Below are 63371 nucleotides of genomic sequence, written 5' to 3' on the forward strand. Positions count from 1 at the left end.
TGTGTTTGGATGGCATCAAAAGTCCATAAAATTTAAATAAATATTGGATGCAATAAAATAAAATGGAGATCCAATCAACATTGATGAACCCAAAAGAAAAAATATTCAATAAAACCCAAGTAGATATTCAATCTATTTAGAATTTCATATTAGAAAAACTAAGCGAACTCAAGCTATATGATTTAGAAATAAAATCCCACACTATCAACTAATCTCCGCATATAAGAAAGAAAATGAAAGGCCAAGTTGGGGTATATATAGATGTATATCCATTTATTAGAGAAAGTTGTTATGATCCAATCTTTATTTGCATAGTCTAATTGTTACCCACAAGTTGTATTAACATCTTAATGAACTTTAAATAGATTAAAAAAACTTGGTTTCATATAATAGTGCATGAAATGTGCATCACGGGTACTAAAAAGGCGTCCACTTAGTAGAGATGTTCCGAATTCACTCCTTATTCACAAATCATTAGTGTTAATCAATTATGGTATTTCAAAAGTAGAAAAATAACGCTAATTTTATTACTCCAACAAAAACTAAACACTTTCCATAGTTTTTCTTAACCAAATGTCCTAATAGTTCAAACAACTTAGACAATCCAACCATAACATCAGCTGGCAACGTAAGATCAAGCATCCTTCAAATAACCATGGAAGATTACAGACATCATTTGATCTTCTCCGCATTCCAAAACAATTTTGTAGAAGCATATAAGACTATCTTGAATGACGAATATCAATTTAGAAAAGTTTTTCCTTTGGTTTATGATCCACAGCTAGGTTTTGCATGTGGGATGGAGAGGGTAATTTTACATTAGTGGCCAATCCAATGACTTGTAAGAACTTGATAACATACCACCCAGCATCAAGTTGCCACCATTCAAGCCCAAGCCTAGCTGAATAACTAAAGGCATGGTGGTTATTGTGCCATCCTTCTCCAAATGAAGTCAAACCCACCAACCTTTAAACAAAACAACCAAAATATTTTGGTAAATACCAAGTTAAAACACATATGGTTTTATTATTTATATAAATTAGAGCAAAAATATATGACACAGAGATCTTGTTTTGTAATGATTTTGATTTTAGCATTTTATTTTTAAAACTTACTTTCGTTTTTAAAATACGGTTTCATATATTTTTGTAAGAAACACTTTTGAATTCTTAATAAAAATTTTAAAACAAAAGAAAAATTTTAGATTTTATTAATTATAATGCCTAAAGGGTCTCCCAACGAATCAATTAGAAAGAATCTTTTCAAGACCTATTTTTCTCGACGGATAGAAAAAGACTTGTATTCTTATAGTAATTATTTTATTCTTCTAAAGATAAATAATTGTCCACATGATGAAATATGGTAGAGAACAAGAAAAATATACCAATTGTTTCTTGACAAATCTCCAGTTCTCCATGGTTGCTTTCCCCATATATGGCATACTGAATTCACCATAAATGTAGAATGGAAAACTACTACGATTCTCACACACTGAAAAACATAAATACAAATTTTATTATAGCCTTTTTTTTTTCATCAATAATTGATATTGAAAACAAAACAAACATTGGAGTGACTTTAATAATATATTACCATTCCCCATATAAAAAAAGGAAGTCCTCCAACGTTATAGAGTATGATTGCAAGAGTAAGATGATGAAGCATATATGTTTTGTGAATAAATCTATAAAACCTTTGTTTCTCCAAATCACCAACGTTGTCGGGTTTCCCATGCTTTGTAAAAATCACAAACATGTTTCTCTCTATCTTTTTAAGATCACTAGAATACTTTGGACAAACTTTGTTGGTTAAAGTGTAGGAATCAAAAAGCCACATCATGTGACTAATCCAAAATCCATTAATGGGGCTATGCGGGTCTTTTTCCGTATCAACGAATTGATGGTGGCATCGATGCGTACTCACCCAGTCGATTGGATCACCCTAAAACAAGTTCACAAAACGATACAAATTTTCAAAAACAAAGTGAATACATATAATATCATGAAAATGAAATAAAATCAAATAATAAAGATCATACCTGAAGAGCATGAACCCCACAATAAGCAAATAAATATTCGAGCCATTTTGGAAGTTGAAAACTTTTGTGAGCAAGATTTCTATGATAGGATATAGTCATTCCAAAGAGACCTGTGATGACTTTTAATGCAACTGCGACTCGAAATGCTGACCAATTGAATTGAAATGGTGCAAAAATACAAAGCAGATGCACAAATGAAATGATATAAGCAACACGTTTGTCTAAGGTTGTCCACTTTCTCCTCCAAAATGATCGTACTGGAGGCTTCACCATTTCCTTTGGTTCTTCTTCTTTTGATTCATTATCCATTACCAAAGGCTTATGTCCTTCATGGGGCTTCACCTCCTTCTCTGCTGCCATGTGTTGAAATTATAACTCATTTATTAAACAAAATATTAGTTGCAATAATAACTTGGTCAATCTAAATAATTTAACTTAGTTTGATTTGATCTATAGATTCTTGTTTTCGTAGAGTCCTATTGGAACAAAAAACTACAACTTGATAGGAATTCTGACCCCAAGAAATGTTATTGTTCATGTGTTTATTCGGTTGAAAAGGAGTATCTTGCGATCCCTCCAAACTATCACCGCAACAAATCGTACTTTCTATGACTCATAAATTGCTAGAGAAGAGATTTTTTATGAGTCATAAAATTTCATTTAAAAAGGAATTTTGATTTTTTTTAAAATTCAGGATTATTTTTTCAAGTCACAAATTTATGGCTAAAAAAAGTGATTGAATGTAGTGAAAAAAGATGAAAAGTTCCAAACTTTATTCGGTCACGAATTAATGATCATAATTAACCGTCATTGAACTATAAGTATATTTTCTAGTTAAATATGTGAACTTCTATGAGTTTTATTCATTAAAAAGTAAGTAATACACAAGTCTATAGTTATATTCACTAAAGTTCAAAAACTTGTCATCGACCTAAAAAAGATAATTTTAATAAAATGTTTACAACTTTAAACGATCACTACTTGGATCCATTGCACACCCATCTTTATATACCGCACCCACTCTAATCAAACAAAAAAAGATTCAAAAATATTCTTATACAAAGCATCTTAATTAGGCATCCTCAAGTAACATAATATAATCAAAATAAAAATATGTCGAAAACACAAAACCAATATTGACCTAAATTAAAATTCCAACGAAAGGGGAAACAAAAAAAACTCATACCCAATAGAAGTCTATGCATTGCAGCCTTAAAGTGATGTGGAATTCCCCAAAGCTTTATGGAGAGAAAAGGAGAAAGAGAGTTAGGGTTCAAAGAAATGAGAAAGGCTTACTTGTGTGTTTGAAAGAAACACACACATAATCTGCATGGCTCTTTATTAAGTATTTGTCTATTGATCAAAAAGAGGTGAGAGAGTTTGAATTGATTAAGTAATGAAAGGCAATAATTTTGTTGTTTTTGAAAGTGTGTGTTCTGTGTGAAAGTCTGATTCTGTTAAGAATGGTTTTGAAGTGTGAATTAGTCTCTTTGTAGAGAGTTTGAGATTAATATTTGAACTGATCAGTCAATATTATTACTTAGTCAAATTCTAAAATCTGTTGTAACTATCTACTCCTCTTTTCTCTCTTCTACTCTAATATTATCCTATTTTTTACCCTAATTATAAACATATGTGCGAATTAATATACTAAATAAACCATTTAAATCTCTCAATTAATTTCAATCTCTAATCTTGGTACAGTAAGTTCGTATTTTTCATCACAGTAGAAACTCAAGTCCGTCATGAAAATTATAAATGATTCGGGTAATTGCTCGGACCTAACCCAATTGAAGCTTATAACATAAATTTGGACTAAAAGGAAAGATTGGACTCGAGCCCAACTTTAGCCTAAGCCCATATAAGGCCATGAAAATTAAATCTCTATAAATAGACCTTACCTCTACATTTTAAGGGGAAGAAGATGAAAAGAATTGATGACAAAGTGCTCTAGAAATGTGATTAATCAACCTCCAAAGCATTTTTAACCCACAGAAAAGTTGTAGTTTAGGAATTGGGACGACGAGGATCTATAATTTGTGCAGAAGAAATCTAAGAATGTGCGAAAATGAACAAGAGGAGAAATTGTTGAAGAAATATTATGGATATGGGCTTTTGATTTTTAACATTTTAAACTACTATCACTCCATATTATTTTCCAACTAATCAAATAGTTTTGCAACGTAGTTAAGAAGAATAGATATTTACGAAAGCATTTAACGCCCGAGAAACTGAAGTGTATCTTTTGAAATTCTAGAGATCAAATAAACATCAACTTCAAACTCCAAAAGTATACTATTTTGCCTTAAATTATAACAGTATCTAACCTTCAGAATGAGTTCTGATTCAACCTTCTTGTATTGAACGAGCAACCAAGAGCAAGTGTGCATGAGATCCAAGTTTTATCTTAATGGATTTGTATTACCGGCCATCACCCAATATTGAAAAACAAATTTCAAAATAAACAAAACCATAAAAGCTTCGAAAACCCTATGAAATATAACACGTTTAGTTTTAACATAAATTTGACCCCATAGTGTCACCGACCATAATTATCGTCATCTCTTAGCCGTTTTTACAAAGTGATGGAAAGAAAAAAATGACAAAAGGGAACCCATCAACCATAGACTTAATTCTTGAGTTGGCCAAAAAGGAGAAATGGAATGCGTGAAAATGACCGAATTGATGTGTTTGAAATTCAAGAGCACTAAATGCATGGAAATGGTGCAAATTCTTCAACTTATAAGTTTAGTTTCTATACAATTAGGTTTCCGTCCTTTTTTATCTTTTAATTTTAAAAACTTATCTAGTGTCTCAAATAATCATTCGATATTAAATTTTGTGAAACCAAACAAGTTCAAAAATGAAACTATGACCAAACAAAACCAAAAGTCGGTATCTATTTTATTTAATATTAGTCCCTCAACTGGGGTGCATTGCTGGAGGATAAGGAAACAGCAAGTTCGGTCATTGATGTTGTTGCCATTGACGAGGGAGCCCATAGAGAAATGAGAGTTTATATTATTATCTGAGATGAAATACAGAGAAAGTGATCTAAAGAAAGGCAACCCAGAGAGATTTATTTGGAGAAATATAAATAGAGATATGGTTGAGAGAGAGAGAGAAGAAGAGGAGAGTGATCATATATATAGAAAAGACCAAGGAAGAAAAATGTTTGAAAAGGGTAATTATAAAATAAACTTCTTTTTCTTAATTAAAAAAATCAAGTTGAATAACATTTTCTTTAAATTTGTACCCCCATCCTATCTAATAATCTATTAAATACTTTATTGAAATTTTTTAGAAACAAAAACAAGTGTTTGAAAATAAAATTATTTAAAATGATAAATATATAAATTTTTTAATATAACTGTATTATATTTATAAATATTTTGATTTATTTTACTATATTTGAAAACAATATTTTTTTTTAAGGCGTCGGACGGATGGATAACCTAAAAAATTGAGAAAAATGGAATGACGCACGTTCTGAAAAAGATGTCAAATAACTCTTTATTAACGTTAAAATCAAGTGAAATTACTGAAAGTCATTCGCAAAGGATTGATATATTGTTGTCTTCCATCTTGCTCTTCTCATCATTGTCGTTCAGTCTCACTCATTTTGGTTGGTGTTTGTCTTGTCCATCAGTTTGTGTAGCACGGTGTTGGAGAAGAAGAAGATGCATGGAAGATGAGAAAAAACTGTAGCAGCTGGCCGGAGAAGATGGTAAAAGAAAACCTAAATCAATATTTTAAAAATAATGTTATAATTTCAAGCAATAATAACATCACCAAACAAAGCAGTATTTGACATTTTTTTAAAAAATAAGGATCATCTAACCCTTAAAATCGGTCTTTTTAACAATCAAATCCAAGCTTTGAAACAATAGCTTTAAGATATGAGTTAGAAAGTACATTATATAATTTTGACGAACCAAAGAAGAAGAGAAAAAAAATCCATTAGCATGGTGTCTGTCAACAAGAGTTTTGGGTTCGTTGCGTGAGAGAGAGAGAGACATAATAAGAGAACAAAGAAAGTCATCTCGAAAGTGAAATATCTTCCTTCCATTTTATTAATGCTTTTGAACAATTTCAGAACAAACCATGAAAGAAAAAAGAAAAATAAAAACTGGGTTTCATTTTTATTTTATTTTTTTTCATTTTGGGGGGGGGGGGGGGGTTTATCTTAAAGAAATCGAAATATCTGGTTCAAATTTCACTTACAAAACACCGAAATCACATTATTCCATTTCTGCCTTATCTCTTCTCTCTTTTAACCCTTTCCTTTTCTTTCGAAAACAAACACAAACCACAACCAAATTTGAACGCAAAATCACCTCATAAATTCATTCACAAACCGACAATATTTTCCCCTTCCATTTATAAATCCCCACAACGCAATCACTTCAATTCTTCAGAGTCGGCTGCCTTTTTCTTTCCCCCCCTATGGCTCTTCTCAATCCTCCACCCTCCCATTCTAAATTCCACCGCTTCCCATCTCTCCGCCCCTCAATCCACCGTCAACGCCTCCCCGCCCTCAATTTTCCATCCATTCCCCATGAGCAATTACCCTTTAATTTTGTGGGTCCTCGAAATTTCATATCCCTGAGGTTGAATTCCCCAATTCATATCCAAAACAGAGCAATTTCATCGCCGACGGAGGCATTTGAGCCAGAGTCGTTGCCACCACCACTGGCGTCGGGTGTGGATGGGAGGAGGATTTTGTTGTCGGACGTAGTGGTGAAGCGGCGGAGGGAAGTGTTTTGGGGAAGGAAATGGACGTCGTTAGATATCGGAACGGCGGGAGTGGTGGTGGCGACGCATTTACTTACACTTTTTGCTCCTTTTCAATTCAATTGGGCTGCATTTTGGGTGGCGATCTCTCTATATATAATCTCTGGTCTTTTCGGCATTACCCTTTCATTTCATCGCAATCTCTCTCATCGGAGCTTTAAACTTCCTAAATGGCTCGAATATCTCTTCGCTTATTGTGGAGTTCAAGCCCTTCAGGTTCTTAAATTAAAAACCAAAAAAAAAAAAAAGAATCCCCTGTTCTTCCCCTGTTTTTAGGTTTTGTTAAAAGTATGCTCTGTTTCTTACTCCATTTGGGTTATTTTGATATTCCTTGCAGGGCAATCCGATCGATTGGGTTAGTACGCATAGATATCATCATCAGTTTTGCGATTCCGAAAGAGATCCACATAGTCCAATTGAAGGCTTTTGGTTTAGTCATATGAGTTGGTTGTTTGATACTAATTCTGTGGTTGAGAGGGTGAGAATTCAATGCAATGGCTTGAATTTTACCCAAAAAAAAGTTGATGTGTTTTAAGTTCTAATTTGGGGTTTTTTTTGGTTAGTGTGGAGAGCCAAACAATGTTGGGGATTTGCAAAAGCAACCATTTTACAAGTTCATTCAAACTACTTATCTTCTCCATCCAATTGCTCTTGCTGCTTTGCTCTACACAATGGGTGGATTCCCTTTCATTGTTTGGGGAATGGTAAGTTTGGATTACTTATTTCCCTTTTGATGTTATTGATTTTTGGTAATTTGGTTGTTTTTTGGTTTTGGGTTACTTCTACCTTTCTTAAATCCATGTGTTTATTAAAGGATATTAGGCCAAGTAGTCACAATATAGGAGTAAATAAATATACATTTGATTTGACACTTGGAATGAAAGAGCCAATTAATATAAGCTAAGTTTAAACTTTAAACACTCTTAATTCAATTGTCTTTTTCAATGAAAAAAGAAAAAAAAAAGAGTTGACTTGGGTTTGAAAGTGGGCTATGGATTGGGCTACCCATATGGGCTTTGTGGGCTTTTGTGAATCTCCATGATCCATCGAATGACTAGTAGAGCATGAGACCTAAAAAGATGAGTAGGGCAGATGTAAATACAGTAACCAGACCTATAGTATTATCAGATATGTTATATAGCAAAGTTTAGACTGGAAGGATATTTAGGTTAAATTTTGAACTTGTGTTGTGATTCTTAATAACAGGGTGTGAGAATAGTGTGGGTTTACCATATCACTTGGCTGGTGAATTCAGCTTGCCATGTATGGGGAAATCAAGCTTGGAAAACAGGAGATTTATCTAAGAACAATTGGTAACTTATAACTTTCCATACTCCTCTTTTATCTAACAACGATAGCATTGATTAATATGTTTATTGGCGAAGGTGGGTGGCGTTGCTTGCATTTGGAGAGGGATGGCACAACAACCACCACGCATTCGAGTTCTCAGCCCGACATGGCCTAGAGTGGTGGCAACTCGACATGACATGGTACGTTGTTCGGCTTCTTCAAGCTCTTGGTTTGGCCACAGATGTGAAGATACCAACACAACTTCAGAAAGAAAAATTGGCCATCATCAACACCACATGATATAAAGATATTATACTAAAACCTTTTTTTGTAAGCAAATCTTCAGTTCCAAAAACTATATGTCTTCTCATCTTGAGATTTAAATGGTTTCTGAAGGCTAAAGTATATAGAAAGAGATCAATTGGGAGACATTGGGATTGTTCTCTCTGCCCTCAACTTCACATAGCATATGATTTATTCACTAATTTAATTAGAGAAAGTCTTTTTCTCCCCTTTTTTTTTATGAATTTTGATTCAATACAGTTCGGATTCGTTTGGTTGTTCTATACGAAAACTTGTAAGTTATACGTTTAGTTGTTCTATATGAAAACAATTGATGTTTGAATTTGAAAAACTTATATATATCCTTAGATTTTGGCTTAGTTAAAATTTTGATTCGCATATGGCTTTTGTTACTGTTTAAATTCCTTTTCTTTCAGAAATACTTATTTGTGTGTGTTTATATTATAGTTTTTTTAATATAAATATTCATGAACATCGATACAACGTTGATATTTTTTTACACAGTTAGATCTATGTCATTTTCTTCAACATTGAAATTTTAAACTCATTTATAAAACTCAAAGATAAATCATGGAACTGATGAATAGATATAAATCTTACAAGTTACAATATCTAGAAGAATCGTGAATCCTAAGCTAGACTGAGTACTTTTTGTTCCTCATCGACCTAACGGTTAAGAAGAATGAGTACCTCCATTTGATGTACAAAACCAAATGCTCAAAAACAGAAGAAGTTGGGAAGAAAAACCAAAAAAAAAGTTGGCTATTTTCAGTACACTTTGAGTGAAACAAATATTTATGACGTTGTTGAAGTGTTGTGTGTGTCTTCCGTGCACGATCAGAATTCGGATCATTAAAAGGTATATTATGTTTTTTGGAACAATCAAAAAGTTATTAGAACGATTGAGATAATTGTCCTTAATTATCCATATTAACCTATGAATATTTTTTATTTTTTACCGTAACCCATGTGAGAAACTTTGTTTACACTTAACATACAATAAAATAAATTGATAGCACCGAAAATGTGTTATATAAGCCCGTTTGATTTAAGATCGTTCTATAATTTTCTACATCTCAATTTGACTATTTTATAGGTTTCAAGGTAAAATCGACCATTGGGAAGAAAATAGAGCTAAAGTATTACAAAATTTAGTGGAATTTAAATCCAAAGCCTCTTATACTCAATTCCATGCATATGTCAGATTAGTCAAAGCTCTTCTTGTCAATTAACTTCTGTTTTAAAATTTTAAGAGACAGTACAACTTTTGTTCCTTGTTGTCGTCATCTCTTTTGTAAAGTTTAAGAATGTTTAAAGTTTTAAATTATGTGCGAAGAACTTATTAGATTTTTAGATTCGATGGATATTGGTAGAAAAAAATTGAGATTTCAATATGCTACTACTTTATAAATTTCATATGTTTTCATAGAGATGCATTTTCTAAAGTTTAAATATTAAAGTTGTAATTTAACTTAAAAAATAATATTTTACATATATGCTGTTTAAAAAATTAATTGATAAGAAGTTTACTAATTAAAAGATCCAAAGTAATTAAACATATAATTAAAGAAATCTTTCAAACCAGTATATGTGCAAAACTGTTCCCTTCTAGAACCACATCAATAAAAAAAAAAAATAACTTAATCAAGAGAATAAGCTCTCATATATATATGTGTGTGTATATATATATATATATATATATATATATATAGTTATATTAAAGTCTATAAGCAAAATAATTTTAAAAAAAAATTGAGAGAGCATTAAAGCATCAGTTAATTAATATCAGTAGCTTAATTGATAAGTTAGTCTACTATAAAAAGTTAGTAATCTATACACTCACAAACCAAAAGTGTGAAAAAATATTGAAACAACGTTGAAAATAAACAACATTGTACTTTTGTTCTTTTTCTTTTTTCTTTCTTTCTTTTTTTTTTTTTTTTTGTCGTTAATCTAATCTTATCAAGGTGGAGGATCCAACCTCTAAACTTGAAGTTTATGATAAAAAGCTATCTTTTTTTAACAAATCTACGAAGTATGGGATCAATAATGCAACCATATATCTCAATTAACTCATCTTTAATACCCCATCGGCACTTTAATAACTAAAATAATTTAGTGAGAAACTCAAAAGTTTAGTATAAACAAATAGGCTAAAGTAAGCCTTTAAATTAAGCTTAATCATATATAGTTAAAAAAGAAAAAGAAAAAAGTGGATTTAGAACACCACAAAGCTACTAAGTATATATAATGTCACCTTAGAACTTTTCGCATGTATACAAACATAAATTATTGCTACGATCATTTTGAAAATAAGTATTATTGATAGTATCTTAAACAATTGTAAGCATCAACCAAAAAATATCACATTCTTCTACTAAAATAAATATAGTTCAACAAAATGAGAGAATAAAAAAAGTAATAACTCATTCTTTCACCGAAAAAACATTGAAAACAAAAACAATTCGGAGTTAGAAAAATTCACAAATCTCAATAATAATTACACATACGTTAAAAACTTTTTGTTCAAGGGAAAAGAAAAAAGGAAAACATAAAAGGTAACCTTTGGAAACATGAAAAAAATGGGGAAGAAATTAAATTCGAAAAGAATATATAAAAAAAAAAAAATTGATGAATTAGAGGAAGAATGGGAGAAATGAAATGTGTATTATATATTGGGGGGGTGACGACAGCATATATGTAAGAAGCATGCATTTTGGTTTACGAGTAAGTCGAGGTAATTATTAAGAAATGAAACATGCCTTCACCAACAAAACACACTACTCTTTAATTAAATTATTTCTTAACCCATAATCCCAGTTATGCTCTCCTCCTAAACCCTACTTTATTCCTTTAAATAAATAAATTATCTACATTCCAAAAAGTACTTCTTTTTATACCTACTTTTCATTTTTAATAATATTAATAATTAAATATATTCTTTTTACTACATAATTTAATTAAACCATCATTTGCTTCCTTACATTCATTCAAACCCTACCTATCATTCTTTTAATATTTTGATTGAATCATTATCACCTTTCTTATACTTCATGCTCTTTCTCAGTCCTTTGTCCTCTCTCTCTCTCTCTCTCTCTCTCTCTCTCTCTCTCTCGACAAAGACACCATGTTTCTTATCCTCACATATTATACTATACTATATATCATCTTATTAATAATATAACTTTTAGACTTTAAAAAAATGTTCAAAAACATGGTTAAGTGGTAAAAGTTACCTCAATTATCATTCTCAAAGTCGATATATAATTCAATCTCCTTTAATAATAATGTGACAAATTTATTCTCTTACTATTGTGAAATAAAGATGTAGACTTCAATTGGATAAAACTATTTTTCTTATTTTTTTTTTAAACTTTAAGTTTATAGGTATTTCAAATCAAGCTTTAAAACGCACTTATAGAATTGTGTAAGTAATTCTTGAATTGCAACCTAAGCTACACTGATTATTTGTATGTACATCGTTTTCAATAATAAAAAAAAAATACACACAACGTTAACAAAATATTTATTATTTGGGTAATTAGAATGGATAGCAATTTTTAGAATAATTATTAATTATGTAACATTATTTTAAAAAAAATTGTAAATATAGCAAAATCTATTAGTGATAGACTTCTATCGTTGATAAACTCCTATGGTTTATCAGTGATAGACCAACATTTGCTACATGTTCTATTAGTGATAAACTCCTATCATTGATAGATTTTGACAAATTTTCATATATTTGTAATTTTTTTAAAACATTGCTATATACTTAATTATTTTAAATATAATTATTATATTTGCAACTATCCCTTATTATTTTAAGAAAAAAAATGGTGTGAATAGAGATTTTGGTGAGATGAAAAAAAGTGATACATCTCAAAATAACCTAAATATTTTGTGTGTGATATGATTTTGTACAAACATGTTTTTTTTTTTTTTTTGGAATTTAGAATGTATCTAACAATATTCCTTAAAACACGAAAACTGTGGAAATAAATTGTAATAAAACCAGCCAGCAAACAAACCTTTGATATAGATATATGTGTGTGTGTTTATTATCCAAAGATAAGAAAAATTTATTAAAATAATGTATAAGAAAAACAGTTCACATCAGGAAACTTAGAAGAAAGGGAAATGAATGGTGTTATTATTATTCTATCAACCTGTAATTCAGTGATTGTTCAAATAATGTCACTGAAGAGAGTGTAAAAATGAAGTGCCCATCATCACAACTATGTTCTTTGAAAACTTAAAACTTAATTAAACCCCTTTTCACCATCATCATCTCTCTTTTACTCTTTCTCTCTCTCTCTCTCTCTCTCTCCCTCTTTTTTGTTTTTAATTTTGATATAAAGTATATTTTGGCATTCAGTTTTTTTATATATAGATGAAACATTTAAAATGGTTTTATACAATATTTAAAGAAGGAAATCATTTTTTATATATATTTTTCAAAATTCAAAATAAAATGTGTCTATAACTTTTTATTGACTTCATAGGAGGTAACTGGCCAAGTCCAACTCTCAGACCCTGTCTAACTTTCACATTCTTTCATTATCTAACTTAGGCATTGGAGTGTGTATTTAACAAGCACCACAACTCGTATACAACATGTTTCTTTTTCTGTAGATCACGTTCTTCTCCTCTTCAAACAATTTTACTATTGGCCTAAAATTTGACATCAAACAAATTTAATTAATTGCATGAATGAAAAACAAATAAAAGTGGACTTTTTTAAAAACAAGTCGGAGTGTGATATTAATTTACATCAGCACGAATCACCCACACCTAATGCACCAGACTCTATTAAAACTGTATAGTTAAACAGATTTAAACGTAAATATGGTAGTAAATTTGTTGATCACTTGATAAGTATTCGTGCTACATCCTTTTAAAAATGAATATTTTTTAACACAACAGCAAACAGACAACCCAAAACTCCTCCCATCCATAATGGTAAAAAATTACAAGAAAGGATAGAATATGGGTTTTGTCTGGCACCACAGAACCCATATTCTCAAATGGAGGTTACCTCCTCCACCGACCTACCTCTCAAACCACCGGAAAATCCACCACTTACACAGTTGAAAATATATATATACACATATATTACTCTTCGTTCAACTAAAATAAATAGATAAATAAATAAAATTAGTTTTATAATATTCATGTCCATCAAAATATAGAGATGAAAATATTGATTTCCATGTATATATCTGAAAACATTATAAGAAAAAACAAATTCTGAAAAATAAATTGTTCTATTAAGGAAATATTTGGGTTGTTTTTGAAATATTTTGAAAAACGAATCAAAATATTTAGATATTGGACTATCATATATATCATTCGTACATATTAAAAATATCAAAACGGTTACACTTTGATACTTTTTCGTAGACTTTTCTAAGATATACTAAAAATGTCAAATCATCCCATATATCAATATCAAGCCCGTAAAAACTTAAAAGTATGGATGTAGTTGATTGAAAACATTAATATTATGGTTATAGCTTTGACAAGAAGGTGGTTTATTTAATTATATATATACTTTGTAAAATTGAAAGGAAAAAAATATATAATAGAAGGTAAACTTTAATTTCTTGAAAGTTTCGAAGGGCACCGTTTCTTGTCCTTTACTATACAAACAAACTCTATTTTTCAAAACAAGCACCCAAGACGGTGCATATTTCCAAAAGCCATTCTTAAGATTATTTTTGAATTTGCATCTAACCATTATTAACCAACAATCATATGATCACAATAGTAGAGATCAAATAATTATTTTACAGTATAAGGTTATTTACATGATCTTAAAATTATTTGATAACAAAAGGAGTAGTCCTTTTTTCATACAAACATTATGAGATCTTGAACGTAGCTTTTCCAACGTGGAGCTGGATCCAACGATCATCGACGAATTTTATAATAAAATTTATATCTTATCTACTGAGTTTTATATCCACCATCATAAAAGAAGGGAAAAAAAACATTAAAAGGAATCGTTTGTTTCAGGAATATCCTAGATACTCATGGAGTAAGCATTTCTATTATCGTGTCAATTTTGCAATATTGTAAGATGTCTTGACATCTAGAGATTCTTGAACATATGAAGAGTGTTAGATGTTCTTCTTAAACGTGAGTTTTCCAAATTATCACATATGTATCGATCTCTTCTTAAATTATTTACATTATATAATTAAAATAAATGCTATCAACCAAATTTATAGTAGTTGTTTTTTATTTTTTTAGTGAGATATTCATATCCAAATTTATACTACTATTTATTTTGGACACCTTTAAATATGAAAAAATGAATCAAAATATAACAAAATTTCAGCTTCTATCAATATTGTGAAAATTTGCTATATTTTGTAAATATTTTCAACATTTTTCTATTTTAAAAAAATGTCTTAAATTAAAAAATATTATTTTGTTGACAAAATAAGAAAAATACAAAAAAAATATCACTTATATTTTATAAAAAAATCATGTATAATGAATTTTGTCTTTTAGTAGTATTTTCCTATTAAATGTAGATAGTTTGTTTTATTTTTTTCTATTTTCTAAAAAATCCAAAAAATAACATATAAAATATATAAATTTTATTAATCTAAAACTAAATTATTCAAATGGACAAAAACAAATATATTATGTAAGTTCAAATTATGATAAATTAATGCATAGCCGTAAAAGCATCCTTGAGACATTTCCGTGTAAAAAATCTACAAAACAAGCTGTTTTTCATTATCTAAAGAAATATTCTTTCAAAACAAACATAATTATCTAAATTATCAAAAGATATCAAACACTACTAATTTCAAGAATCTATAATTTCAAACATGTAAAGATTATTCAGTCAATCCAACCTCTAAAATAACAAACCACCCAGAAAAAAAAAAGACCCAAACTCCTAACAAAAGAGAAGGGGGGGAGAATAAAGAGAGTCAAACCTTGTTTATGGAGGGCACTAAAAACCCTAAATCCCCAAACTCCAAAAAAAGAAAAACCATTTTCCCAATACAAAAGAAAAAGTGGGCAACAAAAGAAAAACAAACCAAAAAGTTTTGGGCTTTAACAATCTACTAAAACCCCTCTTTCACTTTCACTTTGACACACACCCATGTGTGTTTTTGTGTTTTTGGTTTTTGACACATTTACCTGACAGGCAACCGGCTGCAGAGTAAGTGTCGGGTAATAGAAACTGTGTTATTTCCCCCCCGCCGTTTCCTTCTGACAGCACGCTTGTTTACTGGGTACTGGCTCACCAGGTAATTTTTACTCTTTCTTCTTAAAGTTGTTCTTTTCTTTTCTTTTTTTGTTTGTCTAGTTGATACCCCACATTCTTACCTCGAACAAGTCCCAAAACTCAGCACGCCTTTCATTCATTCCATTTTTATTTAGCTTTCTTAATCACGAAAATGTGTTTGTTACACGTGTAGGGAAATGATTGGATAGTGTACCTGATAAAGGATGTGGATTAGGGTTGAGCATTGGGTTTAAATAGGGTTTTTGTGGAATGTTGTTGATGGCAGGGAAATTAAAGGGGATTAATAGTAATTATCAGTTGGTAAAACTATCAGCCAAAACGGGTGTGCCTGTGTGGATGCTTGGCTTCCGGGCCGATAGGTTGCGAGCCGATATGAATCGATTACTTGCCTTACTCTTTCACCAAGTAATTCTTCTTCTTCTTCTTCTTCTTCTTCTTCTTCTTCTTCTTCACTTTTGTATTTCTTGTTTTTTTTTTTTTTTAAGAATCAAGTTTTTGGGTGATGAGGGTGTTGTGTGTTGAAGAGTTTAGTTTAATGTGTCAGTTTTGTTTCATTTCTTTAACCATATTTTTGTTTTCCACTTGGTTATTTGATAATTATTTGGTTTTCTTTTTTTAATGAGTTTTTGAAGATTTGATTTATAAACACTAATTCTTCTTTTAGGGTTATTTATTTTTTGGAATGGTTTTGAAATTCAAATCGAGTTTGGAGAGTAATTAAGAAAAAGTGCTGTTTTGAAAATTTTATGTTTTTTGGTTTTTGAAAAATTTAAATAATAATTTCGTATGTTGTGATAAGATATAAGAATCTGAAAACTAAAATGTATGAATCAAATGGGTATGCTTAAGTTTTTGTTACATGTATTTAGTTTTTCTTTTTTTCTTTTTTTCTTTTAGAAGAAAAGAGGGTCTAATGATTTTTTGTTTTTTAGATTTTAAAAATTGAGCTTATTATTATAAATTCATTAACTTAAAAAAGTTTGCTTTTGTTTGAAATTTAAAACTGTAATTGAAATTTCAAAAGAAAGCAAGCATAAATTTAAAAAAACATGAAATTAAAAACAAAATTATTACCAAACGTATTAGTTTGCAACAAAATAGTAACTTTCCTATTGGGTAATCATTTAGTATAGATATGTTGAAAGGTCTTAAACTGACACTAAACCCTAGAAGTTTATCCTCAATCAATCAATCAGAACTCTAATATTACACATTTCAGTAATTAAACTATTAGATTGAATTTCAAAACTCTAAGTAGAGAGAGAAAAAAAAAAGTGAATTCTACTACTATTGATCTATAGTATCGATTTTTTTATTTATTCTTATTCTTAACGTAGGGAGTATTGGACGAACAATTCTTACAGCTACAACAACTCCAAGATGAGAGCTCTCCAAATTTTGTATCAGAAGTTGTCAACATTTACTTTCAAGAATCAGAGAGACTGTTGAAAAACCTCAGAGCATTATTGTAAGTGATGTTGTCTAATCCCTCACTCAATTTCAAAGAAAAACAGCGACTTGTTGTTGTTGATAATTACTGGTTAAAGTATTCGATTGGATTGGACAGAATAGAGAGAGATTTAACAGATTACAAGAAAATGGGAAACCACTTGAATCAATTGATGGGAAGTAGCTCAAGCATTGGAGCCAACAGAGTCAGAAATGTTTGCATTGCATTTCGAGCCAATTCCGAACAAAACAACCGGGCTGGGTAAATTCATTAATATATTACCCATTTTTTTAAATTATTTTTCATCATCCAAATTTACACTTTTTTTCCTAACCTTTTTTGAGATACTCAACAACACACAAGGACAATAGTACAATACAAACCCCTAGATTCTGACCTAAAATTGTGGTTATACCATGTTAAGTTAAGCAAATGGGTTATAGAAAATTTAAAATGCTATATATATGAACTATTCTTTATTAAATTAACATGGGTATTCTTTTTTCTTTTTTGTGTGTAGTTGTTTGAGAGCATTGGAAGTTCTTGAACACGAGTATTGCTATTTAAAGAGCAAACTTCATGAGCTGTTTCAGGTGAATTAAAGAAAATGATTGATTAAAATTATGATTAAAAGTCTTAGAGAAAAGAGGCAGCTTTTTTGTAATGATAAAGTTCTTTTTTTTTTTTGGTAATTTGCATGTGATGCAGATAGAGCAGCAAAGAGTTTTGGGAGCAGGAGTTAGGTACCCAATGCAGCAGAATTGAAATGGAAAAAGGAAAAACAAAAAGGAAAAAAAGAAGAACTAAGAAGTGATTGTAATGAGAGAAATAGAAAAAAGAAAGAGTTTGATTTGGGAGAGAAGACTAAAAAGAAAGAAAGCTCTCTTCTGTTTCCAAAAAAAGAACAATGGGGATGGCCCATTGGAAAACCCTACTTTTTCTCTTCCATTGAAACTTCTTTTCTTTACCCTTTTTTTCTTTTATTTTTTTTTTATTTTGTAGAGTTAAAATTCTTTTCTCTTTATTTGCTTTTTGTTTTCTTCTTGGTTTTGGGTTGAGTTTACTTTAGTTGCTTGGTTGTAACATTAGAATGAAACTAATGATATCCTCATCAAGTTTGACAATATTTTATTGCCTCCTTTTTTTTCTCTACTCTTAAAAGTAATTATAAACAGATGATCATATAGCTTGAGAATAAAATTTCATAATACTTTAGGAATACATCTTTTACTATGTCTGTTAAAGATAGAAACAAAATCGACAAGCAAAAAACTAAAGAACAATAAGAGATTGACCTAAAGATTTTTACATGATTGACTAACAGTGGGTTGATTGCTTCTATTAGTACAAAGGGAGAGAACAACTTTATCGTTAGAGAAAAATATCATAAAATACAGATTTTGATGCCTAAATAGAATTAGAGAATTTATATATACTACTCATCAAAATTGTAGGACACCAAAGTTGTAATTAACATATAATCCGTATAGAATTTAGGTTTTGAGGGTGTTGCCTCTAATCCCTCACAAGAACGGTCACCCTTGGACCTTAATACACTAGCAACAGATTCGAGGTATTTCAATAATATCATTGAACGGTCACCCTTGGACCTTAATACACTAGCAACAGATTCGAGGTATTTCAATAATATCATTGACAACTCCTATGATAGTTAAATTAATCTTGAGATGAAATTTTATATTTATCAAATATAATTTGTTTAAATACTACTTTGATTTTGATTTTGTAGGTATATATAACTATAAATTGGTTTATTATTTCCTCTAGTTTTGTATGTATATTACTCTCTTTGGTATGTGCTTCACCCATCTTGTATTTTTTCTCTCGTGCAAATATTATTATGATGGGGTTGAGATATTCGAGTGCACTTTTTGTTCTCGGTTATTTTGATAGTTTTTCTTAGAAAAAATATTACATACTTTTTTTTCTTTTACCTTTCCTTGTTTTTTACTTTTTAAATGTTTTTTTTGGTTTGTTTTCAATCTATTTATTTTGGATGGCTGGATTTAAGTGGGCCTTTAAATAAAATAAAAAAGGAACACTGTATCTGTTTCATGGGTATTTGAAAATTGAAAAAATTAAGATATACTTCAAATCACGTATCTGTTATACATACCGATCTAAACATAATTTGTATTATACACGTATCTGATACCGATTCTTACATACTTCAGCGTATTTGTGCTTTATAGCTTTCTTTCTAACAGTATAGACCAAAATTTGTAACCAAATCTAAGGTTCTTTGGAGGAACTTTCGTCCTTAAAAGAAGTTTTGTGTTGAACAATGAGATGTATGATTTGAAGTATTGGAAAGCATGAGTAGGATCAGATGCTCTTTGAAAAAGAATCTCCTCTCCTTTTGTAGGCTTCAAATGGTTGGAAGAGGCTCAAACTGTCGCTTTTGCCATATTCCAAGCATTTTCAGTAAGGTTGGCAACGACGGGGCCGATCGAGGAGAGGACGAGGAGGGCTTTCCCGTCCCCGTGGGGATTTTTTTTACCCCCACATTCTCACCAAATTAAAGTTGGGAAGGGGGCGAGGATTCCCCGTGGGGGAATCGTGTACCCACGGGACCCATGCTCCGACTTTCTTGCTAATTCTCCTATACCAGTGACAGCAACAAAAGAACTCGACGACGGTGACAAAACAAATAAACGAAAATGCATAAATTAAACAAAAAGAAACAAATAAATTTATATTAAGCATCTTAGTAAAACAATATTATTATTTATGAAAAGAAATAACTTAAACTAAACAGTAGTATGAAAAAAAAATCAGTACTCGTCATTCACGTATCTCTCACAGTAGGTTCCAAAAAAAAGAAAGGACAGTCTCTCTCATACTAAACAGCTCACGAACCCGACGACGGCGATAGTAGCAGACGAACTGGACAACGGTTGTAGACAAATTTGGCACTGAAGTTAAAAGTGGGAGGAAGATAAGAGAAAAGAGATGGAGAAGGTGAGAATTAAGAAGACTTCTAGGTGGTTGTTTCTAATTTTCATTTCAACTAAGTTTTGGTGATCTCTTTTGAGTTATGGGCTTTTTTGACGGACATAAGCCAAAAGAAATAAATGCTTAATAAAATAGGTGGGCCAAATAGATATTGAGATTTATATTTTTTTATTTTAAAATAAATATATATAGTTGCATGTATTTAAAAAAGTGATCCCACTCTTTATTCAAGGTATTATTAAGGTACCCACCTAGTAACGATGCTTGGATGTATTTATTGATCCACATCCATTGATCCTCAACCATTGATCCTCAAATACCTTCTCTGTCTCTGACTAAAGACTTGGTTATAATCCTCGTTTTGACCTACGAGGATTTCTGCCAACACTAATTTTTCAGACAGCAGAAGGACAGTCTTAGACAAAAAGATCGGCAACTATGGACGTATGTCATAAAAATTCAAAATTTAACGTTTTCTTTGATGCAGCCACAATGACTCCAGGTGATGCAGTTGGGTCAACTCAACTTCTCCGAATCAGCCAAAATTCATAAATTCACTGAATCAATAGAAACCCACTTTTTAGGCTATAAGGACTTACCTAGGATCAATTTTATTCATTTATGGAGCAAAATGCATGCAAATGAACATTTTCCTTTACATTTTCCCCAAGGAAAATGCATAAATACCACTCTAAAACGTGCCCTATAACACACTCGTTTCCTTTTCACAAAAAAAAAAAAAAATACCACTCTAAAACATGCATTGCATAACATGTATCTAGATAATAATAGTGCAAAATTCAACTGAGACCAAAAAAATACGAAGAGACGAGTGTAGGAATTCACGAAGAAGATGAAATTTGTTATTTATTTTGATGATTTGTTGATTTATTTAATACTTTGTTTAAACATCATCTTTTTTACTACACATAGAAAAAGAGAGATTTTATGCTAAATTTAAATGTCATTTTTGCATGGAAAGATGTTGAACTTTCTTGGTTATGTTTCATAGTTTAATAAGGATGGCAGTAGAGGTAGGATGAAGACGAAGTTAAGCTAATACACAAGTGAGCTTAATTAGGAGTTTATCATGATCTAGTTTGCTTCTATAGACGAGTTATTACAAGGAATTTATTACTATATAGTTGTACCATTGAATGATTTAATGAAAAATCATTTTATATTTAAATGGAGAAAATCCACGAATATACATTTGTAATGAACAGACAAATTAACCAAAGTACCATAACTTGTTTTACATAACACTTTTGAAATTGAGTGTAATTCAAGTCGTATAGGCACAAAGGTAACTTTTATATATTTCTCTCTTAATAGGGTTCCTAACAAAAAAAGAAAAAAGAAAAAATTGATAGAACTCCATATGAGTTATGGAATGGCTACCCACCCAATGTGAACTATGTGAGGGTATAGGGATGCTTAGTCAAAATAGGCTACCTAGAATTTAAAAAACCCTCGTTTGTCTAAACTATTTATCAAAAAAAGTGTTTAATGAGTCATAATAACCCTTTGAAAAATAATCTTTTCCACCTCAGTATACTCTTTTCAATTTATGCATAGGAGGTGAAAAAAATCAAGAACCAAACTCCATTAAAAATATATTCAAAGTCTCAGATTGATTGATTGGATCATAATTAAAGGTAAACAAAACATACAAAATTTGTTAGGTAAATATGTTATAATTTTTTATTATATTTAGACAGACGCAATTGGGTCATTACAATCTTTCTTTTTATTTTTTTTTTCCCCTTTAAAAATGGAATATATAGTCTTTTTGAATATAGAAATATGAAGTTAACCATAATTATTTACAAGGCACCAGTTGAAGGTGATCTAGATTCTAATGAGTAATGGTTGTACTTGTTCATTGTGTTGGCAATTGACTATATGATGCTACTTTTGAGTCCATTGAGAATCCTACAGTTTGGCATCAACCAATTTGATCGGTCCTTTAAGTTTATTTATAGTTAAATTAAAGAATATAATTTCTATGATTGGGTCATAGTTTCGATTTATTTTATATGATTTAGGTCTAACTTTACGGATTCCCTTTAATTATAATTATCATATGGATATATACGTAGTAATAACGGGATATTTTTCCTCTTTTAACACTCAAATACTTGAATTGTAGTTTAAATCAAGGATAATTAATATATACTTCCTCTTTTAAAAGTTGAAGCCTTCAAGAGGTTTGATCTTTCATCTCGAAATTGTTGCACTTAAGTCGATAAAAGATGGATTTTCATAATACATTATATAACCTAAACATCCAACAATATCACACAAAACCTATAATTTTCTATTTCAAACTTAAAAGAAAAAAATTGTAACCCTATAACATTTTAATATAGATAAAATTTTATGTTAGAATGACAAAGATGACTCTCTTGATACTAAATGAGTCTATATTTTTTAGTATAAATCATGTGGTTAATGCATATGCAGTTTGCATATAGTTTTTTAATCTCTAATTTTTTAAATTTTACCTAAAATTATTTCAAACATATTAAAGATATTGTTCTTACTTATATACTACAATTATTTCCCATCTATTCTATACCTCTAATCTTTTTTTTTTTCTTTTTCCCTTTTTTTTTTAACAAGTTAATACAATACAATAGTAAAAAGATGGTATAATATGTGAATTGATGTTGATGAAAAGGCTAAATAATTGTACCACAAACATTTTAGAAATATACATTTAGTTTTTTTCTTTTTTCTTTTAAATAAAGAGATTGGAAAAGAAGATCTCAAATATTAAATAATTGATACAATATAATATTAAGAAAATTTAAAATAAAAACTTCAAACCATTGCTTTCTTGGTGGTCTTATTTAGACTTTTTGACCAAAAAAAGAAATATAGTAGGAGGGGAATAAACTTTGAATGGATACAAGAAGTGTCAAACTTAGGGTTAGCAAATTAAATGATATATGTGGAGTTTAGGGTTTTTGTGGCTCAAAATTTGCAAACAAAAAAGTTGATTTGGGTTTTTTTTTTTTTTCTTTCTTTCTTTCTTTTTTGTCTCCAAAATTCCACCCATAAAGCCACCATTGCTTTAAGTAATCCTAAAGACAAATGGAACATTATTGATGTACCATAAATAAATAAACTGTCGGTAGGAATAGTACACATTTTTACCCATTTATAAAATATCAAATATTTTGATTACATCATCTAAAACTTCACATTACAACTCAGAATTACTTTTTTCTAAAAAAATATTTTTTCCTATTATTATGCAAGAAACCTAAATGTGTGTTAGCTTAGTGCAATTAAAAATATTTGCACACAAAAACCACAAAAGTTGTCGAATTATTAGTGATAGACTATTGCAAAATAATTGATCTATCAATATTAGATTCTACTACATTTGTAATTTTTTAAAATGTTGCAATACATCATTTATTATTCTTAAAATTGCTATCAATTATAATGATCTTTTATATATCAAACTTTGTTCGTTGGTTTGATCTTGAATACCAGAAGCATGCCCTGGTTTGGTTCATAGTTCGACTTTCATAGTTTTCAACTTTTCTTTTGATTTTAAAATATATGAAAATCTAAATAAAAATTCAAGCACTTGAATTTTGTTTATAGAAATAAAAATATATTTCACATTGCGTAATTCAATATCTAGCATAAATGGTTTTCAATATTGAAAACTTAAACAAAACCTAACTTTTGTTCATCAAATCTCCATAACATAGATTAGTATGTTTGATGCATCCATGAACGAGGGTTCAAACAAAAAATTCACACTTCTTAGGGATTTTTGATTTCCAAAAGATTGTTGTAGTTTTTAGCCTCAAACTTTGATGCATCCATGAACGAGGGTTCAAATAAAAATATATATCATTTTCTATCATTGATATTAACATAGAGGATAGTTTCTATTATTTTGTATTTGTATAAGAATATTTAAGCGTTGGATCAAAATTAAAGAAAACCGTAGGAATCAAATAGATTTTGATTTTAGTACCAATCTTTCATCCTCTCGTCCTTCTGTATTTTTTTTTTTCTTTTATCTATTTAGAAAGAATTGTATGATTAATTGTTATGGTTAATTTATTTAAATTTTGGATGAAGAATAAATAATCTATTTAATTAACATTTCGATACCATTATTATTATCGATCAGTCATCACGTATGATAAAATTTAAATTGATACAATTATTCGTTTAGAATAGTTTGAATTTATTCAATTTCAAAGTTTGACATACATTAATATCTTTTCACCTTTAATATAATCTTTATATCATATATATGGTTATATTAAAGGAACTAAAAGAAGATATTTTCTTTAAAAAATGACATTTTTTCATATATTATTATTATTATTATTATTATTATTATTATTATTATTATTATTATTATTATTATTATTATTATTATTATTATGAAAGTATATAGAAAAATTGTTGTAGATAGTAAAATAATTTATAAAATATAACAATAAATATATAATAAAATTTTATTATACTTTACAAATATTTTGATTCATTTTATTATATATTTAGTAAAATTCGAGATATATATAAGTACCCATTGTTTTAACATCCTTTATTACATATATATATATATATATATATATATATATATATATATAATTCTAACTTTTCAATATGTTTCAAAATTGTTTTAATTTCCAACTTCTTTAATGCAATGAATCTCTCTATAATTTCAACTTTTTCTTTAACAAGACTCTTATAAAAATTTCAATAAAATTAAAAAAACTTTCAATTTTTTTAAATAAATTAAAATATTTATAAATAAATAAATAAATATATATATATATATATATTATAATAAATATAAATAATAGTTTATTACATCTACCTATCTACCTATTGTAGTCAAAATGTGATATCTTGCTAAACAAAGAGATTGAAATTTATTTGGTGGTCAGATATCAATCCTTCGAGAGGTTTCTATAAGATAGACTTGTTTTTGTTTGAGTAAATTTTTTTTAGAAAAAAGCAAGATCATACATAAAGTGGTTAAGTTAAATAAAATAAGTATTAGATTATATTGAGAAGAGAAAAGAGGACAAATTGAAACTTTATTCAAAGTGAAGTGGTTCACCCAATTGAAAACGGAAAGTTATTTCTATTTGTTGTAACTTTTTTTTTTTTTTTTTGTCAACCGACAAAATAACAAATTAAAAAGACTATAAGAATAATAAAATTAAATTTTGACATATACTTTAGGATAATTTATAATATTACTTTATTAGAAAATAAAAAATTTATTCTAATTAGCTTTAATGCGCCCTCCCGGCAAAGAGAAACCTCCCTTTAGAGATTACACGTTAACAAAATTATATTCCCCTCATCTCAACTTCTTTATCCTTCACAGCCTTTCATTTTTTTTTCCTTTCTTTTCACAACCTACCTTCCCCTTTATATATATTTATAAACACCTTTGGAACTTTATCTATGAAATATTTAATTAAAAAAAAATGGTAGTAAAGACAGAAATTGAGATTTTGTTTCTATCAAACTATTTTTCTTATGTTTAACAATATTTGTTATTAATCTTCATCGATATCTATTATAAATAAATCTTAAAATTTTACTATATTTATAAATATCTTTTTAGCTGTTTTGTTATTTGAAATAATTTTTCTATCTTTAAACTATTTTTTTTTCTTAATCGGTTTAACGTGATCTTTCGTAGGATTTTAGATGACATTTAATGTCTTTTTTATTTTTAATAAATTTTTAAAAAATTTATGATATTATTTTCCAAACTTATAAATCCCTACACTCAAATTTTCACCTACCACTGTAATGGAATTTTATATCATCCTAACTATTCATATTAATATTTTAATTAATTAGGTTCATTGATTATTTATTTATGTTTAATTAATTAATAATAAAAACCCATGTAAATATTTACAAAGTGAATTGATGACTATATCAATTAATCTCTTGTATTTAATTAAGTAATTATTTTTTAATATAAAATTATATCGTAGATTATAAAATATTTGATAAAATATTTACAATTCATAAAAAAATTGAGTATAATAATTTTTTTTTCTTTAGTAGTTTTGTTTTATGGACCGTAAATAATTTATCAATTTTTTCTATTTTCGAAAAAAATCTTTATTTAATTTTGGTTTTTATATATAAAATTGGTAAATTAAACACATTTGCATATTCGAATATGCATAAATTCGAAATGGAGTCATTCAAATCTCAAATATTTAATATTTATATTTACAAAATAATAATATCTACTGTCAAAATGAACTAAGATATTTTAAAATAGTTCACAAATTATCATCCCACGATTTCCATTTATAATTTAATAGCAAAGGTCAAATAATTGAATCAAACATTAAAAGTATATATACTTGTAGAAATCACTTTTTTCTCTTTTTCATTTTTTTCCTTTTGGCAGCAAACATTATGAGAGATTCTATTGATTGGGAGCTTCATTGCCAAGAAAGTCCCATGTCCCCATGTGCCCTTTTCTGTTCATAAATTCCTTCTCAAAATTAACTAATGTGTTAAATGCAATTTTCTTTTCAAACTAAAAAAAGAACCAAAAGGAGAAATTAAAGTGAAAAAAAGATAAGCATATACATGAATTAGTATAATATTTGTATCATCAAATCAAATCAAACTTGAGAGATTTGATTCTCTCACGTCACATATTTTAAGAAAAATATGAAGAAATTAAATTATCTCTCTATTTAAAACGAGACCAAATTTTTCCAACGTCGACTAGATAACATGAAGTTCATTATTTAGTATACTATTTTGAGACCTTTTAACTGAAACCAAAATCAAAATTTTCTAAAATGGATAATATCATATAATTGGTATTAATAGTTAATATTTTTTTTAGAGAATTTATAATTAATGTTTAGTTTAGTAGCTAATTTACATTGATTAGTGTTTAATAATTAGTACTTATATTAGAATAATTGATGAATTATTTGATTTACGTAGTTGTACGATTATATCTATGTAGAGAGTCTGTCGTCCTAATCTTTATGATCAGGATATATGCCCCTTAGTTAACATGATGATATAAGGGAGTTGGGTTAAATATTACTTCAATTTATTCATTGAAGGCATGATTATTGAGAATAAAATTATAAAGTTTCATGTTGACTAGAAAATACCTAAAATGACAAATAAAATACTATAATAAATAATATCCCTTTTACAAAAGTAGAAAAAAGGTTTTACATTTATGTATCATAATAGTAAATGTGTTTCTCCTTTTTAATGGTGGTTCAATTCAAAAATAAATTGTAATGCCTTAAATTTTGCATTTTTTAAAACTCATATAAATAGTGTAATTTAAAAATCTAATGACTAATTATGTCTCAAATTTAAGGAATCAAACTAATGTAAAAGATATATGTGACAAAATTACAGCCCCTAAATCACATCTAAAGATTATTATCCAGAAAAAAACCAATTTTATATGGTTCTTGTTCTGTTTTTCGAATACAAAATATTCTTGAAAAAAATTACTTTTTCAGTCCCTCGGTTTCTAGAAAATTGGTAAGTTTTATCTCTTGATTAGAAAGACGTACCATCTTAATCATTAGAATGTTTGTCTAATCACTAAATTTTAAAAAATATACCTTCTTAGTTATTAGAGTTCATTTCTAACATTTTTAATGTTTTAATTTATTCAAAATTACTACATAACCTAAGGTTGGTTTACTCTTTAAAGAAGAAAAAAAAGATAAATACTTTTATTTCAATGAAAAAAAATAAATTTTCACGTTTCCTAATATTTTAACCATTCTTGGCCCATTAGGTTATATTCCAATTTTACTTTACCATTTTTAAATTAAAAGTGAAGTAAAAGATTTTTTTAAAAAAAGAAAATTAAAAGTCAAATAAGCAATGAATGAAGCTAATTTTGTTGAATTGTTTGAAATCTTTTTAATTTACGAATATAAAGATTTTCATGATAAAAAGAAAAGAAAAGAAAAGAAGAATACATTATATTATTATATAATATAGTACGTAAACATTATTTTATATAGAAAAATTATTATGAAGTGATATTGGTCATAATAACACGCCAAAAACAAAAAAGCATATAATAATAACAACAACAACAATAATAATAATAATAATAATTTGTTCATGTGTCGATGTTGAGTGACTTTAAAAATATCTTCCATCTTTCATATCCATCACGTTTACATCGTTATCAACTTCACCCATTGATATTCCACATTCTATGTTTTCTAGAAATATTTATATAACTCCAAGTATGAAAACTCAAATTTTACTCTCTTACCATGAATTTAATCCTAAGTTCGAAACGAAAGGTTCTTTTTTTTAATAATATTATTTTAAAAATTATTATAAAAAATGGAATAGGAGTAAAACAATCGACAAAAATAGAGTAGAGAAGACGAGATCCATAACTTTGTTGACGTGTATCATCCCATCTCATTAACAGTCCTCCAATCAGGCTTATTTCTTTTTTTTTTTTTTACTTTCTTTATATATAATCATTGTTAATAAATCTCAACCTCTTAAAAATATGTTATTAATAAATCTCAATCTCTTAAAAACATTTCATTCCTAAAAATATCATTACTTGATTATTAAATTAAAATATTTGATTATTTCCTTTCTAAAATACCTTAATATAATATTTGATTGTTTCCTTTTCAAATTCATAATTAAAATTTTTAGAATGGAAATAATTAAATATTTTAATTTAATAATTAAAGAATAATATTTTAAGGAGATTGAGATTTATTAACGGTGATTATATATGAAGAAAATAAAAAGGAATAAAATAAGTGTGATTGGAGGACAACTCATGGAAGTTGCAGATGGGATCCACGACTTTCGTGGATACGTTAGCCAAGTCGTGGACCCATCTACGACTTTGCCTAGTCGTGAACGGGGTATCTCATTTTCGACAATAATTTTTAAAATAACATTATTAAAAAAAACGTTCGTTTGAAACTTAGTTTAGGTAGTTTTTTTATTAGAATATCAATATTGATCTATATGATTCCGTAAAGTTCTTCGTAGATAATTTTAATAGTGCGAAGTTTTTATCAAAACATAAAATTAAATTCTAAACTTTTGAAAAAGTATAAATTAAAATTTATCTTTCCCTTCAAATTATAGGTACTTCATTAAAGGTTTAGTTAAACCATCCATCTTTGAATTTAAATTTAATTAAAAATTGGTGCTTTTATCAATTTCTATCGTTTAATTCTAACCCGCTAATTTTAAATATAAAATTTTGTTACATTTAGTAAATATTTTCAATAGTTTTATTATTTATTAATAATTTTCCTTATAAAATTTGTTTTAATGATATTTTTTCTTTTTTGAAATTTTTTCGAGTTTGCACAATATACAAATGTTTTAAATTCACTCAAAGCATAGGAATAATCTTTTGTTAATGTCACGTATCTTCACCATAATTGTACCTTAGTCTTTTAGAAATTGGCAAATCAATATATCTAATTGTATATGTATCATGTTTGTGTTTCTTAGTTGAGTGTTATCTAAATTTAATAGACAATAAAAATTTACGGTTAAAATAATGATTTTTCCCGTATCTTCTAAATTGTCATATTGTGTACTTAAAATTCATTCATATTTTCACGTATATTTTTCTTTAAAACTATTAATTTATATCAATAATTTAGTTCTAATTTATGTTAACTATTTTTAAGCATAGAATGAATCATAATATTTACAAAATATTATAAAATAACGTCGTCCATTAATAATAAATATTAATAAATCAAGACAACAACCATCATCTCGATCATCGATTAAGATAGATAATCACTCTATCAATGTCTATCATTAATATAGTTTAATACTATGTTATATTTATAAATATTTTCAAACAATTTTGTACGATCAAAATTAAATTGGGGATATGGAATTTGAGGATAAATAACTTGAATTTTAAAAATGATATATTTAAAGAATAATGACAGCCAAACACAAAGGATCAATACAAATATTCATGGGATTTGAAGAATCAAACAAAATATATAAAACCAAAAGAAAATAAACCTAAAAAATATGCTTAAATAATTAGTAACAATTTCAATGGTTATACTTTAGGGTTCCTTTATTTTCAATTTTTTTATTTTCTTTCCTTATTGTCTTTATACTTCTTTATGCTTCCCTCCTTTATCTTTTTTAACATTTCTTTTGTTTTTCTGTTGATATATATATATATATATATATATATATATATATATATATATATATATATATATATATATATATTTAAAGGCTAATTATATATGTTTCTTTAATATAATTATAGTTTAGGTTTTCGTAAATTTTTATGATGCTATTAATGTTGTCTTAGTGGCCAACAATCAGACTATAATCATCTATATTCACAATCCTCGACTTACCAACACAACAATCTTCTTTAATTTCTCGAATAAATAGTTCACAAATCTTTCACATCTTGTGCTTATTTATGTCTTATCTCAAAAGAAGCTTTTATTCTCTTATGAAGTGGTTCTTATAACATTAGAAAATCAATCTTAACGATCCAATTTAAGGTTAAGTAGACACAATTAAATTAGGACAATTCGTTTACGTTAGATACATGTAGTTTTGACTATAGACACAACTAGATTCATGACAAGACTCTTTTTGTATCATTTTTACTTGTGAGGTTTGGTTTCGATTTACATTTGATTTCTAAAACCTCAAAAGCAGCACTTTAGTCTTGAAGAAGTTAAAAAAGATCGATGTTAACCTAATTGACCAATGATGTAAAAGTTAAATAGTGAATAGACATCGTCTAATGTTTTCCATTTTGAATGAATTGAATAATTCCACAATTTTATATGCAAAGTTACTCGTTTAGTTTTTTTCAAGACTCCTTTCAATCATATCACAATTTTTTTGAAAAAACAAAATTTTTTATCTTTTAAAAATGAAAAGAGATTCCGTTTGATAGCTATTTTATATTTTATTCTTCATTTTAAAAAATAAACTTACAACGAGCGCTTACACATAATTTTTTAACTTCTTCTTTATCATTTTAAGTACAATCAAGACAAATTTAAAACTTAAAATTGTACTTAGTGGAATACTTATTAAAAAGATTTAAGAAAAAGACATAGGATAAACTTAAAATATATATATAAAAAACATGATAGTTATCAAACAAGTGTTTTAATAATCAATTTTGAAACTTTAACGAGTAAATAGAAAGTTACATTACAAAAACACCTTTAAATGATGATAATTACAACTATACTCAAATTTTTAATTATAAAAATTAGACCCTCAAATCTCAAACTGTTATTAAAATTATAACAACTGCTACGACCACAGTGGAGGTTGTTTTTGCAATTTGGCCTAAAGTATAGTTCAAGAGGAAAATGTAGTTTTGTCCCAAACAAATATGAAAGCTTAAAAAGTTATAGAAGACGTCAATATATTATGATTTATCCTTCCGCGTTCATCTTTTTCAAACGAGACCCACCACTCTCACTGATCACCATTTTTTTCCTCTTTCTCAGCCGTCACATGCCGACCCTTTAACCTCTGTCCCCATATTCTTCTTCTTCTCCTCCACTCACTCACTTTCTATCTTCTTTATAAAAGGATAGAATTTCCTCCATTTCTCTGCATCTCCATTCTCAATTCTCCACAAATCCCATCCAATGAAGGTTTCTTCCATTGATGACTCTCTGTTTTCCTGCAAGGGACTTGTTGGATCCTCAACCACCACAACCACCACCCATTTCACTGTCATGAAAACTTCTCTCTTCTTCGCAGGCGATGGCTTCACCGTCTATGATTGCAAAGGCAAACTCGTCTTTCGAGTCGATTCTTATGGTCCTGATTCTCGTTATAGAGATGAACTCGTTCTCATGGACCCTCATGGCCGTTGCCTCTTCACAGTCCGCCGCAAGGTAATGAAGACCTGATTTCGCTTTCTTCTTCCTTTTATTTCAAATGGGTTTTCTCTAATTTTGAATTTTGGATTCTTGTTTGTTGGAATTTTGAGTTTCGAGTTATTGAATCTGTATTTATTTTTTTTTTTCTTAAACAGAGGCCGAGTTTGCATCAACGTTGGGAAGGGTATCTCCGGGAGAGAATCAACGGACAGAAACCGATTTTCGGAGTGCGGAGGTCGTCAATCATCGGACGGTCGAGTTTCACGGTGGAAATGTACGGGAATCCCGGCGAGGAGTATCAAATCGAGGGGTGTTTTGGGCAGCGATTATGCACAGTTTTGAATGTTAGGAAGGAACCGGTGGCTACAATTAGAAGGAAAGTTGATGCTTCGACTAAAGTGTTGCTTGGAAAAGATGTTTTTTCTCTTTCTTTAAACCCTGGTTTTGATGGAGCTTTCGCTATGGCTTTGGTTCTTGTTCTTGATCGGATTAATGGTGAAGGGGTTGATTCTAGTGGTAACCCAGATCAAACCCTTGATTGATTTTGAAGGGCTTTCTTAATTTCATCATCTTTTTGATGGGGGAATTTTCTGTCTTTGTTTATAGTTCTTTTGTTTTTTTTTTTTTTTGGAATTTGATGTTCATAAATGTGTATACTTAAACCATCTACAGCCTGAAAAGGAACAAATGAAATTTGAATATCGCCAAACAAAGCCTTGATTTTGTGAGGAATAATAAAGATACAGTTTTAGTGACAAACTGCTTGATCTAGAGATGGTTTTTATCATATATTGTCCATAGTTTTCATCTTTTGTTTCGTTTCAGATTGAATAATGTAAGCAAATTTATGTATAAATGGAATTTGAATATCATCAAGCAAAGGCTTAACTGGAACACCAGAGATAGTATTAGAGCGTGGAATTTGTTACATTTCTGAAATGTTGTGTTGAAGAAAAAAAGAGAAAGAAAAAGAAAAAGAAAAAGAAAAATCAATCAGTTGGTCTTTTTAAAAATTTAAATAATGAACTGTTCACTCAAAGAATTGAAGATGAATGGTAAAGGTAAGTTTTTGTAGACTGCTCTTGATCTTTAGCTGGTTTTTGATGTCATTGAAGCTTTTTTCTATGATGAAAGAATCAGCATCAGAATAGCAATGGAGGCTGTGAGAACCATTGAATATGAACTGCCAAACCATCCTCCAAATCCAAGTTTCTGCCAAAAGAAGAAACTCAAATTAACTAAGCTTAAATGATGAAATCAGTTGGAAAAATCTTACTGTTTGTGAAAAATCTTACCTTGAAAGAGAGAAGAGATGAGGGTCCTGCCGCGGACGGCTTGAGTCCCGTGAAGCCAATATCGTATGAAATGCTGCCATCCGGCTTGAACAGTCCGAAGTTCCTCTCGGACGTTGGCCCTGGTTTTGAGTTCTCGTTGAATAGAGCAAAAATGTAAGCCCTCACCACCATTTTCGGCCGGAAAGGAGTTCCCTTCTTTTTCATCAACTTCTTACGTAGATTTCGATTGTATGTCCTTGCATTTTTCAAGGTAGCACCAGCTTCGTTCTCGTCCCCATGAGAAGCCCAACCAGTTTCGGAAACAATGACCGGCATCTTAGGGTAGCCAGCCTTTTCAAGTGCAGCGTAAGCCGCATCAACTTGAGCCTCAAACATGTTATCGTAATGCAGATTGGTTTTAGCATCGAAGATCCCTTTGTTTTTCTTGAAGAGTGCATAGTTAATGTCAATATGTTCAGGGTCATTCTTGTAAGCCAAGAAGGGATATGCATTAATGAAGAAAGGTGAGCCAATGAAGGAGAAGAATTGCAAAAGAGGCTTCATAAATGGCACAATATCTTCCCTAAAAATGCAGGATGAAGGAGGAAATGAGTTTGCAAAAACAGCTTCTGAATGTGGACTCGAAACTTGCACAATGCTTGTCAATTGAAGCCTATAAAGAGCACTGTAAACATTTTTGACTGCAGGCAAAAGAACCTCCCACAGCTCAACATCAGCACCCCCCAATACCTCGTTCCCAACCGCAATCCCTCTTATATGAGTGTCGGGGAGAAACGGCTGAACATTTGCTTTAATCCAGTTCATAGCACGATCCTCCCCGACGCTTATGTCTTTGAGAAATTCATTACCGAGCCCGACTACAATCTCAATACCGGAACCTTTGAAGGCAGTGAGGACTCCATGATCAGCATCATAGATTCTGATGTTCTTTATCTTTGCAGCTTTCAAAAGAGTCACAACACTTTCAGGTGGTGGTAAATTATCTGCTATTCTTCCATAATTCACTCCATATGTCCAAGTTGCATCCACTGCTGTAAAAATGTAAAAGAAAAAAAGGCATAGTTAGCCACATTCAAACCTATATTTTAAAAAAACAAAAGGCAATACTCATTTAAAGTTCAATGGAATGAGCTGACCATTTAGGAAGATGGCACAGAAGGGAAAAAAGAAGCAGAACAAAAAGGAATAAGTGGTCATTTGTGAGGAGGGCAAAAGGAGAAGAAAAAGAGAGTTCCTTTTGTAGAAAAAGAGGGTGGGGTTATGGGATTATGTGATATTGTAATACTTTGTAGGCCAAAAATAGGAGCAGGAAATCATATGAATGATGCAATGCTTTTCTTCCTGAGGCCATGGGATTACAAAAATAGTGATTGATTCTTAGCCTTTGTCCAAAGATGATTCAAATTTTGATGAGAAGGAAGAAGATTCTTTATTCTTAGTTCTATGATGAAAAAGAGTTTTGAGTTGTTTTTTTATGGGGGTATAGAATAGATTCTTTCCCTTTCCTCACACTTTTATCTCTCTCTCCCTCTCTTTCTCTCTAATATTTCCTTTCTTTTCACTTTCTTTTCATCTGTTACTTTTCTTGAAAATCTCTAATTTCATGTGTTGTTTTAAGGTTTTTCTTTTTTCTGTTTCTTTTAACAGATGTTTGATGGGGTTTGGATTGGAATATCCATTTGGCTTTGGGAATACTTTCCATTTTCATGTTAAGAGAAAGTTTGTGCAAAAGGTTGATCTTTGAAACGATTTCATTTCAGTGTGATGTTGAAGTTTTTAGAGTAAATGAAAAGTATGGACTAAATTTATGAAACAATAGCCATGAAATTTGTCGCTTGTATAATAATAGTTGCAATATTATCCTTAATCTTACATAATTGTAGAATATCAAATGAAAATAAAAACTTGAAATAGGCTTGACAATAAATTCAAATGGTACGATCCCAATTTTCATTCTATGTCATAGTCACACCACTTCAACCCCAATCTTCCTTCGGTATTCTTACAGATTTCAACTCACATGAAAAGTCAAGGATTATTACAACTTTGGAAAGAAAAGAATTATATTAAGGTAGCGGCATGAAACAGTAAAACATCTCTCACCCAATGTAATTAGAAGGCTGATTAACATTAACATTCTACAGTCAAATGAAGTCTGGTGAGCAAAAACAACAAAAGCTACAGATTCTAAAATCTAAATCTAACTACTACAAGTTCTCTTTTTGGTAAATACATTCGTAAAACTAAAGCTACTGTCACCGTGGATGAGCGAAAACAGTTGCAGAGAAACAAAGATCGGGTTGTCGAGACCGCCAAAAGGTGATGGAAAGTAGGCATAATACAGCAGTCGGGAGGCAGTTGTGATATGCACTGCATCAATCCACCAGTCGTCCAAGTTAAAGCTTACCGTTTTCTTTCACCAAGTTATCGTGTTCGATGCTTCTATCCTCGTTCTGAACGTTACATTTTGCAGCATTTGTTGAAACATCTTGATTGCCCTTAACCTCATTATCTGGTACAGCCGTGGCTTCATTCTCATCATTCTGTTTCTTTCCCTCCACGACTCCGTTCACTTGTTCAATGCCAACATTGTCATGGTCATTTTTGTTTTCTTTGTTGCTTTGGGAGTCATTTTCTTGCTTGGTCTCAGTTTGCACCATTTCCTTTTCGGATTGGTTAACCTCACTAGCAATAGCAGTAATATGTTCTTCCGCTATTTCATTTCCTTGCTTTTCAGCTTCTTCCAAACCCTCAGTTTTCTCTTCAATCGCATCTTGACCGTTGGTTTCACTACCGTGCTTATTTGTTTCACCCATACTGACAAATTCCGAGTTAACAACTACATCTGAACCTCCCTCATGGTCTTGCTTTTCACCTTCCTTCACCTGGGGAACGTTCTCTGTGGCTTCCGGGGCTTCTGTATGACCATTTTTACTTTCACCAGCATCATTACCCGTCTTATCTTTACCGCTTATGTCTGGATCAGCATCCACTTTTTCTATTTCCTTGGGTTCACCTCTGGGATTATCTCCATCTTCAGCTTGATAATTATCAGAACCGTCTTTATCCTCTACAACAGGAATGTTTTTCTCATTCGCCTCTGCATCTTTCATTTCAACTTCTTCAGGACCTGTGACACCTGCATTGACTTCCTCCTTACTCTCTCTCTTAGAACCAGAAGATTTCCGGCCCCGTTTCTTTGGAGGCTCCTCTTTAGGTGGAGTTGCCTTGACCTTCTCACTGATTCTTGCTGATCTTCTAGGTGTCTCCCCTGTGCTCCAATCAAACTCCGATATTGCAGGACCACCAGGATGCGATTTTAAGTACTGCTCCAGCAGTTTTCGATTACCAATTTCTTCACCAGTTGGAGCAATGAATACAATCTCAGTCTTTCTTGGTGTACCTGACCTCCTGGGTATGAACTAAACAAGAGGGAAAAACCGCTAACTCGTTTTAGTAAAAATGATCTAAACAACTTTCTAATATACAACTCTAATATAGAACTAAACTCAGAAATCCAGGAGAAGGAAAACATGGAAGAGATGGTGAGGGGAGATGGGGGCAACACAGCGAAAAAAAAAATATCTCGATAGATTTCTATGTTTTGAAGAATGAGAGGTGATTTCTGGATCTCTAACTGGGAAATGAATTTTACAAAAGAATTGAACTTTTCATAAAACACACAACAGAAAAAAACTGAGTAGCTTCACTAGTCACCATAGCGCACGAAACCACAAAACTCTGAAGCATGATTTATATAACACTGACAAAACAGCCTGAAAACATCGGTTTAGAACCTTCGACCCTCTCATCATATAGTCACAAATCAAAAGTATTCAAATTCAGTTATTTTTATAGCAGCCTTTAAGAACAGACTGCTTTAGTCACAAACAGTAAGTAAATGGATTAAAAGTGCTTCCCAATATCAGGCTCCAAGTTCCTATAGTATGAATATCAGACATGTTTAACACAGAACACAACAAGTCGCAATGAGCCATTGTTCTAGACTCCAAAAACTTAACACTTTCCTAAGTTCTAACATTTCTTCCCAGGTCTCATGAACATCAATATCCTATTTTCAATCAGACAGTAGCTCTCTCATAGGTGGTCATGGTCATTTTTTACACCTCATATTAATCATCCAAAACTTCATAACAACTAATTTTTCACATGAAAATCTAAAAAACTCCCTATAAGCCAACATTGATATCCCATATTCAAAAAATTGAAGAACTCAAGGAAAAGAAAAGCCTTAGAATCAATTGACAGTGCAACAAATAGGGAAAAGAGAGAGCTTCAAAAGAACTCAACCTACTTCTATATCCATTCTCAGAAAGCAAAAACAAACAAGAAATTAAGGTTGTAACATACCCTAACCTTCCACAATTTCACAACAAAGGCCCTAAAACTAAAACAGAGTTCCAAAGGCAAAAAAACACAAACTTTACCACAAATAGAAAACATTGAGATGAAATTCACAAGACCCAGAAAGCAAAATTGCAATACCAAGTGGAAAAAAGTTTGTTTCTTGCAAAAGAAAAAAAAAAAAGGACCTAAATTAAGGTAAAATTTAAAACTTTCAGAGAGGGAAAGAGAAAGAGACCAGTTTCTTCCAAGTAGGTGGTGCAGGAAGCTCCACGGAAATGACTTCATCCATGGCTGCTCCAGTATCAGCTTGAGCTTCTTCAATTTCCACCATCATAACTTCTTCTTTGCTCTCCATTTCTTTTGCTGTTTCTCCCTCTAAAACTCTCTTTTATTGTTCTTGTGTGGCCAAAATAGAACACATAAACCGTTGAGAGAGATAGTCTATGAGGTGTGCTTTTTTGGTGGTTAGTCCTAAAATCCAAAAGAGCATTGCTAAACTTACCATCACAGCTTCCCCAAAGTTCAATCCAAATCCCAGTTGACACTTGGTCCAACCAAATCCATTTCCTTTGATGATAACCAACGTGTCAAGATCGCAGAAGGGAGTTCAAGGATTGGGTGCTGTACTCAGTGACAGAGCAACTATGTTTTCTTTGGGGGGGAAAGTTAAAAATTCTCTCTTTTTAATTTTTTTTTTTCTTCTGTCAGCCCTCAAATGCGGGTAAATTGGAGAGGAAAAGAAAAACAAAAACAAAAGATTCCAAAATTCGATTTTTCTTTATTCTTTTTATATGTATCAAAAAAATTTAAAATGGAAAGGAATTTTTGTTTTCCCGCACTTTGTATTTGGAGAAATGGGAAAGAGGAGGAGGGGAGCGTGTGGTGGTCGTGGTGGCGGTCGTGCAGCCACCTGTCAACCCGGACGTCAAAGGCTTTTGGATAACGTTGCTTTTAAGGGAATTTAAATATGAGTTTCACGTCCGAATCTGACGGTGTTGTGTAGATTTATGTAATCTGATGTTGGCTTAGGTTTCAAGTTTCTTTCTTCTTCTTCTTCTTCTTCTTCTTCAAAAAGAAAAGATCTTTTTTTTTTTTCCACTTTAATTTTGCTACTTTTATTTTGTATTAATTTACTCTTTAGTTTGTAGGAAAAGTTGCACAAAAATCACCCTTCAATTATCGAGTGTTGTTGCTCAAAAGGAATAGGGTCTAACTCATAGTTCTTTTTTAGAAAACGAGGTATGTTATTAGTTAAATTACAAATATAAGTCGGTCTTAGAGAGTTTTTGGTTTGTGTTTAATACGTGGATTAAGTTAAATGGGGATGTAGATTTTTTTGGTTAAGGTAAATGTAACGATTAGATTCAAAATATTAACATATATAATAATATTTTTAAAAATCTTATAAATATAACAAAATTTATGAGAGTTTATTAATAATATAAATATATCACCGATATACTATATTGTAAATTATGGTCAAAAAGAGGATTTTTAGGTGAGAATAACACAAGACATGAAAGTGTGATTCATCTTCTTCCAAGTGAGATCTCTACGTAAGAAATTCTCCCAAAATATTTACTTCCTTTTTACACAAATTAAAACCTAGAAAGCCCACAACTTTACATGACTTTCTATACGTTTCCACTGTGGGAGTTCTAATCACTTCAATTGCATGACTTAGCTCAACATAATTCTTTGTATGACCATAGAAAAAAGGAACATCCATGGTTCCCTGCCATCTTCCTCAAAACTTTCCAACAAGAGACGATTACGTTACGTGAACCAATGTGTTTGAAATTGTCAAAAAAGAGAATCCCTAACATGATACATGCTCGTGTTTATCGTTGTATTGTGTTATATCATCAAGGGGACAACTTTGTAAACTACGATGCCAACAACCACATAATTAGAATGTCATTTTATCCTTAAGATTCGAGTTTTGTATCAATTTGATCCCTCGGTTTCAAGAGTTATACTTTTAATCTTGACTTTTAAATTATTAATTAATCATTTTTAGAATTTAGCATTAAATTCAATTAATTAATTTTAAATAGTTGTGAAATATAAATTTAAAATTTATTTTATAGTAATGAAAAATAAATCATCACATGTTAAACCTAATGATAAAAAATGAGCCATAATCTCAATAATTAATTAAAAGGTCATGGATTCAATTCGTGGTGGTTTGCTTCAAGTAAGATGAGACCTATGACAATATAAATAATTTTTTGTATAACTATAGATTCAAAGTATTAACATAGAACTTTTAAAAAATTTGTAAATCTAATAACATCTGTCGGAATCTATCAATAATAAAAGTCTATTATCGATATACCATATTGTAAATATTAGTCAAAGACCGGGAAGAAATTTATGACAAATAGAATTTGTTATCTCGCTAGTGTACTCCACACCCACCTTTCATTAATTATTATTTTGTGTGTGTATATATATATATATATATATATATATATATATATATATATATCTTTTAATTAAGAAAACGCCATACACATCGTGGCATGTCATTAGTCACATTTTCTTCTAGGAAACAACATTAATTGTTAACTAATAAACAATTTATGAAACATTAATATGCATTCAAGTTCACATTATAATTTATAGTTATGGTTTTATATCCTTATGATAAAAAGCTTAGATCATCATTAAAAATATTTAACCAAATACTTGAAAATGAATAAGGAAGAAAAGTAAGTATTTCTCTAATTAATCTCTTAAAATCCACCAAATCTATTGGCATAAATTATCCCACTAATTCATCAAAATTTAAAGATATATATATAATGTTTGCTAGATTTTGTGAAAGAGCACAAACTATATATTTTAGAATTAAAAAATTCATCCAATGACTATTTTTTAAAAATAAATAGTGGAGTATTTCCTCGAATTTAAGTCGATTTTTTTTAAAAAAAAATTGTCAATTCAAAAGTCAAATTAAGCATCAACAAAACTTGCCATATTTTATCAATAAATTTGCAAACTATCATACCTTTATTTCATTTTTGTCTGTTTTGTCAACTAAAAAGTCAAATTAAAGCATCAACAAAATTTAATGAATTTTTGTTATATCTTTCTTCGTAGATGTTTGGTGTATGTTTGTTAGCTCGTAATGAAATTGAGATGTATTGTATAATCCAAAACCCATGTTTGAATTGAGTGTTTTTGGTCTACTTTGTAATATAAAACTCATTCTATTTCAACAATTTTTAATGTAACCCCTTTTCATTGTTGTTCATGTTTTACGATCTCCTTTTTATTGTCTTTGATTACTCATGCTTTCCACCATTCCTCGATTATTAGTAATCGTTATTATATTCCAACTTTCTAAAGAATACTTCCTTAACAACTCAACTATTTCCACTAGTCTAATACATAATGTAGGGGTGTTTGACAAAAAAAAATTATAAACATTTAGCTAATTGTATCAACTCCATGAGTAGGGCTCTTAGAAATCCTAAAAAAAGGTAGAATAACAAAATTAACTTACAAAGAATATAGTCAAATAAAACGTCATGAAAAGGGATGAAAGACATCAATATAATTAATGAAATGAACAATCAACGATATATAATCAAATACCTATAAACCTCTCACCCAAACAAAGACCGTCATAACAATATTATCCTCCGCACGCAAAGGAGATAAATGATTACCCTTCATCCATGAATTTTGCTCCTCCTAGAAAGCCAATTTGTAACCACTCTTGATTATGTTGTAACTACTTTTTTGTCAAACTCTGCCCATTCTTCTTGATAATCCATTCTTGCTAGTTCTCAATAACACGGAATTTTTGTCTAGCCCTACTCATTCTCGATAGTACCGACGAATATAGTATAGACTTAAAGCTTTCAATTGTCTTCCATCCCTTTTTGACTTAGATTCTTATTCCTTGTATATATATTTTTTCGAATTATTTTTACAAATCTACCAACCCCACCAAACAAAAAATGGTTAAGGTAACCTCTAGGATATTTCAAAATTGTTTATAGTTTATATTCCATACTCAAACATGTCTTATATTGTTAATACATTTATTTTTTTAAAAATATTGTTCTTCATGTTATAAAGTAATAGACGACGTGCACTCTCACTACTCATTAAAAAAAAAAAAAAACAGAAGGAACCTCCCCTCTTATGAAGTTCTAAAATCATTAACTTAATTCTCTTTTTCTTCTCTTCATCTTCAACTTTTCCCACTTGAATCATGAAATTTCAACAAAATTCTTGATGGGTTTTTTCAAAATTGCAAGTTTCCTCTTCTTCTTCTTCTCCCTCCACCTCATTATTCAAACAAACACTGCCATTGTCAAATCCCAGAGGATCGATCAGATCAATCCAGGTTTTAGAGCTTCTGCATCAGAATTCAACCACACAAATGGAGTTTTTCTCTTATCGAAAAGCTCCGTTTTCGCTCTTGGCTTCTACGCCGGTGCTAATGACAATACATTCTCACTCGGAATCATACACATTTCCAGTTCAAGAGTAATCTGGACAGCTAACAGAGATTCTCTGGTCAACGATTCTGCCTTTTTTGTGTTCAATGAAACAGGGGATGCTTATTTGGATGTTTCCGGCCAGAATCAGACTACGGTTTGGTCGACAGAGACGGCTCATGAAGGCGTCCTTTCAATGCAGCTATTGGATTCTGGGAATTTGGTTTTAAAGAGTAAAAATGGAAGTTTTATTTGGCAGAGCTTCCATTTTCCGACCGACACCCTTTTGCCCGGCCAGGTTTTTTGGGAAGGATTGAAGCTCAAAAGTTACCCAAATGATAATGATCTCTCGAATTTTTTAGAATTCAAACAAGGCGATTTGGTTCTTTCCGCTGGTTATCAGAATCCCCAAATTTATTGGGCTCTGTCAAATGATAGCCGGAAAATCCAGAGGGCCACCACCGGCGGCAGTGGGTATGTTCTGTTTGCGATTTTGGAGTCTAATTATTGGAATTTCTACGGCATGGAAGGGGAATTGTTATGGAGTTTCAAAATTTTCTGGCACTTTAATAGGAAAGACCGATGGATCTCTGTTTTAAACACCGATGGAACGATTTCATTTCTGAATTTGGAGAACAGGAAATCAGCAGAGCCAGAGACAATTCGCATTCCGGCAGAAATATGTGGCGTTCCGGAGCCTTGCAATCCTCTTTTCATCTGTTACTTCGACAATCATTGCCAATGCCCTTCGACGATTCTAGACAAAAATTTCAATTGTAAACTCCCTTCAATTCCCTGTAATGGCAGTTCTAATTCCACCAAGCTTCTGTATTTGGGGGAAAATCTTGATTATTTCGCTCTTCGTTTCTCAACGCCTTCGTTCAATTCTGATTTGAGCTCTTGCAAAACAGCTTGCTTTAGTAATTGCTCTTGCAATGTAATGTTCTATGAACCAGTTTCGAGAAATTGCTACTTCTTCAATGAAATCGGAAGTTTACAGCGATCAGAAGGAGGTTCTGGTGGGTACATTTCTTATATGAAAACAAACCTCCCGATCAATGGAAACAACAGCGAAACGAACCCAAGTCCAAACAGAAGAAAGCACATTGTGCTTATGAGTTTACTTATGGCTGCAATGGCTCTGGGGTTCATGGGGTTGCTGTGTTTTTTGTTCTACCGCCAGAAAATGAAGGAATTGTTAAGCTCCATTGATGAAGCGACGGAGGAAGATAAATTTCTCAATGAGATCTCTGGTGCGCCAATGCGGTACAGCTACCGGCAGCTCCGGAGAGCGACAAAGAATTTCTCCACGAAAATCGGGGATGGAGGATTCGGGTCGGTTTATTTGGGAAAGATGGGAGATGGGTCGAGATTGGCAGTGAAGAAATTGGAGAGAATTGGACAAGGAGGGAGAGAGTTCCAAGCAGAAGTGAGTTTGATCGGCGGGATCCACCATGTGAATCTTGTGAAGCTGAAAGGGTTTTGTTCCGAAAGTCTTCATAGGCTTCTGGTTTATGAGTATATGAGCAATGGATCCTTGGATAAGTGGATTTTCAACAAGAAAGAGGATGATCTGCTTTTGGATTGGAACACAAGATTTAGCATTGCATTGGGTAATCTCTAACCTCTAACCTTTTGCATTTCTCTTAATTTTGATCTCAAATCTTTGGAACTTTTTAATTTAAAGGATAAAGTTTGAAGTTTATAGGTTATGTAGGCCAAAAAGTTGTAAGGATTAGATAACAAATTTAAACACATGCCAGAAAGAAAAAAAATGACATCTCGGAGGTTTTTTTTATATACGAATAGCCTATTTTTAGATGTTTATCCGAAATGACTCATTCCACTATTAAGTTAAGATGTTCCACGAATATCATGAAATAATTGGAGCGCTAAACACAATGATCATTTCAATCGAATTATCATGACTATGTCTATTACAACATCCTTAATGTCCTAATGCAAAATTGTGGTAGAGTGCTCATTACGTAAGAAGGAAGTGAATTTTCATTCATTTTCTAAAGATTGAATCATTCACATTAGCACTGCTAATATTGGGTCATTCGTTCAAAAATTTTATGTTGTTGTCTTCCTCTTTCAATTTCACGCCTTCAATTTGTGGTTCATTTGTTTATGGTTTTTTTTTTCCTGCCCCTAACCCCAAGTTTACTTCTTGTATGCATCTAGATTTGTGCACTTAAACAACATAAACTCCTCCATCTAAAATTTAACAAACAAAAAGAGTCAAACATTGTTTTGAAGTAAAATTAAAATTTCACAAGAATTTAATGTCTAAACTTAACTTCGCAATTGTGTCAATTAACCTTATGAACATTCACAAAGAAGTATCTAATAAGTGGAAGTTTTCATAATGATGAAGGAGAATGGATTAGTGAAATTGAAGCAAAAATTTGACAGTAGCATTTCATCGAACAGGTACGGGGAGGGCATTAGCGTACCTTCATCAAGAATGCGAATCAAAGATAATCCACTGCGACATAAAGCCAGAGAACATCCTTTTAGACGAAAACTTCACACCCAAACTCTCTGATTTTGGAATGGCCAAATCAATGGACAAACAACACACCTCCATCTTCACACAGCTTCGTGGAACCAGAGGCTACGTCGCTCCAGAATGGATCACAACCCTCGCCATCTCCGACAAGAGCGATGTCTACAGCTACGGCATGCTTCTACTCGAGATAATCGCCGGGAGGAAGAGCTACGATCCCGATTATCCGCCGGAGATGGCGCATCTCCCGTCCTACGCAACTAGGATGGTGGCGGAGCAAAAGGGGTTTCGTGTGTTGGACTCAAGAGTGGCGGGGGAGGCAGAGGGTGATTGGCGGGTGGAGGCGGCAGTGCAGGTGGCGGTGTGGTGTGTCCAGGAGGAGCCAAGTCTACGGCCTCCGATGAGGAAGGTGGTGCAGATGCTAGAGGGGGTTTGTCCGGTGCCGATGCCGCCGTGTACGGCGGAGATGGGGGCGAGTTTGTGGTGGAGTAATGAAGGATTGGGAATGAACTTGAATGGGTGTTTTAGTGAAGTGAGGTTGTCGGATGTTCGATTGTCGGGACCTCGATGAATCATGATGATGAATTAAACGGTACACAAAATTTGTTAAATTACTTTTAATCAAAAAATACTAATAAATTTGAAAAAATAATTAAAAAATATACTCTCAAACTATTAAAAAGTTTCATCAAATACTCTTGACCACAAAAAATTAAAAATACTTTATTTGATGCAAAATTTACCCAAAATTTTTCATGAAAAATTCATAGTTTGAAATTAATTTGACTATTAACATCATAAACACAACTAATCTCAAATAATTATTATTGTAATTAATATTAGTTAATTATCAAATAAAAAAATGTGTTTGACTATTAATAGATAATGATGTGAGATTTTTTTTATTCGACTAATTTTTATTTTAATATATTTTAAAAGAAATTTTGTATTTTGAAATTTGGTGATACTCTTTTGAAATTTTATGTTTTGACTCGCGCATAAAATCAAAATTAATTTTATATATATTTTGATTTCAATGTATATTTTTTAGAAAAATTATAAAAACTAAAAATCTAAAAAGTTTAAATTAAATTAGTAAATAAATATTTAATTATTTTCAAATAAGTATATAGGTACATTATACATTTATATTAATGTAATTTTGATGTTTATTTTTCGTGATTCGTAAATTTTTCTACAATATAATAGAATATTAATCCTCAATCCACCTCTTTTGTTGATATTAAACTCGCGAAAATATGAAAATATTGTAAAAATATCGATAAAAATATTTGACATATAGATTTTTAATTAAAATTTTGGTTTTTATTTTGGGTGCTAAGAAATTTAATGTAAAATTTGGATCAATTAGGGTATTTTTTTTAATTTTTTTAAGCTTAAAAGAAATTTATGAAACTTTTTAATAATTTAAAGGTTATTTTTGAAATAAAATTTAAACCCTTCTCATTGAAGATTAAAAGGTTATCGTTCCATATTCTCCTTTATTATTAAAATTGATTTTAAGTGATTAAAAGTAGGTTTAAAAGTGATTTTAATCCATTCATAATCCTTCCATACATTTTCTTTTCTCAAAAGGTGTGTGTGTGTGTGGAGAGAGAGAGAGTTACATTTTTTTTCTTCCATTTTCACCTTCAGATTTCTTTCTTCATGTATTATGCTGTATAAGACATTTCTATAATGATATTTTATCAATATAGTAAACTCCTTTACAAAATTATGAGAATTCTATATATATATTTGAGTGTTACAATCTCTGCCTTCTTTTTCATTAATGACATAATTTGATTTTTTTTTTTTTTTTTTTTTGTTAAGAAAAAAGTTAAGATAAGGGAAAATTTATCTTTTTTCCCCCAAAACTTTATCCACACAAATTTTCATTCCAATTCCAAAGATTTGAAAAGAAAAAAAAAAAAACCAAAGCCAAACAAAAATGAAATAGAAGAAGAAGAAATTCAAAAAACAGAGTAGGAAAGGAAGCTAAATCAAGTTCAATTTTGTACATAAACCAACACCATGATGGGAAGGAAAAAAAGAAAAGAAAAGAAAAGAAGAACAGCATCATCATATATTATTCTCTCATGGCTGATAAAGCTTATTCCCACATTTACATTTCCAATGCAGAAGATAATAGCTGTCATCTTCTTCTCTACGATCCAAATTTCTTTCAAATCTCTTCCGTTCAAGGTGCTCCGGCACCACCAACGCCGCCGTGCAAGGCCTACAATTCAAACACTTCCCGACGCATCTTGGTGGCTTCGATCCCAGCACCGTCCTCTTTTGCAAACTACTCTCAACCTCAGCCACAGCTGAACACATAAACACAAAAGTTACTCAATTTTTGTGGCTGTGCACATTATGTTTTGAGCATAAAAAAGAAGAAAAAAAAGAAAAAAGAAAGAAAATTTGGCTAAAGGGTTTGCTATTGCTTTTGCTTTTGTTGATTTACCTGATAATGTGGTAAGAGAGAGCAAGAGGGAAAGTACGATGGCGAAGGTGACCACGACCACCGGTTTAAGAAGATTATTGCTTGGAGAAGCCATTGGAGCTAAGTGAGAGATCAGCTTTGTGAGTTATGAGATCAGGAAGAAAGGACATAGAGTTCAATGGAGAGGTTGTGGTCATGTGTGTTTATTCCAAGGAGTTTTTTTTTCTTTACTCTGTTTGCTTTTATTTGGAAGGTTTATAGAATAAAATTTATTAGAGATTCTAAACCACTATTCATGATTTCATAATCACATTGACATGACATGTCTATTTAAATGTTGGGGCTATATCAGGTAATGATCTAAACATAGTTATGACTTATAAGGTTTTTATGTCACACATTTTTATGCCCATTTACATAACTTTTGTAAATGTATAAAAAAATTGCATATGAAATTTATAATTCCATTTAGTACCTTCTATTTATCCATTTTGTCAAATAATCATAACCAAAAAGTTTAGTATATATCTGAATGTTCATTAACCAAGATTGAATCGAAACTTTTTTAGAAATAATTCGAACACCAATAATATAATATTTGTGTTAGATGGGTTTGTGTTTTTCTTTTCTTTTCTTTTTAGATATATTCTTTTTTAAATTGTGTTAATAGAAAAGATACAACTTTGTTTGAGTATGAATTAATTAAAAATAAAAATGGATTGCATTAGGTAAATTTAAAATAAATGTGTATATACAATTGAATTGTAAGAAAAAGAAAGTTTTTTTTTAAGACACGCTACTTTTAAGTAAATTCATAAATCAACTTAGTTCGAATATGAGTTAGTAAGTCAATTTAAATTGTAGTAGTTATATTCGATTGATCGAGTTCTTAATTAGGTTCTTAAATCATTTTTAACATATATAGTACTTAGGAAATGAAGAATCTTATCATTAATATTAAAATAATAATTGATGTGTTATCTATTAACAATGTTATCTTTTTCTATTCTATTCATATACCGAAATATTTAGATTATTAATTCGAAACATTTAGATATTTCTAATTAAGAATAGGAATTAAATATGACAATTGATTAATAAATAATGAAGCCTGATCTTATGGAATGTTAACCAATGGAAGCACTTTTCAAGAGTGGATGGGGGAAATCCAAAGAAAGAATTAATTTAAAGAAAAGGCACTTTTGGGAAATTGGTGTTTTGACTCTCTTTTGCAAATTGTAATTGATTAAGAGATTGAATTTTATGGCATTTAGGTGGGTTGGGGTCATTGACTGTTTTTGGGATTGTGAAATATCATCAAAGATTTTGAAATTTGCATCTAACATATAAAATTGATAATAAATTGTGTAACATAAATTAGGTTCTCTTTGGGATTATGTTTGCAGATGTTACAAGTGATTGTAGGAAAATCATAATGTACGTGTGCAACATTCGAAGTCTAAATATAACAATTGATTGCCTCTCGACACTCTTTCTTATGTCCCCTATGATCTAACAATGTTATATTTACCTGGTTTGAATGTTTCAACGAAGTGTGAAGTTGTCCTCACGAAACAAGAACCAACATGGTTCATTTCTTCGGCTTACTTTATCTTCAGCCACACGTTTATTAGGAAAATTCCTAGAATGTCCACCCAACATAAGATTGCTCAAAGCCAATAATTAATAATTTTGGGGTTCCTAGGATTGAGCCACCGAAAAGAAAGGCTTTATTGGTATGTGTAATTTTCATTTCCTTTAAGATTTTCTTAACCCTACTTTCATATCTAAGGATATCTCTAATTCGAATCATAGTTCAGGTCTCCTTCTAAACTCAGGGCATTATATGTCCACCAACTTTTGCTTATTCGTCTTAGAAGTTCAAAATCATATTTTAATAGGAGAGATTCCACTCTAATATCATTAGTAATGCCTCATGCTTAGGATCTAAACTAAGATCCGAAATCCATATTAACACTTGATTATTTCCAACAGGATTTTGAATTTTGGGCCCAAGGCGTTACACATAACACTACCTAGCTAGATTGTATGATAAAACAAATTATTTATTAATTTATCCATAATCACATTTTAATTTGTTCTAATGTGCAAAAGGTATATTACATGCTAGCCTTTATAATTTTAGCTTTATAAAAATCTTATATCTTCCCTAACTATTTACTATCCTCAAATTTATCCTTCAATATTAATTATTTTTAACATCAAAAACTATATTAAATATTTTTTATTCATTATATTAACACTATATTGTAATTGAGAAAGTATATTATGAAAAGTAGAAATGATAGGGGGAGAAAAGAAAAAAGGAAAGACCCACCAAGGCAAGTGCAGAACAGAACAGTGTTGAAAGGGTGAGAAATAAAAAGTAAGTTGAAAGCAGTGGTGAGCAGAAGTAGTTTATAGAAAAAGCAGATTTTGTTAAGCTTCCATTAAAAAAAAGAAGAAAGAAGAAGAAGAAGAAGAAGAAGAAGAAGGGGGTATTGAAAAGAAAACATAAAGCATTGTTGTGTTGATGAGTTTAAAGAGAATCAAATAAAGTGGAGACATCAATGACAAATAGTTCTAGATTTTCAGTCTGCAAACCAAACAGTGAAAAAAAGGATGATTGAGGTATGGAACTGCTTTTTCTTTCATATGTATATATAACACTCATCCATCCATCTTTAAATTTCAAAAAAAAAAAAAAACCAAAAGGAGAAATCAACCTAACAAACTTTTTCTTTTATTGGAGTTGAAAAGGTTACAATCTTAAGGGTGTACATTAGTCAGGTTGAGCCGGGTTGGAGGAAAATTATGAACCCTATCGGTTCAATATGTAAGGGTCAACCCAATCTAAAAAATTTGGATTGGGTCGAATTGGATTGACGGTTTTTTTTTTTTCATCTCTCCATAATTTATTTAGACAAATTTTCATATTATTTTTCAATATGAAAGGTATTCAAGATACAAAGTGACAAATATATATAGGTGTTATAATCAACCCTACCCCTAACTTGCACAACCCGGACAACCCGACTCAACCTTTTTTTCTCCAATTTTCTAACCCAACCCAACCCAACCCAACATAAAATTTAACCCAACCCAACCCTTACGGTTTGAGTTGGATAATCCGAGTTGGTTGGGTTAATGATATTTTTAACACTCCTATTAAATCTTTCTATCTCTATCTCTATCTCTTTTCTTAATTTTTTTTCTTTTTTATGGCCTATCAATCAAAGTCCAACTTAACTGTTGTCGGTAATTTTGGACCAATAAAAAGATTAAAGATAAAAGTAAAGTTAGAGAATTACCTAATATTCCTAAAAACGGACGATAGAATTGGTAGAAAACGGATCGTTGAACTCTATCTAAGTAGTAAAGGAGCAATTGGGTGGAAAGGTCCAATTGGTCTGCTCCGACCTTTGAGGCTTCAGAGGCCAATAAAACCTTCACAACAACTGGCTCACCTCAATCGAAGTCGATGATGCTAAGGAATCCCTCAAATGAGGTCGATCTGCAGTTGGTCCTATTATTTTGAAACCTTACCAGTAGCTCAATTCAACCCTTGTGTGTCTCGTTTCCAATGGGTAAAAGAAATAGAATCCCAATCATGTAGTTGGTTCTTTATGCTTAGAACGATGGGATCAAGAAATTTGAATCATTCGAGTTATTTTTTATATTAAATTGTTAATAATATTCGTTATAATTAACGACTATAAATTAAGAGAGAAATTGCTTTTGAATAGAATTTAAATATCTAAAAGTCGAATTAGGACAATCTAGGATTCGAGGTAGAAGATAATACTATAATATTAGTTAATTAATTGTTCAATTATATATATATATATATATATAATTTAATTACAAGAAATTTGAATTAATTAATTAAGAAAATTATTTAATTAAATAAATTTTGAAAAAAGAAATCAAAATTAGAAATTTCATTTTAAAAAGTCAAACTTCTTGACTATTGTAAGTGGAAATTTTCCAACCCATGTTGCATTGTGAATAAATTACTTGTTGGATTGTGTTGTTGGCTTTTAGTCATGCAACATCAAAAGCCAAATTGTTTATGAAAAAAGACCCACTACTTTGATTGATGTAAAAACATTAGCAACAGCACAACAACTGACATCATCTGATTATCATCAACGGTGGTGAATCAAAGTCAAGGGCTTCAGGTAGTCTGATCAGACGGCATCCAACGGTCCATTGTACTCCTCTGAATAATGATGAGTGTACGTGTACGGTTACTAGGCAAAAGTAGACAAGACTACTCAATTGAGCATCACACTTCATTGGCGCTCCATTTTTCTATTTTACACGTGGATTCTACCTACTGGTCTGTTTCCTTAATTGCTTAATTTAAAAAGTTTGGATCAACTCAAGTTGGTGACTAAACACTGACATACCTGCTTTAAACATTGCCGAAGCCTTTCAAACTCGATTTGTTTGTAACTAAAACAGCAGTATCCTCTGAAATGGTACCCCAGAAGCAATTTAAAGAGAAATAATGGGAACTTTCAAAAGAAGAAGCTCAAGGGTGATGATTTAAGTGAAACATTTAAAAAGCAAGATTGATCTTTCATTCATGTTTTACATGATCTTGTTGGCGAAAGTAAAAGGACTACAAGATGTGATGAAACTCGGCCAGCATTTCACACAACAGTGATCTCTTTAACATCCTTTGGAGGCTTCTCAGTCCTCGGGATGGTGATCGTCAAAACCCCATCTTTCAACTCTGCCTTGATCTCCTCTGCCACTGCGTCTTCCGGCAGCATCACCGTACTTTCGTAGTAACCATAACTCTCCGCAAATCCTTCTTCTTCTTCTTCTTCCTCTTCTTCCCTGTGCTCTCCTCTGATGTTTAGCATCCTACCTTCCACTGTCACCTTCACTTCATCTTTAGCGATCCCAGGCATCTCCATTCGCAGTTTGTACCAATCTTCTTGCTCTTTCACATGGCCACCGGAGAACCACCATGGACGGCTCAAGTTCAAGCTTTTCAACACTCTGTTTATGTGCTCTGCTGCTTGCATCAGTGAGTTTCCAAGATGAAACTCACCCTCATTCTTTCTCCATGGTATCCATTTCTTGCCTTCCCTTTTTGGGGCTATTTTGGTGTTTTTCTCTTCATTCTTAACGGCGATCTCTTTGGAATTTCCTTCTGAGCTCTGATCACAAAATCTTCTGATCAGGGCTGCAGTTTGTTTGGGAAGCAGAGTATCAACAGGGGAGGAAACAAAGGCAGCCCTTTGCTGCAAATTCCTTAAAGCCAAACGGGTGAGGGCCATGGAGAATAGGTATCCAGATGAGAGATGTGAATGGGTTTTGTTTTGGTGCAAATATGGAGATGGAAGAAGATGATGATATAAAGACATGGGGAGAGGGAGAGAATTTGGAAGATGAGTCCAGAAGAGTCGTTGGGAGTTTCTGGCAGGTGCTAATCCATGGCGGAAACAAGTGTCAATCCTGCCCTGTGTATGTTTTTAGAAAGAGCTTCCAGTTGTTTCTCAAATATACCATGAGAATAAACACACAGAACAGAGAGTTTAATCTCTAATTCAAACAAACACAGTTTTATATATATATCTTTTTCACTTATGACTTGTGATGTTGGAAAAGATCATTTTCAAACTTACAAAAGTGGATTACGATTGTAGCAGCCACTAGTAAAGTTTAAAATAATAATAGAATCAAATTCAAATAAGAACAACTTTCCATAGATAGAAGCAGGCAAAAGGGAACAAAACTGTATATATTATAAAACAACATTATCGAAAAGAACAGAACGACCCCAATCAACTCACCGTCTCTCTCTACACACAATTCATCATAGAACAGAAGGAAGCAACTCAAGTTTCAGACTCTCAACAAAAACTACCCAAGGAAGAACACAGAACACATAGTACAAAAGAAATTGGATGCAAAAATGGATTAATGTTCTGTTGTTCCTTTTTTCTGCATGAAACTACATTTTGGGTATTGGTTCCAGTGGCCAATTTAGCAATTGACCTGTTGATGTAATTGCTGTAATTCAGCAGGTCCAGAGGGTTTCCAAAGTCTAACTTAACCTTCAAAATAGCTTTCATTCCAGAAATGATGCTCAATCAATCATACAACCCCTCTTGCTCCCATATATCCACAAGAAAATCAACCATTTCCTGTAGATTTCAAGATTAGACTGACCACGTTAGAGAAAAGAACAAAATTAATGAGGAAATTGATCGGCAATGACGCATATTGGTTCGTTCAATATGATAGATACTCACACCAAGTGGTATAGGCTGTGGGAACGGCTTGTTATTTCCCAACAAACTGTCGTATGTTGCACTCCAACTGCAAAGCCAGAACGATTTAGGCATGCAGAGACAATGAGTGCTGAAAAAAAAGATGTAGCAAACGAAGTTCAAAAATAATCAACTCCCAATTCAGTGAAACCAGAGTGTTAAAAAGATTTTTCTTTCTGGTTTCTTATCAACTTTAGCAAACTTTCAGCGTGGCGTAGTATCAACGTGTTGAAGTGTAGAATATATCAAGACTTACTTGAAGTGAATCATTTCACTACAATACATGTAATGCTTGAAAATAGACTAGTCTGGAACTGATTTTTAAACAACGTCCTTTTTTTTTTTGAAACACGTGAATTTCTTTAACATTCATTATTTTTTTGTTAGAAAAAGATCAGGTGGGGGTAATCCAATCTCAGACCTTTTTGTCGAGGGTGCACATTTTATATGCGGTGAATTATGCTCACTTTGGCCAAAACAAATGAAGTTGCACTTTTGAAAATGGTCATTCGAATATAACATATCATTAACCACTTAACCTTTTAACTGTCACACAACCATAGTTGTTAGAAATACTTCTGAAAACAAACAAAAAAACACAGGAAAAAAAAACAGTTCTCCATACTTAACTACAAACAACTACAGGCAAACATTTAAGATTGCATGATGGAGTACAATCCATGGTGCTTTCACTGACAAGAACACCATAGAAAAAGAAAACTTAACCTTCTCATAGGTCCACTTGACCAAACCATAAAGCATAGCCGTTAACTAGATTAGAAGAAAACCATCAGAGTAACTTATAATAATGTCTTTGGAAAGAAATACCAAACCAAAGCTTCATAAGTAGAAGTCAAAACTTTTCCTGATGGATTCGTGAATATAAAATAACTTCAATTATAGAAAAGAATAGCGACCAACTTACTGTAATTTGGGTTCTCGAATCACTTGTTTTCTGTTGCCAGACTTCCTGTTCTGCACCCAATGCTGCCTATTTTGATTCCAGAGAAGAAGACCTACAACTAAAATCGTCAAACCACCGCCTAATGGCTAATACCATGACAATATTTGTATGCTAAAGAGATAGAATGATGACACTAGAAAAGAATAATAGAGTGTTTAGAGGTTTAGGGAGAGATCCAAGTAACAGTTTGTTCTTTATAAGATCTTACATTTGTCTTTAGACTTTAATATCAAATGTCTTTTGTAGATATTTAGTGGGTACTATTTTGCATAATTGAAGCTCATTTCTCACGCTTATCTTTAGGCTTCAATTTCAACGGCCTTTTGTAGCTATTTAGTAAGTACTGTTTTGCACAACTGAAGTTCATTTCTTTTAAGGGAATTCCTTCTGATTTATGAGAGTTTAGTTTTTTTCAACTCCAGTGTATTCTTTCATTTATTCTCAATTGAAGTTCCTTTCTTTTATGGGAATTCCTTCCGTGTGTTAGGCTTTTTTTCAATTCCAGTGTATATTTTCATTTATTCTAAATAAAAGGCTAGGGTCATATGAGAATATTTGTAGTGACATAATTGTAATTTCTGAAAGTTTGTTTGGGTGGGGTTGGTTACAACTTACAAGTAGAGAAAGTTAGAGAGGGTGGAGGTTAGAATAGTCTGTGAAATCAGTCTATAATGGAAGCAAGGTAGAAAGAGATAACCATCTCGAAAAGCTATTGATATTATAATTTCCTCTATATTGCCATATTGCAATAAGTTACTTTGTCATTTTCTACAAAATGTCGACACTTTGTATTGGTGGTTGTATTGCATCAACTCAGACATGGATTGAGACTTGATATTTAAGAATAGAACATGAATTTGGAACCTTCAATCTGGGTTTTAATGCTATGGCAGCACAAGCTAATCAAAGGAAAACTTACCATGATTTACAAATGGAGTTGGAACATTAGATTCACTAGAGTTCCCCTGTGATTGATTGGTGTTAATTGATGAATCGCCTCCCTGTGACTGGTTAGCAATGTTGTCCATATGTAGTGTGCTCAAGATTTCCAAAATATGTTACCAGAAGCCTCGGATCGGTATACTACCTACTGCAGTCGTAAGCTTAGGCTTGATACGGATTTCAAGGCAACCAATGCTCTATTATAAACTATAGTGAACAATAGTAAAAAGAAAACATTAGGCGGAGGAAAAGAAGAGGAGAAGAGGCATTGACTCTAAGCATGAAACAAATCTTTCCATATTGCTCATTAAGTAGTTATTCACATTTTCCCATATGTGCATTACAATTTATTGAGAGAATCCATTAAACCATAGAATCTTTGATTTCCCTGCTATGATTAACTCAATTTAAAAAAAATCAAATGGACATTAAAGCAGCAGAAACGGTTCTAGATAATCTATTTAAACCCCTCTTTTCAATTTAAGCAAATCTTCTTGCCAATCAAACACAAACATAATAACCCATTTCGCACATTAGAATAATAAAGCTAAATACAATGACAAGCACATCAATCAAATACATTCAGAATCCAAAACAGCAAAAAAGAGCTTACCCCATGTACAGGGCAACGAATATAAAGCAAACCCAGAAAGCCAAACCGGATCCACAGAGCACCAGAATCCGATTCCAGGAAGAAAAGATCAGAGAACCGCTTCTAGAAACCAAAAAGATTCACGGGTATAAAGATAAAAGCAGAACCAAAAGCAAATTTGAGAAATCAATAAATCAACATTAAAAAAAAAAAAATTGAGGGAAAAAAAGAAATTGAAAGTTTCGAGGACCTTGAATGAACAACATCACGGGTCACCTCTCTCGTGCCCTCCTGAAATCGAAAATGCCCTGTTCGAGGATTCACGAGCTCACCTTTTTCCTCCCCTCTTCTTCTTCTTCTCCTTCTCCTTCTCCTTCTCCTACCTTGGGTTCTTCTATGGATATGAAGTAATGGGGCAATGGCAACAATGGAAGAAGGGGGAGGAAAAGAGTGGAAATTTAGAATATTATTATTTATAGGAAATGGTTTGTAATTATCTTTTAAAACAACAATGGAACCTAATTTTATGGATTAAGGGAATGTTTTGGGTTAATTTTTTTGAATTTTTATATTTCCAAGTTGGGAAGTTTTGATTATTTGATTTGTCTATATTTAACTTTCAAATTAATGATGTGTTTATTTACTTTATAGTATGACCAAACTTGAGGATTAGTAAAGTAATCTTATGTAAATTTAAATTTAGATCCAACAACTAATCTTTTTTGTTGATATTAGTGTTTTATTTAGTAAGGTTTGATTTTTTTTTCTTCTTTTTTTTTTTTTTTTTTTGACATGTACTTAATTTCAATCTTTTTCTTCAAGTTCATTAAAGTTTATTGGATTTTCTTGTTTGAGTAAATATAGTAAAATCTATGTATCAATTCACCAATATTTTTCACTCGATTATGTTTGAAATGTACCTATGTAAAGGAATATCGTTAATTAAATGAAGATTTACATTTAACAATGAGGAACTTTAATTTGAGATTAATATCATTTTAATTTATAAAAATTGATATCTATATTTAGTCTTATCAATATATCCGTATAATTGAAATTTTAATTATTATATTTTTTACAATAGCTGACGTGGGGATTGAACATTGATTTGATTTAATTTTGATTATGTTTATTTTAGCATCAACGACATCAGTGTTAATGGTTGATTAAACCTAAAATATTTTTCATGTTTTATTTTTGTTGCTTCATGTGACATGTTAGATCTAATATTGTTAAAATCATCGCAATAAAAAAATCGAATCTTATATAAATCATAAATACGGCTCATTGTAGAATCTCATGTTAGCACATGGAAGTTATAGGTATACCTCTTCAATGTGGTTGCCAAAACCTCGCATTCCTCTTCAATATTGATGTTGACTTCCTTTAGTACAACGAACTTTAGTAATGATCATATTCATATACCCTAGAAAAATAGTACAAGGAAACTTGTGGAATAATTTCATAAAGTTATTGGGGAATGGGTTCAAGCCAATCTCTTGATTGAAGTAGGAAAGTATTAAAATCGAGGTTACTTATGAATCTAATTTGTTCGAGTTGTCGTGCTGGCATGAAGTATAGTTCATCTTTTAAAAGGACCTAGTAAAAATTAATACGTATTCTCTTTAGTATAATTGATAGTGTGACTACAATTCATAGCCTATAAGAATTTCGATTAGATGTTATTTGTTAATTTGCGGGTGAAAGATATTGTTTACAAAGTTATAAAAGATTAAAGTTCATAAATCTAATTAATTTTAGTTAGAAAGATATAAATCCATACGAAGAAAGATCGTCAAATATAAATTACAACTCTACTCGATATATATTTTATAAATGTGGCGTAGTTTCTTTTTTATAGTGTTTGGTCATCTCATTTCCACTCTTATTTAACAATCTTCCAGTTGACGTATATTGTTTTAAAAAGACAAAAAACTCTTCAAAATATTTACAAATATAAAAAAATTTTAGTGTGTTTATAGATATTTTAAATCGTAATTTTGATGTATTTGAAAACATTCTATATATTATTTGGATTTCTTTCTTCTGTCTTCTTTCCTCTTTCTCTTACCCTTCGTTTGGATTCCAGAAAGTTGAAGAAAAACTTTTATTTCAAATGTGTTAATTGAAAATTTGAAAATGACGAAAATTATTATTTAATTTACTTTAAAATCCTACCGCAAAATTTGATCATTCTATTTTCTATAATAACAAACAACCTAATTCATTTGAAATCGATATGTTATGAATCGAAAATTCTTTAAAATCACGAACATCAAATTGTTTTTTAATATCTAAAAATGAGAAAACAAATATTGATGTGTATGCATGTGAAGTAGTACTTTGGAAGATTAGTAGAATGGAATAGCTTTTGGACTAAGAAAAAGTAATGGAATTTTTAAATTGGTCAATCATATTTTTATATCTTCATTATTAGAGAAGAGAAAGATGGTAACAAATAACAATCCTTTTATCCCACATCCCCATAGACTTCTATTTTATTAAATAGGGTCAAAACAAGGGACCAAAAAGAAATTTTAATAGTGTCTCTTTGATATATAGTTGTAAGGAATAATTCTTTTCCCTATTCCAACTCTTTCTTACCTTTACACAAAGACAAAAGTGAACCAATTTTAAACTTCAACCTTTAGGTACATCAAATAATAATTGATCCTTTTCTAGAAAAAGTGTGTTACATTTTTTACTTTTTAATTTCTCAAATATACAAATCTCTTCAAATTTGTTAAAATATCTGAGACAGTGTTTTATATCTAAGTCGTACAAATAGATATCGTTATATGTATAATGTTTGTTTAGCTTTATAGGTGGGAGATTTGATAATCGATCTTTAAAATGATAATTGATATCTTATCTATTTAGTTATGTTTGAAATGATATATAATGTTTATTTAATTTAACCGTTTATTTATTTCAAAAATTTGTTTTAATGCTATTGTGAGTATTGGTCTATAGCTAAGAACTATTGAACTCGTTTTTCCCCTAAAATCTATCCATCTTACTTAATGCTAGTAGACCGATATGGATATGGAATAACTAAACTATATTCATATTGAAAATTTACTTGAACAAGATAATGGTTTCGTAACTCGTTTATTATATGACAAGAGTTACTCTATATAGCAAAATCTCTTTTATTTTCATATATTTGAAAATGTTTTGAATGATTTTTTTATTTAAAATAATTTATCTTTTATATTATCAAACATATTTTCAAACTATGATTAAATTTTGTATGGTAATCATTTATTTGTGGTCTTTAATTTCCCTTCTCAATTGAATTTTTAGTCAAATTTTAAAATTTGAAAAACTAAATATATTTCATCTCAATTTCTTATTGAATGAACTTACCTAATAATACACACAAAAGAAGAAAAAAAGAACAATCATATTGTTACCTATCAAACTTAACAAGTGTTACCTAAACACAAATATGAAAACATGAAATTCAAATTCTAAAATCGAGAACTTCCTATACATAATTCATAATCTCCTTTCTTTTTTTCAAAAGGCAAAGAAGAAAAAAGAAAAGAAGAGAAAATTGGATGAAGAGAAATTCCACCATCCATTGACAGCCACAGAAAAGCTGGATTTTTCTTACACAGGAAACAAGAAGAAGAAAACAAAGTGGAGTGAAGATCAAAACGAACATTGAATCCTTTGCGATCGATCTTTAAGAATTCCATTATACAAAGCAATTCGATTAGCAGGAATATCGTTTCTACAACTTATTCTCCTTCCTCTTCTCGTTTCCTCCATTAAACCTATTTTCTCATCATGTTCTCTTCTATACTCTTCTCCATTCCCTTTTGGTTCTTTCACATCCTCAGCAAATCTCACCTTCTTCTTCTTCTTCTTCTTCTTCTTCTTCTGTTTCTTCTTTTCATCTATTCATAATAATCAACATCAAAACGGCCCCATCAACATAAAATCTTCAAGTTCATAATCTAAACAAAATAACATAAAAAAGAAAGAAAATTTACCAGATGAAAAGCAAGAAGGAAGAAGGGATGTGGAGGGTGGGATTATTGGACTGATCATCTTGTGATGGTGGTTGGAGAAGGCGAGAAAGAGAGCTGTGGAAGAGACGACCATGGCTGTTGCAATGACGAGACCTTGAGAACTCAGAATGGAAGACATGGCGGGATTGAAAGGAAGCTTTTCTTTTTTTCTTGGATTTTGAAGTGAGATTTGGGAAAGGGAAAGTTTTTTATTTAGTTGGCAAGTGGGAGAGAAGGAGATGGAAGATTTTTATATGCGTGGCCATCTACGCTTCTCTAGAGAAGGAGAGAGAAAGGTTGACTTCAAATTAATGGACTATGACCATCCTAATGTAGTTGACAACATTTAATACATCTCTTCACCACCACCCCCCTTAGTTGAGTTATGAACTCTGACACAATATATTGGGAGTTCAAGTTGAGAAGTTGAAATGGTGACCAATTACATATTTTTTCTATATTTATATCATACACCACTCAATACACATTTCATATATTTAATTCAATCAATACACATACATATACATTCAAAATGATAAAAATATTGTCATTTTTGTAAATAAGTTTTTCTTTGTCAATTTTTTTTCTATTGACTTAGAAGTGTAGATATTTTGTGTGAGTTATCTGTAATTCAATATTTTTGAAAAAAGAAACTTTGAAACATAAATTTATAAATTCATTTTGTAATATAAATAGGTTCTTTTTTTCTTATATTGTAAATTTATGTGGTTATGTGAGGTTCAAATTTCTTATTCTTTCAATTCAATATTTCGAAAAAAATAACTTTGAAATATATACGACTTGAATTAGTCAACTTAGTTTAAAACGTAACAATAATTATTTATTGATTCTTGTCGACGCTTGAAAAGGAAAGAAAAGGAGAGAGAGAGGATGGAAGTCTTGCTAAAAAGTCACAAGATTTAAGTATGTTGTTTGAGAAATTAATTATGTAGGGTTTGGGATGCTACTTTAGAAATTTCTACTAATTAATTACAAATTCGAAGGAAATAAAAATAAAAAATCTCGTCTTAAATGACTTCTTATTTAAAATAATCCAAATTTATCGAACATATATGATAGTACCATTTACATTTATTATCGACCCATTCAAACACATTAATTAACAAATAGTGAAGAGCTCGCTCGTGTTGGATTTTACTGTAGATTTCAATGACCTTAACTTTCGACATGAGCTTCTCCCTAGATTGGTTTTCATATGCTTTAAGTTGACCAACATAAGAGGTTTTTGTACCAGTGTGGTGTTGAGTTTATTATACCGTGATACTTAAGTTGATACAAATAATGTCCAATTCAACTGAGCACAAAAAAAATAAAGGTTAGATCTCTTAATTTGAATATTACATATTTTTTCCTTTAAAGATGTCAAATTCACAAGCTTGTCTATTGACACGGTCTATAGTAACATTCTACAATTAAGATTCGTCTTGGTTATTTTTCAATTGGCATATATATTCATGGAATTGACCAGTCAGACCAAATCTCAAAACTTTTATTTTTTTTGTCTTTTGAAGCGTACATTTCTCTTTACTTTCTCTCGAAACCCTATGGGTTGAGGGCCTTGCCTTAGACTACCTTCGATAACACTATCATTGAGATGATAGGCACTGTTTAATACATTTCAAGTTAAAAAAAAAAAAAAAAGGTTGGAATGCAAATAAACAACATTTAATATTTTTAAAAAGCCAACAATAAAGTTTAACATTTTTTAAAAAAAAAAAAAAAATACATTTTTTGTCCTCGTGTTTTTAGTAAGGTTTATATTTGATCCCTAAGTTTTGAAATGTTACACACTTAATCTTTGATTATTGAGTTTAGTTTTAATTTAGTCTAATCCATAGATTTCAAATATTACAATTTCATCTTAGAAATTTGAGTTTTGTTTTAATTTGATCCTTAAGATTCAAAATTTATGCTTTTAACCTTAGTTTGTTACTAAATTCTCATTTTACTTCATTAACGTTAATATCTATCAATTAACTTACCTTCCAAAATTATTTAAAATTAATCAATAAATCATGTCAAATGATTGAAAAGGAAATACTAAATAAAGAAAAAAGACATTATTGAAACCATTTACAAAATACAGTAAAATTGACTAAATTCTCTATAATCCATTTAAATCTTTTGCTAGATTTTGTAAATAATTTCTTTTTTAGTAATATCAATATCAATTCCTTATTTTTTTTTTTTTAAAAAAAAGAAGAACTAGGTGGTAAAAGAAATAAAATGTATAAGATTTTTACAATTTAGGGTAAACAAAAAAAAAAACTAAAATGTAAATAAATATAGGGACAAAATGTTTTTAAATTTTATTTAAAAGAGAAAAAAAGAAAAGAAAAGAAAAGGAGAGAGAGAGAGATGAAAAAGGTAATAAATGGTTGGTGATGGCGATGGTGAGGGTGAGGGTGATGGAGGCAACAGAGCGTGGGAGAGAGAGAGAGGTAAGCAAAGCAGTCAACTTTGATTCAAAGACTTTTGTTAAAAAGAAAAGTCCATTTCACGTACGGACCCCACTTTCCTTTGGATAACCCTAAACCCTTCCAATTAATATGAAAAAACTTCCATTTCTCTCCTCCACCACCACCACCACACTCCCCTCTTCAATTAATTTCATCCACTTATATCATCTCTCTACTTTAAAAAAAAACAATTAGAAATTTTAGTTTATTTTTAAAAAAGTAAATTATAAAGGAAGAATTTTGAGGTTAAAATCGTATCTTTATGCTTAATTAAAAAAAATAAAAATAAAAACGTGAATCTTTTGATATATAATTTATATGGTGGGGAAACAAAATGTGTATATTTGATTGAGGAAATTCCAATTCACAATCATTTTGGAACAATTTGGACGTAATTCTCTTTGGCTTCGTATGTACAAATGGCTTTTGGACATTACTTGAGGAGAGAAATTAAATTCATATTTCTCTCCATTACAACTCTCAAAAAAAAGTTCACGCACATATAATAATTGATTATATAAACGTTATCTTTTAAATATAATCTTGAAAAAAAAAATTAATTGATTCACGAATTAAAAGTATAAAGTAATATTTTTTTTCTATACATTATTCCTATCCTTACATTTTCTTTATTTGTTATCCATCACTTAAAAGATATTTCCAAACTTGAGGTGAGTGTTCATTCCATTGAGTTTGTTACAATATGTGGGTTATAATAGTTCGTAGGTTAGAGATAATGCAATCTATCATGGTTTAGAGGATAGAAAACGTTATAAGAAAGAGCAAAAAATGCATGACTATAGAAGACATTAATTAAGTTATAAAACACCGAATGAACTTTTCTTTTATTTATTTTCTTCTCCAAAGAAAAGAAGCCAAGATGAAATTATTTATTCAACAAAGTCTTAGAGAACAAAATTAACTTTATCAAAATTTGTGAGGGAGTAGAATGGAAATT

At 30.6% G+C, this 63371-nt stretch overlaps 11 protein-coding genes and 1 long non-coding RNA gene across 21 annotated transcripts; 4 read left to right on the forward strand and 8 right to left on the reverse strand.

Annotated features, from left to right (window-relative positions):
- Positions 1–461: 461 nt before the first annotated feature.
- LOC103494694 (palmitoyl-monogalactosyldiacylglycerol delta-7 desaturase, chloroplastic-like) lies at positions 462–2398 on the reverse strand. The gene is made up of 4 exons (XM_008456000.3): positions 2039–2398; positions 1594–1941; positions 1385–1491; positions 462–966 (listed from the first exon to the last, which is right to left on the reverse strand). The coding sequence occupies exons 1-4, from the start codon at positions 2396–2398 to the stop codon at positions 747–749; spliced, it is 1035 nt and encodes a 344-aa protein (XP_008454222.2). The 3' UTR covers positions 462–746.
- A 3899-nt stretch (positions 2399–6297) lies between these two features.
- LOC103494695 (palmitoyl-monogalactosyldiacylglycerol delta-7 desaturase, chloroplastic-like) lies at positions 6298–8791 on the forward strand. The gene is made up of 5 exons (XM_008456001.3): positions 6298–7048; positions 7170–7310; positions 7396–7536; positions 8039–8145; positions 8218–8791. Exons 1-5 carry the CDS (start codon positions 6485–6487, stop codon positions 8420–8422), a joined length of 1158 nt encoding a protein of 385 aa, XP_008454223.2. The 5' UTR covers positions 6298–6484; the 3' UTR covers positions 8423–8791.
- Positions 8792–15979: 7188 nt separating this feature from the next.
- Positions 15980–18274, forward strand: LOC103494696 (pseudo histidine-containing phosphotransfer protein 6). Its single transcript, XM_008456002.3, has 5 exons — positions 15980–16103; positions 17036–17166; positions 17266–17409; positions 17669–17741; positions 17857–18274. The coding sequence occupies exons 1-5, from the start codon at positions 16035–16037 to the stop codon at positions 17911–17913; spliced, it is 474 nt and encodes a 157-aa protein (XP_008454224.2). The 5' UTR covers positions 15980–16034; the 3' UTR covers positions 17914–18274.
- A 13352-nt stretch (positions 18275–31626) lies between these two features.
- LOC103494698 (protein LURP-one-related 5) lies at positions 31627–32807 on the forward strand. The gene is made up of 2 exons (XM_008456006.3): positions 31627–32063; positions 32204–32807. Exons 1-2 carry the CDS (start codon positions 31812–31814, stop codon positions 32588–32590), a joined length of 639 nt encoding a protein of 212 aa, XP_008454228.1. The 5' UTR covers positions 31627–31811; the 3' UTR covers positions 32591–32807.
- Positions 32808–32929: 122 nt separating this feature from the next.
- LOC103494697 (glucan endo-1,3-beta-glucosidase 14) lies at positions 32930–35146 on the reverse strand. The gene is made up of 3 exons (XM_008456003.3): positions 34480–35146; positions 33344–34374; positions 32930–33260 (listed from the first exon to the last, which is right to left on the reverse strand). Exons 1-3 carry the CDS (start codon positions 34538–34540, stop codon positions 33171–33173), a joined length of 1182 nt encoding a protein of 393 aa, XP_008454225.1. The 5' UTR covers positions 34541–35146; the 3' UTR covers positions 32930–33170.
- Positions 35147–35425: 279 nt separating this feature from the next.
- On the reverse strand, positions 35426–38439 carry LOC103494699 (methyl-CpG-binding domain-containing protein 11-like). Its single transcript, XM_008456007.3, has 2 exons — positions 37947–38439; positions 35426–36765 (listed from the first exon to the last, which is right to left on the reverse strand). Exons 1-2 carry the CDS (start codon positions 38064–38066, stop codon positions 35740–35742), a joined length of 1146 nt encoding a protein of 381 aa, XP_008454229.2. The 5' UTR covers positions 38067–38439; the 3' UTR covers positions 35426–35739.
- Positions 38440–41028: 2589 nt separating this feature from the next.
- LOC127150196 (uncharacterized) lies at positions 41029–44776 on the reverse strand. Its single transcript, XR_007822289.1, has 2 exons — positions 44628–44776; positions 41029–41189 (listed from the first exon to the last, which is right to left on the reverse strand). It is a non-coding gene; the product is annotated as an uncharacterized LOC127150196 (long non-coding RNA).
- Positions 41871–45251, forward strand: LOC103494702 (G-type lectin S-receptor-like serine/threonine-protein kinase SD2-5). Its single transcript, XM_008456017.3, has 2 exons — positions 41871–43781; positions 44605–45251. The coding sequence occupies exons 1-2, from the start codon at positions 41963–41965 to the stop codon at positions 45249–45251; spliced, it is 2466 nt and encodes an 821-aa protein (XP_008454239.3). The 5' UTR covers positions 41871–41962.
- Positions 45252–46407: 1156 nt separating this feature from the next.
- LOC103494701 (EPIDERMAL PATTERNING FACTOR-like protein 8) lies at positions 46408–47347 on the reverse strand. The gene is made up of 2 exons (XM_008456016.3): positions 47148–47347; positions 46408–47007 (listed from the first exon to the last, which is right to left on the reverse strand). The coding sequence occupies exons 1-2, from the start codon at positions 47239–47241 to the stop codon at positions 46778–46780; spliced, it is 324 nt and encodes a 107-aa protein (XP_008454238.1). The 5' UTR covers positions 47242–47347; the 3' UTR covers positions 46408–46777.
- A 4329-nt stretch (positions 47348–51676) lies between these two features.
- Positions 51677–52766, reverse strand: LOC103494889 (26.5 kDa heat shock protein, mitochondrial). The gene has a single exon (XM_008456269.3). The coding sequence runs from the start codon at positions 52505–52507 to the stop codon at positions 51785–51787; it is 723 nt and encodes a 240-aa protein (XP_008454491.2). The 5' UTR covers positions 52508–52766; the 3' UTR covers positions 51677–51784.
- Positions 52767–52824: 58 nt separating this feature from the next.
- Positions 52825–56517, reverse strand: LOC103494700 (uncharacterized). 10 transcript variants are annotated; one of them, XM_008456012.3, is made up of 6 exons: positions 56165–56517; positions 55936–56037; positions 55300–55529; positions 54342–54432; positions 53399–53465; positions 52825–53290 (listed from the first exon to the last, which is right to left on the reverse strand). In XM_008456012.3, exons 3-6 carry the CDS (start codon positions 55406–55408, stop codon positions 53237–53239), a joined length of 321 nt encoding a protein of 106 aa, XP_008454234.1. In that variant the 5' UTR covers positions 55409–55529; positions 55936–56037; positions 56165–56517; the 3' UTR covers positions 52825–53236. The 10 variants fall into 10 exon arrangements, with proteins under 10 accessions (XP_008454234.1, XP_008454230.1, XP_008454235.1 ...); XM_008456008.3 differs by having other exon boundaries at positions 53399–53507; XM_008456013.3 differs by having other exon boundaries at positions 55300–55470; positions 56165–56343.
- Positions 56518–59473: 2956 nt separating this feature from the next.
- Positions 59474–60304, reverse strand: LOC103494703 (uncharacterized). Its single transcript, XM_008456018.3, has 2 exons — positions 59916–60304; positions 59474–59819 (listed from the first exon to the last, which is right to left on the reverse strand). Exons 1-2 carry the CDS (start codon positions 60070–60072, stop codon positions 59572–59574), a joined length of 405 nt encoding a protein of 134 aa, XP_008454240.2. The 5' UTR covers positions 60073–60304; the 3' UTR covers positions 59474–59571.
- Positions 60305–63371: the final 3067 nt, after the last annotated feature.

This window comes from Cucumis melo, chromosome 7 (assembly GCF_025177605.1).
Source record: "Cucumis melo cultivar AY chromosome 7, USDA_Cmelo_AY_1.0, whole genome shotgun sequence".
Taxonomy (NCBI): domain Eukaryota; kingdom Viridiplantae; phylum Streptophyta; class Magnoliopsida; order Cucurbitales; family Cucurbitaceae; genus Cucumis; species Cucumis melo.

Coding starts and splice junctions, on each gene's coding strand:
- LOC103494702 (XM_008456017.3), top strand. CDS start 41,963: ATGGGTTTTTTCAAAATTGCAAGTTTCCTCTTCTTCTTCTTCTCCCTC. Junction 43,782..44,604: donor AAGATTTAGCATTGCATTGG/GTAATCTCTAAC, acceptor TTCATCGAACAG/GTACGGGGAGGGCATTAGCG.
- LOC103494698 (XM_008456006.3), top strand. CDS start 31,812: ATGAAGGTTTCTTCCATTGATGACTCTCTGTTTTCCTGCAAGGGACTT. Junction 32,064..32,203: donor TCTTCACAGTCCGCCGCAAG/GTAATGAAGACC, acceptor TTTCTTAAACAG/AGGCCGAGTTTGCATCAACG.
- LOC103494889 (XM_008456269.3), bottom strand. CDS start 52,507: ATGTCTTTATATCATCATCTTCTTCCATCTCCATATTTGCACCAAAAC.
- LOC103494695 (XM_008456001.3), top strand. CDS start 6,485: ATGGCTCTTCTCAATCCTCCACCCTCCCATTCTAAATTCCACCGCTTC. Junction 7,311..7,395: donor CTAATTCTGTGGTTGAGAGG/GTGAGAATTCAA, acceptor TTTTTTGGTTAG/TGTGGAGAGCCAAACAATGT. Junction 7,537..8,038: donor CTTTCATTGTTTGGGGAATG/GTAAGTTTGGAT, acceptor TCTTAATAACAG/GGTGTGAGAATAGTGTGGGT.
- LOC103494699 (XM_008456007.3), bottom strand. CDS start 38,066: ATGGAGAGCAAAGAAGAAGTTATGATGGTGGAAATTGAAGAAGCTCAA. Junction 36,766..37,946: donor CACCTACTTGGAAGAAACTG/GTCTCTTTCTCT, acceptor CCTCTTGTTTAG/TTCATACCCAGGAGGTCAGG.
- LOC103494703 (XM_008456018.3), bottom strand. CDS start 60,072: ATGTCTTCCATTCTGAGTTCTCAAGGTCTCGTCATTGCAACAGCCATG. Junction 59,820..59,915: donor TCCTTCTTGCTTTTCATCTG/GTAAATTTTCTT, acceptor TATTATGAATAG/ATGAAAAGAAGAAACAGAAG.
- LOC103494697 (XM_008456003.3), bottom strand. CDS start 34,540: ATGACCACTTATTCCTTTTTGTTCTGCTTCTTTTTTCCCTTCTGTGCC. Junction 34,375..34,479: donor CTGTGCCATCTTCCTAAATG/GTCAGCTCATTC, acceptor ACATTTTTACAG/CAGTGGATGCAACTTGGACA. Junction 33,261..33,343: donor CATCTCTTCTCTCTTTCAAG/GTAAGATTTTTC, acceptor TTCTTTTGGCAG/AAACTTGGATTTGGAGGATG.
- LOC103494696 (XM_008456002.3), top strand. CDS start 16,035: ATGCTTGGCTTCCGGGCCGATAGGTTGCGAGCCGATATGAATCGATTA. Junction 16,104..17,035: donor TTGCCTTACTCTTTCACCAA/GTAATTCTTCTT, acceptor TTCTTAACGTAG/GGAGTATTGGACGAACAATT. Junction 17,742..17,856: donor AACTTCATGAGCTGTTTCAG/GTGAATTAAAGA, acceptor CATGTGATGCAG/ATAGAGCAGCAAAGAGTTTT.
- LOC103494701 (XM_008456016.3), bottom strand. CDS start 47,241: ATGGCTTCTCCAAGCAATAATCTTCTTAAACCGGTGGTCGTGGTCACC. Junction 47,008..47,147: donor CTCTCTTACCACATTATCAG/GTAAATCAACAA, acceptor TTATGTGTTCAG/CTGTGGCTGAGGTTGAGAGT.
- LOC103494700 (XM_008456008.3), bottom strand. CDS start 55,408: ATGGACAACATTGCTAACCAGTCACAGGGAGGCGATTCATCAATTAAC. Junction 53,508..54,341: donor ATTCGAGAACCCAAATTACA/GTAAGTTGGTCG, acceptor CTTTTTTTTCAG/CACTCATTGTCTCTGCATGC. Junction 53,291..53,398: donor CACAGCCTATACCACTTGGT/GTGAGTATCTAT, acceptor TGAAATCTACAG/GAAATGGTTGATTTTCTTGT.
- LOC103494694 (XM_008456000.3), bottom strand. CDS start 2,398: ATGGCAGCAGAGAAGGAGGTGAAGCCCCATGAAGGACATAAGCCTTTG. Junction 1,942..2,038: donor GTGGGGTTCATGCTCTTCAG/GTATGATCTTTA, acceptor AACTTGTTTTAG/GGTGATCCAATCGACTGGGT. Junction 1,492..1,593: donor CTTTTTTTATATGGGGAATG/GTAATATATTAT, acceptor TATGTTTTTCAG/TGTGTGAGAATCGTAGTAGT.